General features: G+C 39.8%; 1 protein-coding gene and 1 pseudogene across 4 annotated transcripts; one reads left to right on the plus strand and one right to left on the minus strand.

The window, feature by feature from the left end:
- Window positions 1–4,069: 4,069 nt before the first annotated feature.
- On the minus strand, window positions 4,070–4,873 carry LOC147996786 (growth factor receptor-bound protein 2 pseudogene; annotated as a pseudogene).
- Window positions 4,874–6,577: 1,704 nt separating this feature from the next.
- Window positions 6,578–50,270, plus strand: Znf431l3 (zinc finger protein 431 like 3). Of its 4 annotated transcripts, none has more exons than XM_087547967.1 (5): window positions 6,578–6,697; window positions 22,738–22,864; window positions 23,071–23,131; window positions 24,072–24,196; window positions 46,364–50,270. In XM_087547967.1, exons 1-5 carry the CDS (start codon window positions 6,695–6,697, stop codon window positions 46,714–46,716), a joined length of 669 nt encoding a protein of 222 aa, XP_087404093.1. In that variant the 5' UTR covers window positions 6,578–6,694; the 3' UTR covers window positions 46,717–50,270.
- The last annotated feature ends 21,819 nt before the right edge of the window (window positions 50,271–72,089 follow it).

Genomic DNA, 72,089 nt, shown 5'->3' on the forward strand with positions numbered 1-72,089 from the left:
AGCATTTGACAAAATTCAACAGCCCTTCATGATAAAAGTCCTGGAAAGAACAGGAATTCAAGGTCCATACCTAAACATAGTAAAGCCACAATGAGCAAATCAGTAGCTAATATTAAACTAAATGGAGAGAAACTTGAAGCAATCCCTTAAAATCAGGGAGTAGACAAGGCTGCACACTCTCTCCCTACTTATTCAATATAGTTCTCGAAGTCCTAGCCAGAGCAATAGACAACAAAAGGAGATCAAATTGATACAGATTGGAAAGGAAGAAGTCAAAATATCACTATTTGCAGATGATATGATATATATTTAAGTGATCCCAAAAGTTCTGCCAGAGAACTACTAAACCTGATAAACATCTTCAGCAAAGTGGCTGGGTATAAAATTAACTCAAATAAATCAGTAGCCTTCCTCTACACAAAAGAGAAACAAGCTGAGAGAGAAATTAGGGAAAGGACACCCTTCATAATAGTCCCAAATAGGGGTTGGGGATTTAGCTCAGTGGTAGAGCGCTTGCCTAGCAAGCGTAAAGCCCTGGTTTTGGTCACCAGCTCTGAAAAAAAAATAGTCCCAAATAATATAAAATACCTTGGTGTGACTTTAACCAAGCAAGTGAAAGTTCTGTATGATAAGAACTTCAAGCCTCTGAAGAAAGAAATTGAAGAAGATCTCAGAAGATCGAAAGATCTCCTATGCTCATGGATTGGCAGGATTAATATAGTAAAGATGGCCATTTTACCAAAAGCAATCTACAGATTCAATACAATCCCCATCAAAAGTCCAATCCAATTCTTCATCGAGTTAGACAGAACAATTTGCAAATTCATCTGGAATAACAAAAAACCCAGGATAGCTAAAACTATCCTCAACAATAAAAGGACTTCCGGGTGAAACACTATCACTAAACTGAAGAAGTATTACAGATCAATAGTGATAAAAACTGTATGGTATTGTTACAGAAACAGGCAGATAGATCAGTGGAATAGAATTGAAGATCCAGAAATGAACCCATACACCTACGGTCACTTGATTTTTGACAAAGGAGCCAAAACTATCCAATGGAAAAAAGATAGCATTTCCAACAAATGGTGCTGGCTCAACTGGAGGTTAGTATGTAGAAGAATGCAGATCGATCCATTTTTATCACCCTATATAAAGCTTAAGTCCAAGTGGATCAAGGACCTCCACATCAAACCAGATACACTGAAACTAATAGAAGAAAAAGTGGGGAAGCATCTCGAACACTTGGGAGAAAATTTCCTGAACAAAACACCAATGGCTTATGCTCTTCGATTAAGAATTGACAAATGGGATCTCATAAAACTACAAAGCTTCTGTAAGGCAAAGGACACTGTGGTTAGGACAAAACGGCAACCAACAGATTGGGAAAAGATCTTTACCAATCCTACAACTGATAGAGGACTAATATCCAAAATATACAAAGAACTCATGAAGTTAGACTGCAGGGAGACAAATAACCTTATTAAAAAATGGGATTGAGAGCTAAGCAAAGAATTCACAGCTGAGGAATGCCGAATGGCTGAGAAGCACCTAAAGAAATGTTCAACATCTTCAGTCATAAGGGAAATGCAAATCAAAACAACCCTGAGATCCCACCTCACATCAGTCAGAATGGCTAAGTTCAAAAACACAGGTGATGGCAGATGCTGGCGAGGATGTGGAGAAAGAGGAACACTCCTCCATTGTTGGTGGGATTGCAGACTGGTACAACCATTCTGGAAATCATTCTGGAGGTTCCTCAGACATTTGGACATTGCACTACCTGAAGACCCAGCAATACCTCTCTTGGCCATATACCCAAAAGATGCCCAAACATATAACAAAGACACATGCTCCACTATGTTCTTAGCAGCCTTGTTTATAATAGCCAGAAGCTGGAAATGTCCCAGATGCCCTTCAGCAGAGGAATGCATACAGAAAATTTTGTACATCTCCACAGTGGGGTACTACACAGCTATCAAAAACAATGACTTCATGAAATTCATAGGCAAATGGATGGAACTAGAAAATATCATCCTGAGTGAGGTAACCCAATCAGAAAAACATGCCTGGGTCTGGAAAAGGCTAAGCCATAACTCATTCTCTCAGCCAACAATAAAGTAAAACATTATAAAGCAATTTTAGTATCACCCATATTCAAATAATGTTTGAATTCCTAGTACATCAAGTCCAGTGTCCTGCAAACCCAGAGTAAACCAGAACCCAGTAAACTAGCTACAGTAATGAGAAACAACATTCTTCATGCTTTGAAGGCCAGTCAGAAACCAGCACGTGATGGCTACATCCATTTTTTTTTACGAAGTCATTAGATGTTTATTCACAGTTAATCACTTTCTACAAAATTGCTATTCGCAGAAGTTAGAGGAGTAAGTACATAGTTTTTTTTTTTAATTTAAACACTGATCTTTAAATATATACGCACAAAACTTAGTTCAGCAAGGCTTCATGGTATACACCAATTCCAAAATAAAACAATCAAATGGCCCAGGTGTAACTCCAGAGATATTTTTTATCATCAGCAGGGAAAGAGGCAACACAACCAGGAGGGGTGGGAATACGCTCCGCCTACAAGGACGCCTTCGGGGCCTCAGGGGTGCTCTAAGCTTAGTCCATCTGACAAAACAGAGTGCAGGAGGGACCCCACCCTCAAGAGTCCAGCAGCCCATGGACGCCACCAACTCCAAGGAAGAGCCTGGGAGTAGCCATGTCTCTGCTGTGGGGAGGAGGCTGTGTGGAGAGAAACGGTGTACAGGCACACGACTACAGAGGACTGAGAGCTCACAGGAGACAAGATTTAAAAAGCTTTGCGTTGGGGTTGGGGATTTGGCTCAGTGGTAGAGCGCTTGCCTAGGAAGCGCAAGGCCCTGGGTTCGGTCCCCAGCTCCGAAAAAAAAAAAAAGCTTTGCGTTGCTCTTGGTCTTTTCTACCTCAAAAGGCTTCATGGGAATGAGGCAGCAGAGCAGCTGCAAACACAACCACTGTTGTGCACAGAGATGCAACCAGCCCCCACAATCCTGCCATTTGCACTCGTGGACAGGTGGGGAGAAATGTACAACTGAGAATGAGGACTTAATTGTAAGAGCAAGAAAAATTAACGGCCAGTATTTTCAACTTCCATCTGCTTGTAGGCCTATGAGAGGGAAGGATGCCACCCGCTCCCCCCTACCTGTCTTGTGCTTTGACCCTTAGTGGCTCTAGGTATAAAAAGGGCAGACTGCAACTGGGACCTGGAGGGCAGGGACCTGAGGGCCGGTGAGTCTCAGCTGAAGCAAGTGTCAAAGCTCACAATGTAAAAGCTGATCCTTCAAGACCTCTGGCCCATTTAAGATGGGACATACACCCTCTCTGCTTCTACCAGCTCCTTTCTCTGTCCTCTTTCCCCTGCCCTGAGAGGAAAATATTTACACAGGATAGGAGACTAATCAACTGAAAAGCTCTGGACTAACTTTAACTTATTTAAACAAAAATAAAAAAGGTAAAGACACCACTCATGAACACCCTTGAAATAAGACAAAGGCACTATAAAAACAAGTGAGACACTGAAGGGAAGCAGTGGGGAGCGCAGCTCTGCAGTCTGGCTCTCAGGAGACCATGGGTGGGCAGCAGGCTCCTGCCCTAATTCCAACTCTGATGGAAAGTTCCAGGCCTCAGGCCAGAGGCAGATTCCCTTGGGCATCTCCAGTGAATCCCAACCAAGGACCCCAGATACAATGGCTGTCCCTGTGTGTGAAGAATCCTGCTCCTCTAGTCCATCCACCTCCACAGACATTTGCATAGAGAAAATACCAGCCCACTTGGTTTCTTTTCTTTTATTATTGGCATCAGCTGGACTATATGTGGCCTTAAACATCATACACTGGACAGGAAAGAAAGAACGAGAAAAAAGGACACAGGAGGGGAACAGAAGTAGCGGTGAGATTCCGTAATAAAAATTGTAATTCATTCAATAGGTTACGTTTTGGCATTATGAAATCAAACACCCCTTCCCACCCCCAAAAGTTGCAACTTAAGTGATAGGGTCACCCGTGGGACTCAGTCAGGTGTTCTGCGTTCCCTCACAAGCTGTGACAGGCAGCGTGTGGGTGTAATTCTTGTGAACGGTCTCAACTTTTCACTTTCTTTAAATAATCTCTTTTGCTTCTTAGATGTTCCGGTTCACTGGGGTGACATAATTGCGGGGAAACATGCGGGTCTGCCATGGCAGGCCCCTTTCCACCAATTCGAATCTGAGTTCTCTATGACATGAATGAAGTCTCCTTGGAGAAAGCCCAGCTCACTGTCCTCCTGGGGGTCAAAGTCAAAGAGTGCCTGGACGTACGTTGGCTGCTGTGGCACCTGTTCTATGTCCCGGAGGAATATCCGCTGGTTCCTGGAAACGGATGTTGATCTGTGGTAATCTACCAGCTCATTCAAAGAATTAAACTTCACCACCCACAGGAAGTACTCCCTTGCTCCTTCACGAAGCACCTTGAAGTGCTGCACATCATTTCCAAACTTGACTGATAGGGAGAGCGCTCTAGCTCTCTCGGATCAGGAAGACCCCATCGTGCTGATGTTTGCTAAGCATTTCTTCTGCTTTTGCTCTGAGGATTTTGCCAAAAAACCACGGATGTGTTTCATTTCTATGTAATTCTTGGGGATGAAGCCATCTTTCCCATTGAGTTCTGCCTTATACCAGTTCTGATCACATTCTTCATTCAAAACCTTAAGGATGCCCCCCCCCCCCCTTGAAGCTCAGCTCATCCTCAGCAGTAGGTTTGAAGTCATATTTGGCGATGGCTTCCATTCTGAGCGCCGCTCAGTGCTCAGCAGTCTGAAGCGGGGGGGGGGGGGGGGGGGATCTTCCCTGCTGAAGAGCTCTGGGCTCAGCCTTTCCTCTTCTGGGGCTATTCTTGTACACTGGGACACACAATGCCACCCGTGACGCGCCATCCGCTCCCTCACCCGGCCTGACCCGCCTTGCGCTGCCGCCCGCGGCCGCCAACCTCACTGCTGCTCCCGGACTGCGGCGCCCGCTGTCCAGACCGCCGTCCCCGGCCCCGGCTTCGCTTGCCCCGCCGCCGCCCGATCGCAGATGCAGCAGAGCAGCCTAGCTCGGCTACATCCATTCTTACACATAAACAATGAAACTTACAAGTGTAGAAAACAAAGGTTCATCCGTATTTCCAAGAGGACCTGGGTCTGGCTCAATGCAGTTGTGGGCAGGGGCAGCCCAGCAGCACTTGGCTTCTATGTGGGGCTCTGGACATTACAAAGCTATCCATTGAGCCCCAAGTGTTATTTGTGAATAGTATACCCCCAAGTCCCCTGCCTGGTATCCTCTGGAAATCTGTGCTTTGTTAACAGCCTAGGCCTGGGAACACAGCTTAAGTTGCTATGGCTGGGTCATAAGAAGTTTTCTGCCTTCCAGAGTCACTAGAGGGCGTTTCCAGGGCTCCAAGGCAAATAATTGATGGCACTGGATGCACTCCCAATTACGGTTTAGTTAAAAAACAAAACAAAACAAAACAAAAAACAAAACAAAAAACAAAAACAAGAAACAGCCGGACAACAACAACTAAAATCTGATAAGCGTCTTCCAATTGCCTGAATGTGGAGTGTACAAACCCCATCAAATTCTTCCTGTTCATCAGGCAGGGCATTCCTTAACCAAAATCCAGGAACAACTGGAATCTCATTGGTTTTCTCCAAGTCTGTGGCTCACCTTGGGAGTCTGCAGAGGGAATGTATTGCCTGGAGAGACCTGGATTAGGTGGTCCAGGCCAGGTCTCGAATATCCGGAATGAAAAAGCGAATTTGGGCCAGTTATTTCCTCATGCGCCCCCCTACGTTATTCTTGAGTTTTACTGGAAAAGAAACAACCATTTCAGTCCAAATGTAAAGCAAACGTTTATTAAATACTACTGACCAAAAGACGGACCTGGGGCAGAAATATCCACAGAATTTCAGAGCTGGAATGCCCCACGGCCAAGTGTTGCAGGGGTTTATACATATAATCAATTTGGCCACCTTAGTTTCCCGCGAGAGCTTGTTATTTACAAAGAACTACAATTCCCAGCATCTCTGGAAGTTACCTGGTTCCTGAGCAGGTGGCGCTTAGAAGTTAAATTAGGGAATTATGTATACAAGCTTGATTTACATTACACATTCATCTTCATTTTCGGCGGCAGAAGGGGAAGTTCCTAATGAGTGTAGTAAAGGGAGTTCACACAAGCTCCAGATTTCCGGACTTAGTGATCTCAGGGTCACTGTTCACAAAGGGGAGGAGCAGGCGGCTGAGCAGCCGGAGCTGAGGCCGTGAGTTCTCTCCAGTGCTGGATGGGAAGACAGAAGGGCAGGCTATTGGAAGACAGGCACAAGTGCTACTGAAATGCAAATCTCTGTGTATCTGGGAAAGGTCTGGTACTGTACTGGAAGACTGGGCCTGGGACCACTTTGCTGTGGTCTCAAACAGCAATCTCAAACAGTAAGGGAGGTGCTGTTGTAATTCAAGACTCAATGGCCAATCAGGGCGGAGAGATTGACCCGCCAGTCAGGAGAGGAGGCGGGATCTTCCGGGTGCCTTGTGGCGGCTTCTGCAGGATAGCTGAGCTTGCTTGGAAAGTTCTGTTTTTCTCTGAGCGCTGCTGCTGGGTTCTAGGAGACAAGTTCTTGCAAGCTCCCAATTCGAAACATGGTGAGTGCAGGGTCACTGCCTACAGAGGGACGGAGCAGGCAGTTGTTCAGGGGGAGGTGCAACCCAGGGGATTGTCCCTGGGTCTGGGTGGTAAACTGTGGCCAAATCTGGCCACCTGTTACTTCCCTTTTTGTCCTAGTCATTTCCTGAACCCAGCGGTGGGTTCTGAATAACTTCACTGTGAGGGCAGCATCTGCTCAAGGATTCTGGCACAAAGACTTGTGTGTAGAAAGATGCTTAGCAGGATGTCAAACTCAGGTCTGGTTTCTCTTTACTTCTCAAAGTTAACTCCCGTATCTTTTAACATTTAGGTGTAAGATTTCTTTGGAGTTAATTTTGTAGAGGTTGTAGAAGGCAGCTCACGGTGGGTAGTACTCCAATATTAATGTGTAGAAGAGTAGAGTCGATGATGTTTGATGTTAAAGGATTTACCAATGCTTAGGAAATAGTGACACCAAGTAGCCTTTAGCTGAAGGAGGAAGGACTCTGAAACACTCACAGATAATTAGTAAGCTAACCAGAGCCCTTAGAGACTACGGTTCTAGGATACATATATTAGTTTACTAGGATTGTCCAGAAATTCTTCTCCAAAACATAACAAAGGAGGCTAGCCTGCTTTATTACTAGCCACTAGGGCCATCCTCATATCAAAGAACCATCCTCTAACCTGCTGCTAAAGGGAGCATTATAGGGTCACAATCAAGATTAAAGCCTGTCTGTTTACCATAAAGTGCTAGTTTTCTTCTTGAGAAAAAAAGCATCATTTAGCCATATGAGCAAGAGAACACCGGGTGACAAGTTTTTGAAAACAACAAGACTATTGGGTCCAGGACTGTCTTGATCAAACAATGCTTTCCATGAGGCCCTCATGGAATGACATAGCTCTTTCTAAAACTCAGGAACATGCATGGCAGAGCCAAATAGGCCCTGATGTACTGAGAGTAAAATAGAGCTCCCTTTCCTTCCCTTTTTTTCTTTATTGTTATCCATCGTTTTACCTATTTACATTTCAAATGTTATTCCCCTTTACTGTCTCCCCTCCACAACCCTTCCACTCCATTCCCCTTCCGTTTGCCTCTAAGACAGTGCTCCCCCACTTACCCTCCCACTCCCATCTCACCTTCTTTCACCCTCTTCTGTGGGGCAACAAGCCTACATAAGACCAAGCTCCTCCCCTCCCATTGATGCCAGATAAGGCTGCCCTCTGCAGTTTGTGTAGCAGGAGCCTTGGATCCTCCTCTGTACTGTTTGGTTGGTGGTTTAGTCCCTGGGAGCACTGATGGGTCCAGTTAGTTGATATTGTTGTTCTTTCTATTGGACCAAGCCTGGAGATCCCAATGGAAGAGTTAGGGGAAGGACTGAAGGAGCTGGATGGGATTGCAACACCATAAGAAGAGCCCCTTTTCTAAAGCAGGGAAGATGCATGGGGAGGCGGTAATGATCTGAGGCCAAAGCTTCTGGGGAATGGTTAGTTACTTCAGATCCTGAGAACCCAACTCTTCTCACCATGTGGGTCTGTGGTTATCAGACTCAAGACGCAGGTAGGCTTTAAGTGATGGCCATGAAATATCCTGTGTTCCCTTGTACAGTATTATTTTATTAGAGTCCCCCTGAGTTTGGCCCATTGTATGGTAATTTCTGCTGACTTCATAGGAGTTTCCCATTTCTTTCCACTTCCCCTTGGTAAGCGGTATACAAGATGCTATTCTTAAGAATCTTACTTGTCATAAGACATAGCTTGCACAAGACCTCCCCACCCCAGCTTTGATCTTTTCTACTTTCTACTCTTCCTATCTTTCTCATCCTCTGGGACCTTCTACTTAGGGCCCTGTCACAGACTGTTTGATGGCATGGGTATACTTAAGAGACAATTCTATGTTGCAGGATGTGAACCCTGAGATTGTGTTATTTACTTGAAAGAACTATTTGTAACTGTGCTACAGCTCAACATTAGCACAGTTGAATTTAATTTAAATTACAGGGCTAGCCAGATATTCTGATAAGAAGTTCACTTTTCCTCAGGAGAAAGGAAACACTTCCATGTCATTAACAGTTGTCTGCGTCTCCCACTTTTTTTAAGGGTTAAAAAAAGTCACATTGAGTAACTGCCTTAAGTAAAATGACCCCTTTGTAACATCAAAGAAATCACACCCAGGATAATAGTCTGGTACTTGGAACCTAGGAAATGACCACACTTTAAATGCAACTTTCAATCTTGAATGTTTTCACTTTGTTCTGTTTAAAAACAATCCAGAAAGCTGCCTCTGCCTTCAGCTCCCAGTGCACTCTCTGGCACACTGTACCCATCCTCCACAGCTGCTCTAGCCCTACTTTCTGTTTTTGCCCAAGTGGAAGCTGTTTTGTTGTCTCAAGTTCTAAGAATTTTCTAGGCAAAAAGACACTCCTTGCATTTGATGTAATGGCTCCTGTCAGCAAATCCAGTCTCAGCACAGAGAGGCAAGGACTGGGTCCCTTAGCTAGGCTTAATCTGCCTCCTACCCAGCTGAGGATTGCCTTATTCAGGATAGTGAATGCTTTCTGAGTCTGTACTAGAGAACATGAATTATCATACATGCACACGTGCACAAGAGAGCCTTGGAAACTCTTTATTGTCCCTTATTGTAGACTGCCATTTAGATGAACTAGAATAGACCTTTTTTGGAGTGGGTTTTCTGACATATATTCCTTGAAGGAAACCTTAAAACCAGTTAAAACAGTAGCTAGGAGTCTCCTTTTACTGGCCAATGAACAATTCAGTTAGTAAGGGAGAGTAGCAAAGAGTAATTATTTAAATTTCTTTATTAGTCAGCTACAGTCATGCTGAATTGGATCAGGCAAACTCTGATTTTAAGTTGTTGGTTGTGATCTGCTTGTCACTAAGACACAGCATTTTAGTAACTTTCTGTAGATACAATCTAGGAAACATTGTTCTTCTGTCCTTACAGTCAGAACGTGCTGCAAAATCAGTTACTTTGTAAATACTGATAATTTGCAGCATTAAGGAAAAGGACATTAAAACTCATCAAATCTCCCTGAGGACATCTAGGACCAGGGCTCTTCTTTTCCTAAGAGATGCCATAGTTTTAATTATTCAGTTTCATAACTACTGTAGCACACATGTTAATCCAATAGCTTTCTTCTTGAATTTCGTAAACAGGACTTAATAAAGTCAACCATAGATTAAGAGTCAGAGCAAGTAACCAGTTGACAGAAATGCAAATAGGATAAATAAAAACAAACCATAATAAAGAGTAAGGAGGCGGGGTTGGGGATTTAGCTCAGTGTAGAGCGCTTGCCTAGGAAGTGCAAGGCCCTGGGTTCGGTCCCCACCTCCGAAAAAAAGAACCAAAAAAAAAAAAAAAAAAAAAAGAGTAAGGAGTCAGGGAGATGGATAGAGATGCACAGGAATTAGAAGGGAGGCACATTAATTTTTTTTTTTTTTTTTTTTTTTTTTTTGTGGTCCTATGAGAGAGGGCCATTCTTCTTGTTAGGGCATCTGCTAAGGAGAAAGGTCAGTTGGGTGCTTTCTCTGCCTCTCTGATTAGAAGACTTTCAACCCAGCATCTGGCTGCTGGGTCTTCATTGGTAAGATAGAACAATTGAGATTAGAAGTTCATCATAGAGGATGGGATATGGCAGCCATCCCTATAACAGGTAGAGAGTGAAGGATGCTGAGAGAACCTGGAGGCCGGGTCTATTTTGGTATGTTGAATAAGATCTCTGCCACTTGTCCAGGATCTGAAACCCAACAAATCATACTGCAGGAAAAAGTAAAAATGAGGTTAAGAAACAGGTTAAGTCTTTTTGTTTGAATTTTAATACTGACAATAAATTATAATTTATGAAAAATGTAATAGTCTTAGACAAATGATACAGCTCTTTTCTAAGATGAAATTACCCACCTTTGATGTTAACACTTGCTTTGGAGGACATATTTAAACATTTTTATTGGCTCTATTATACATTTCAAATGTTATCCCCTTTCCTGGTTCCTCCTTATCCCCCTCCCCCTCCTCTTTTTCTATGAGAATGTTCCTCCTCCCACCCACCCACCCACTCACATTTCAACACCCTGTCATTCCCCTACATTGGGGAAATGAGCCTTCACAGGACTAAGGGCTTCTCCTCCTACTGATGCCAGACAATGCCATTTTCTGCTACATATGCAGCTGGAGCCATGGGTCCCTCTATGTATACTCTTTGGTTTGTGGTTTAGTCCCCAGTAGCTTTGAGGGGTGTGGTTGGTTGGTATTGTTCTTCTATGGGTTTGCAAACCCCTTCAGCTCCTTCAGTCCTTTCTCTGACTCCACCATGGGATACCCATGCTCAGTCTGATGGTTAGCTGGAAGCATCATCTATATCAGTAAGGATCTGGCAGAGCCTCCCAGGAGACATCCATATCAGGCTCCTGTCAGCAAGCACTTCTTGGCATCAGCAGTAGTGACTGGGTTTGGTAGCTGTGTATGGGATGGATCCCCAGGTGGATCACCTTTCCTTCTATTTTTGCTCCATTATTTGTCCCTATATTTCCTTCTGTGAGTATTTTGTTCTCCCCTTTTAAGAAGAACTGAACCATCCACATTTTGGTCTTCCTTCTTCTTGAGCTTCATATGGTCTGTGAATTGTATCTTGGGTGTTCTGAGCTTTTGGGCTATTACTCACTTATCGGTGAGTGTGTACCATGTGTGTTCTTTTATGACTGGGTTACCTCACTCAGGATGATATTTTTTAGTTCCATCCATTTGCCTAAGAATTTCACGAAGTCATTGTTTTTAATAGCTGAGTAGCACTCTATTGTGTAAATGTACCGAATTTTCTGTATCCATTCCTCTATTGAAGGACATTTGGGTTCTTTCCAGCTTCTGGCTATTATAAATGAGGTTGCTATGAACATAGTGGAGCATGTGTCCTTGTTATACGTTAGAGCATCTTTTGGGTATATGCCCAGGAGTGGTATAGCTGGTCCTCAGATAGCACTATGTCCAATTTTCTGAGGAACCACCATATTGATTTCTAGAGTGGTTGTATCAGCTTGCAATCCCACGAACAATGGAGGAGATTTCCAAAAGCACATCAAAATTATCATTCATTGCAGGGATGCAAAGATGGTTCAATGGTGTTTCCTGCTTCAATGGTTTATATTCCAGAATGAAAGACACACACACACAGCTTTTATATTTTAATATGCCTTAATCATCATAATAATTGGTCATCTGATAGCCTCAATGCTGCTAGAATATACCTCCCACTGATAATTCTGAATTACTACTTACTAATTTCTATGTTCCAATTTGGCTATTCTTTTCTATACCAAGTTGGGCAGTCCTCTGGTCAATGTCCTCTCAGTCCCCTTACATTGTAGCTCTCCTTACTGTTTGTGGTCTCATGCACAGGAAACCTAAATCCCACCTTTTTTTTCTCCCCATCTATTCACTGCTGGCATCTTTATTTACCAATCAGAATTAACTATAGGCAGTTTTCCGGAAGGTACATCCAGACCTTCTTGAGCGTACAGTTTTGGGGAAACAATTAATATTCGAATACAGCTACACAGTTCTATCTTTGTATGCTATAATCCCTCTTGGTAGCTCATTTCCTGAAAAACGTAGGTCCAGTCTTTTATTTTGCATATCAACCCAGTTATTTATTCAAGGTTTCCTTTTGTTTATCAGATGAATCAGCATCCCTTTAACACAACCCACTGATTTTTTCTCTTTTCTTTTTTTTTTATACATATTTTTTTTTACTTACATTTAAAATGTTATCCCCTTTCCTGGTTTCCCCTCTGGAATCCCCCAATCCCTTTCTCCCTCCTGCTGCCTTAATGAGAGTGTTTCCCCACCCACCTACTCCCTCCCTTTTCCCTGCCCTGGCATTCCGCTACACTGGGTCATTGTACTTTCACAGGGCCAAGAGCCTCTTCTCTCACTGATACCTGATAAGGCCATCCTCTGCTACATGTGTGGCTGGAGTCCTGGGTCCTCTGTGTGTACTCAGGGTTGCTGGTTTAGTCTCTGGGAGCTCCGGCCGGTCTAGTTGGTTGATATTGTTGTTCTTCCTATGGGGTTGAAAACCCCTTCAGCTCCTTCAGTCCTTTTTCTAACTCCTCTATTGGGGACCTCGTTTTCAGTCCAATGGTTGGTTAAGAACATCTGACTCTGTATTTCTCAGGGGACTGCAAGCATACATTTTTTGTAACATTGCAAGAGAATTTGGAGGTCTGCCTGCCTTTGCTAGTTGGGTGGGACCCTACCATGTAAGACTGGTGCAAGGCTGGTGAAAGCCCCTAGGATCCTTCCCTTCCTCTATTCCTATTATTGATGTTTTTTGGTCGTCCCATAATGTCTCAGAGTTTCTGGATGTTTTGTGCCAGTAAATTTAACATTTTCTTTGAGTGATTTATCTATTTTTCTATTTTAACTTCAAGGCCTGAAATTCTCGTTTACATCTCTATTCTGTTGTTAAACCTGTCTTTAGGATTCCTTCAGTTTCTGCTTTATCACATTCTGTTTCCCTTTTTATGTCTTCAACAGTTTTTGTGTTTCATTCAGCTATTTGGTTTCCTTGGGTTTCTTTTAGTGATTTATTGTTTTCCTGCAATTGTTTGATTGTGTTTTCCTTGATTTCTTTACGGGATTTATTCATGTTCTCTGTAAGGACATCTATCATTTTCATATAGTTAGTTTTAAAATCTCTGTCTTATGCTTTCAGCTATTTTTGAATACTTAGGACCTGCTTTGATAGGATAGCTTGGCTCTGTTGGTAGCATATTTCCCGATGCTGTTGTTTACACATCCGAGGTGATTATAGGTGTAGGTGCTGATTTCTGGCTTTGGCTTGTTTGGATGAGTTTTATTCCTGAGTTTATGTTTGCTGTAGGAATTTTCAGAGACTGTGTTGGCTGAATGTTGCCTCTTTTACAGATCTACTTGGCTGCTGTGTTTGCTGGTGTTAGAGACTGTGGAAGGGGAGTCCAGAAAGAGATCAATCATCTTAGCAGGCCACAGGAGGCATAGATAAGAAGTGAAGCTGACTCTGTTATTCTCTAGTCCAGTGCCAGGAACAACTGTGAATATTGGGTCTGAGGTAGCCTATCTGGTCTTCTGGTAGGTGTTGTGTGATTGAGCATAGGGTGTCTGTTCAAGTGGGGCTGGGGCCACAGAATTGAGTCAGGAAAGGCAGGGCAGGGAGAGATGATCCATGATATCTACAGGAGGCATGGAAAGGAATAGAGAACATTTCCTCTGTTGTCTGTTTCAGTGCTGTAAGCAACAGTGAGAATTGGGTCTAAGACAACAGACTGTGGGATAGTTCTTTGGACAGACCACCTTGTCTTCTGTCAGGTATGGCATTTGGTTGAGCAAGGGGTCTCTGACCCATAGTTATGAACTCAGATACTAAGATGAGGTAGTAAGAAAAGTGCAGATGGGTATATTCTGTGGTACCCACAGGAGGCATGGGCAGTGAGAGAGGACGCTGATCACTAGGGGAAACCCCGAGTATTGGATCTCAGGTAACATGGAATGGCAAAGATATGTATGCATCCTACATATACCCAGGATTTAATACTGAGGCATCAGATTCCCAGGGCTCATTTATTTACTCTGTATATATTTAGAATTTTGTTGTTAATCTGTGAGGGACTTATTGGATAAAATGTACTATATGGGCTGGTCAGGTCATTCAGCAAATATTCTTTTTTTTTTTAAACATTTATTTATTTATTTATTTATTTATTTATTTATTTATTATGTATACATCATACAGCTTTCTGTCTGCATGGCCAGAAGAGGGCACCAGGTCTGATTATAGATGGTTGTGAGATGGTTGTGAGCCACCATGTGGTTGCTGGGATTTGAACTCAGGACCTCTGGAAGAGCAGCCAGTGCTCTTAACCTCTGAGCCATCTCTCCAGCCCAGCAAATATTCTTTTTAGGGAAGCTCATAAACACCTGCTACTCCTGCTCCAGGAGATCTGACCCTTTCTTTCCTGGTATGTCACCTGTACACACAATGGAAGACATTCTCACATACACTAATATAAGGATAGAAACTAGGATAGACTTGCTTTCAAAAGTGCTTATGTATGACTTATAAAATGGTAAAAAACAAACTATTTAGGTATATAACACAAATACATTGTTTCTCTTAAAATTTGCTTGTTGAATTTAATTTTTAAACATTTGCATTTCCTTACACAGGTGCAGACTTATCAATTATCAATCATAGGGACCAAAATGGTTTGTAAGTGATCCTAACAGACATCCCTTTATTTATCATAAGAGGACAAACTTTTAGTAGGCAAACTATTTTTCTGATATTGAACCATTTTATGTTGGAGTTGACTGTCTCCAACTGGAATAGCCGTCCACTCCAATCCACTTTCTGTTATGGGTAAAGGAAAAGTCAGAGTGCACAGTGTGAGTGCTGGCCAGTGATTTCTTTGATTTTTTTTTTTTTTTTTTTGTGGTTCTTTTTTTCGGAGCTGGGGACCGAACCCAGGGCCTTGCGCTTCCTAGGTAAGCGCTCTACCACTGAGCTAAATCCCCAGCCCACTCCTGCACTTCTTTAAAGGACTATGTTATATTTATAGGTCTGTCTTTGTGTCTCCTTTTTTCAGTGATGCCACCTATTTGTGTGATTTTATTAATTATAGTATAGTGATATTGTTGTTTTTCTGAAAAATTAGTTTCACATTTTTTTTTCTTCTTCTGAAAATGTACTATATTATGTTATGAATTCCTTCAGTCATTAGTTTGGGGACTTTGTGGGACAAACAATTTATGTTTCTCTTCTTCTTCAATCTAAAATCTTACCTCTCGTCATTTCTTGGTAAATCTGTTTTCCAGTTGCTGCAATCTTCAATGTTTGGGTTTTTGTTACTTACATGATGGATGTAATTAACACATTTGGAGTTTTTAAAACTTTCACATATTTTATTGTGTTATTATTAGCTTTAGTTCTCAGCATTTCAGAACCTTAGTTGTCTGAGAGAACCTCAACTGAGGATGCACTCCCATCAGAATGGTTGGTGGCTATGTCTGTGAGAGATTGTGTTAATTGATGATTGATGTGGGAAGACTCTTCCCCTGAGTCTGTTAATCCTTTGAATAGAGGAAGGCTACTGATTTGTTTGAGTTAATTTTATACCCAGCTACTTTCTTGAAGTTGTTTATCCAGCTTAGTAGTTCTCTAGTGGAACTTTTGGGGTCACTTAAGTATACTATCATATCATCTGCAAATTGTAATATTTTGACTTCTTCCTTTCCAATTTGTAGCCCTTTAACCTCCTTTCATTCTCTGATTGCTCTGGCTAGGACTTTGAGTACTATATTGAATAAGTAGGGAGACTAGTCCCTTATTTTAGTGGGATTGCTTCAAGTGTCTCTCCATTTAGTTTGATGTTAGCTACTGGTTTGCCGTATATTGCTTTTACTAGGATTAGATATGGGCCTTGAATCCCTGATCTTTCCAGGACTTTTATCATGAAGGGCTGTTGATTTTTTTTTCAACTGCTTTCTCAGCATCTAATGAAATGATCATGTAGTTTTTATCTTTGAGTTCATTTATATAGTGGATTACACTGATGGATTTCCGTATATAGAACCAACCCTGCATCCCTGGAATGAAGCCTACTTGATCATGATGAATGATCATTTTGATGTGTTTTTGGATTCTCTTTGCAAGAATTTTATTGAGTATTTTTGCATCGATATTTATGAGGGAAGTTGATTTGAAGTTCTCTTTCTTTGTTAACTCTCTGTTTGGTTTAGGTATAAGCATAATTATGGCTTCATGGAAGGAATTGGGTAGTTCTTCTGTTTATGTTTTGTGGAATAGTTTGAACAGTATTGGCATGAGGTCTTCTATAAAGGTCTGATAGAATTCTGCACTAAATCCATCTGGTTTTGGGCTCTTTTTGGTTGGAAGACTTTTAATGACTGCTTCTATTTCTTTAGGAGTTATGGGGTTGTGTAGATGGTTTATCTATTCCTGATTTAACTTGAGTATCTGGTATTTGTCTAGTAAATTGTCTATTTCATTCAGATTTTCCACTTTTGTTGAATATAGGCTTTTGTAGTAGGATCTGTTGATTCTTTTGAATTTCCTCAGATTCTGTTGTTATGTATCCCTTTTCATTTCTGGTTTTGTTAATTTGGACACACTCTCTGTGCCTTATGATTAATCTGGCTAAGGGTTTATCTATCTTGTCAATTTTCTCAAAGAACCAGCTCCTGGTTTTGTTGATTCTTTGTATAGTACTATTTGTTTCTACTTGGTTGATTTTAGCCCTAAGTTTGATTATTTCCTGCCTGCTATTCCTCTTGGGTGTATTTGCTTCTGTTTGTTCTAGAGCTTTTAGGTGTGCTGTTAAGCTGCTGATGTATGCTGTCTCCTGTTTCTTTTTGGAGGCACTCAGAACTACGAGTTTTCCTCTTAGCACTGCTTTTGTTGTGTCCCATAAATTTGGGTATGTTGTGCCTTAATTTTCATTATATTCTAAGAAGTTTTTTTATTTCTTTATTTCTTCCTTGATTAAGTTATCACTGAGTAGAGTGTTGTTCAACTTCCATGTATGTATATGTTGGCTTTCTGTCTTTTTTTGTTGTTATAGAAGACCAGCCTTAGTCCATGGTGATCTGGTAGGATGCATGGGATTATTTCTATCTTCCTACATATGTCGAGGCCTGTTTTGTGACTGATTATATGGTCAGTTTTGGAGAATGTCCCATGAGGTGCTGAGAAGAAAGTATATCGTTTTGTTTTAGGATGGAATATTCTATAAATACGTGTTAAGACCATTTGGTTCATAACTTTTGTTAGTTTCTCTGTGTCTCTGTTAGTTTTTGTTTCCATCATTAATGAGAGTGGGATGTGGCAATCTCCTACTGTTATTGACTCAGGTGCAATATGTGATTTGAGCTTTAGTAAGTTTCTTTTATGAGTGTAGGTGTCCTTGCATTTGGAGCATAGATATTTAGGATTGAGAATTCATCTTTTTGGATTTTAACTTTGATGACTATTAAGCGTCCTTACTTTTTTTAAATTTTTTTTGATGACTTTTGGTTGAAAGTCAATTTTATTTGATATTAGAATGGCTACTCCAGCTTGTTTCTTTGGACCATTTGCTTGGAAAGTTGTTTTCAAGATTTTTACTCTGAGGTAGTGTCTGTCTTTGTCTCTGAGGTGTTTCCTGTATGCAGCAAAATGCTGGGTCCTCTTCACCCATCCAGTCTGTTAGTCTATGTTTTTTTATTGTGGAATTGAGTCCATTGATGTTGAGACATGTTAATGAATAGTGATTGTTGCTTCCTGTTATTTTCATATTTAGAGGTGGAATTATGTTTGTGTGTCTCCCTTCTTTTGGTTTCGTTGCAAGGAGATTACTTTTTTGCTTTTTCTAGGGTATAATTTCCCTCCTTTTGTTGGAGTTTTCTATATACTATCCTTTGTAGGGCTGGATTTGTTTAATAATACTGTGTAAATTTGGTTTTGTCATAGAATATCTTGGTTTCTCCATTGAAAGTTTTACTGAATATAGTAACCTGGGCTGGCAGTTTTGTTCTCTTAGGGTCTGTGTAACATCTGCCCAGGATCTTCTGGCTTTCATAGTCTCTGGTGAGAAGTCTGGTGTAATATCTGTAGATTTGCCTTTACATGTTACTTGACATTTCCCCCTTACTGCTTTTGATACTTTTTTTAGTTTTGTGCATTTGTTGTTTTGCCTATTATGTGAGGTAAGGAATTTCTGTTCTGATCCAATCTATTTGGAGTTCTATAGGCTTCTTGTATGTTTATGGGCATCTCTTTCTGTAGGTTAGGAAAGTTTTCTTCTATAATTTTGTTGAACATATTTTCTGGCCCTTTAAGTTTTGAGTTTTCACTTTCTTCTATTATCCTTAGGTTTGATCTTCTCATTGTGTCCTGGATTTCCTGTATGGTATGGGCTTTTTATATTATCTTTCTGTGTTTTACATTATCTTTGACTGTTGTGTCGATGTTTTCTATGGTATCTTCTGCCCCTGAGATTCTCTCTTCTATTTCTTTTATTTTGTTGTTGATGCTTGCATCTATAATTCCTGATCTCTTCCCTAGGTTTCTTATGTCCAGGGTTGTCTCCCTTTGTGATTTCTTTATTGTTTTTATTTTCATTTTTTTAAAATCTAGAAGATTTTGTGTAATTCCTTCATCTCTTTTCTTGTGTTTTCCTGTAATTTTTTTAAGGGATTTTGTGTTTCCTGTTTAGGGCTTCTACTTGTTTACTTGTGTTGTCCTGCATTTCTTTATGGGAGTTATTTTTGTGCTTCTTAAAGTCCTCCATTATCATCATAAAATATAATTTTAAATCTAAATCTTGTCTTTCTGGTGTGTTTGCATATCTAGTATTTGCCTCAATTGAAGGTGTATCCTTATCAGAATGACTGGTTGCTATGTTTCTAAGAGCTTGTGTTGATTGGTGATGGATGTGGAAAGGCCCTTACCCGTAGGGCAGAAATATCCCTAAGTAATTTGTCCTTTCTGGTTTGGATTATATGGATACCTGAGCATGAGGCAGTGCCCAAACAAGAGAGAAAGCCAGATAACAATGTTTGCCCATGGTTTTCATTCCTTCATTTTGTAGTATGAGTATATATTCTAAGCTTCTAGAGTGATGAAATGTGTAATGTGCTGGATTCAGTCAAATTAAAGCCACTGATTACATGAGATGTTTTTGATTAAAGGATTTAATCACAGCAGCAGAAATGCAGATTAGGATAGCGTAAAAGTGATTGGGCTGGAGAGATGGCTCAGCGGTTAAGAGCACTGACTGCTCTTCCAGAGGTGCTGAGTTCAAATCCCAGCAACCACATGGTGACTCGCAACTATCTGTAATGAGATCTGATGTCCTCTTCTGGTGTGTCTGAAGACAGCTACAGTGTACTTATATATAATAAATAAATCTTTAAAAAAAATAAAAAGTGATTTTGTTGCTGGATAGAACCTGTAAATTTTTCTTTAACCTATAAATTTGTCTTTAACCTCTATATTTGTCTTTTTGATGAATATGGTCAATATCAGGACTTTAGGTAGTTAAATCTCATGTTGTACCCAGAGCATACTGGCTATTTTTTAAATGACCTGGATGATAGGAGTGTTTATAGTAGTGGAGAAGGAAGAATTCATGGTCAAAGGATTTCAGAAAAGTAGACTCCATTAAAAATTAAACTAGAGGCTATTTGTGTGATAATTTGTCCCCAAATTTTCTTTTTCTTACCATGCCCTAATAATTGAGTAATGTAGAATTTGAAAGTAATGTGCTGATTTCATAGATACAATATTCAGTCTGTTGGGAAGTTATTATGAGTGGCTCATTCAAAACTAGAGTGAAAAAAAGCAGCTAGTGGGGCAGAAAGAAATAAAAAGTCTGTGGTTAGTGGAGAAACACAGCACTAAGTAGTTTCATTGGCAGTCAAGGGCTGACACAGAGGCAGGAGTTTTCTAGGAGCTTATAACCACTAAAGAGAAGGCCGTTGCTCTCCATTCGAAGCCTAAGAAGGTGCACATAAGGACACACTCTCCTGCTAAGACTTCAGTGAATGTAATGAGTAAACAAAGTGATTCAGAATCCCAGGAAACAACTTTATACAAAAGCTGGCGTAACTGTGGTGCAAGCATGACAGGGTCCATTGCAAGTTGGAAGCCTAACTTGGCAGGATCACTTATGTTGTACTGGTTCTGGAAGCAAGAAAGATGGAAAATGTCATGAGTTCTTAGTCTGTGGTTTTAGTTGCTCACTTATTTCGGCCCTCTATGTTTGAGAAACTCAGAGCTGCACTGAGGGTGTAAGAGTTCCCTGCATGAAACTCTCAGTTTGAAGCCTGAGTTACTTTGTGAGACTACAAGATGTTGATCTACCTATATGATGAGACATCTGCCATGGACAGCTATGTGTAGGGAGTGGAAGTAACCAAAGAGAAAGATTCATGAGGCATTGAAGGAGTAGGGCCATCTAAATCCTTTGAACCTGAAGCTGCATGAGTCTGAGACAGAACTATAGGATTTGGTGTTTGTCCTGCTGGTTTTCTGTCTTGCTTTGGTTCAGTCTTCACTCACTATGTACCTGTTCCTTTCTATTGGAATAGAAATGGGCATTCTGTGTCACTGTATGTTGAAAAGATATAAATTGTTTTCTTATATTACAAGGTGAGTCAATCAAGAGACTGCCTTGATTGTTAAAACAGACTGGACATTTGAACAGGTACAAGTTGCAGAATATGGGAATCACTGAAGTTAGACTACAAGCATTTTCATCATGGGATGTCCTTGAACTCATAGTGACCAGAGTCAGACTGCAGTCAATTGATTGGAAAAAAAAAAAAACAAAAAAAAAAAAAAACAAAAAACAAAAAAACAAAACCTCCCTATCTGTCATGATGCCTTTGTACCCTCACCCGTCTTTAATGACTTTTTGTGGGGAACTTATTGAAGCTCCTGTACAAGGAGCCTATCTAGATGAAATTCCTCATTGAGGATAGGATTAGAGTGTCCATAGATCCATTTACTATTCTTTGTGTCTATCATTCTGTGGTTGAAATTGATCAGTCAACTTCTTTCTCTTGCTGTCATGCTCTGACCATTGTAGATTTCATTGCTAAATCAAATACAAGTTCAAATCAAAACTGTAAAAACAATTCCTGTTCAGTTCTACACAATTTTGCTATCCTAATATTTTTATAGTTTTAATTTTGTTGTTTTGATTTATATTGATAGAGTTTCTCAATGGAACACTGCCAGTCCGATAAGTAGGTATGAAGACTAGAATGGATCCCAATGTAGAGTTCCACCTGTCTGCTCTTTTGGCCTGGGAGTCTATTTGGATAAACATGCCAGACTTTATTGTTTTATGGTCCTGGAATGTATGTGACACACATGACAAGCACGTGTTGTTGTTTTCCAATTCACTCACATCTTGATTAATGAAATTTGCCAGCGTGTATTATTCTAATTCCCAGGATGGCATGTATTGATGGCATTAATACTGCCTGATCCTTCTGATTCATTTGACTTTAAAGTGGATATTCTTCCTACATTTTGTGTTTGTTTTAAAATTTTTGAATTGTTAGGAATGACTGTGCACGTCTTTTTGCCTGGTTCTCACAATAGTCAAAAGAGAGCCTCAGACAGAACTCCTGGACTTGAAGTAATGAATAGTTCTGAGCTTCCACTCTAAGTCCTGGCAATTGAGTCCTATGTCTGTGATCAGCAGGAGCTGTTAAGCACTGAGCCATGTTTCCTGCACTATGTTTATTTATGATCGACATTTGCATTGCTAATGTTCTCATTTGTTCATTATAACTTTAAACATCTATTGCCTTTAAATAAGACTGTACTAATGTTACAATTTAACCTGGGTAATTTCAGGTTCCTGGAATAAGAATACAGAACTGTAGTGAATGTTTAATTCCTTGTAGGAAGTTCAATAGAAACCTCTGAGCTTCTTTCTGTCTTTTTTATTTCTTGGTTTCTTTGTTTGTTTGTTTGTTTGTTTTTTGACTTTTTTGCATCAGAGACACGGTTGTAACAGGTACTACCGTCTTTCCTGGAACTTATTTACTAGACCAGGCTGGCATCCAAGTCAATGAAAACCACCTGCCTCTACTTGGGGAGTATTGTATAAAAATGCATGAGCAAATAAACCCAACTTGCTCGTAGTTTTTGGTAGTTCATACTTGTTTATACTAATTTCTAAGTGGTGTTAATCTGTTTCTCTCTCTCTCTCTCTCTCTCTCTCTCTCTTCGTGTCTGTGTGTGCGTGTGTGCGTGTGTGTGTGCGTTAATTGGCATTTTGCTAGGCTATATACTGTTCAGACGGCATAGTGATGACAGGTGAACCTCATAATTAGGTTTGCTTCTCAAATCATTTCATGATTATAGCAGGCATTCTGTGTCATGAGTTAACTGTGGGAATCATTAGAATTACATGAATATATTGTCAATGAAATATTCATTACAGCATTATCACTATCATCCTTTCTGTACACATATATGGGATATTTTAGGGTGTACTGACCTGTGATGATTTACACATAAACTTCACTTGGGAAGAGTGGTCCTTGCTGGATTCATCTCAGAAGAGACTTTACAAAGATGTGATGGTGGAGACCTACAGGAACCTCACTGCTATAGGTAAAACTGAGTTTTCCTTTAAGTTTTAAAATAAGGGGGTCGGGAGACAACTGTTTCTTGGTTACTGATGCTCTTTTGTAATCCTGAGTGAGATTGAGGAAGAATGAGGTGAATAAGGCAGGCCTGGTTCTCAGGTTCACTGAAGATAATGGCTTATTGACTCATTTCCAATAATATATCATACATTTTCTGATACTATATTTTAGGATACAGTTGGGAAGACCATAATATTGAAGAACATTGTCAAAGTGATAGAAGACATGGAAGGTAATTTTTTGCCTGTGAAAGCTGATTCGCATGTACTCTTGAAAAAAAATTTGCTAAGTTTTGTGAGACCTATAGTATAGAATTGTCATTTCGTTTACTTTCATACCACTCAGAGATTGCAAAGTATATACGAACTGAACAGGTAATGTGTAAATGTCCACAACCTTCCCATAAGCAAATAGTCCACAGTAAAGCTGCTGTGATTCATACACTTTTCTTAAATTTGCTAAGTTTGGTGAGAGGGGAAGTTTATGAAGGGTAAGAGTGTTGTTGTAGAGGAACCCTAGTCCCTATGCTTCATGTCTACAAGGAACAAAAGTCAAGCTGTGTGAAGGCAAGGTGAAAACTCTTTGTTTTCTTTAAATAGGTATATCATATTTCATACTTCATACAGGCCATAAGAGCATAGGGATACCGAAAGAAGCAGAGCATCTTTCTTTTCTAGGACAATTAGATGATATGTGGTAGTCTCCACTTTGAGGAGACTTTCTGAATGTAGCACAAGTTTGTAATCACTTAGTTTTCATTTGGAATATCTCCACAAACTTATACTCCCGAAAGTTCCTATGAGCGTTAAGAATGTGGAAATTCTGTTTGTCCTTCACTTTTCAACTACAGGATGACTCCCAGTGTAAGAAAAGTTATAAATGCAGTCCGAGTGGCAAAGCTCTTGAGTTCCTGCAGTTTTCTTCAAATATCTGAAAAATCTTCATGTAGAAAAAGTCTGGGATAAGTGTGAGTCATATAATAAAGGCCCTGATCATCACGGGGGTCTCTAGTGTTACAAAACAACCCACAGTGAAAACTGGAAACAGTGGGATAAAACCTTAAGATCTAATTCTACCTTGCAATTAGACCAGATTGTAAAATTCATATAGATAAAAAAGATTCATCAGTGTAATGAATTTCATAAAACTTTTACATGTTCCAATTTTTGTAGGCATGTAAGAAGTCATGCTGGAGAGAAATCATATGAATATACACAATGTGATAAAGCCTTCACAGGTCACAGTCATCTTCAAAAGCGCAAAAGAATTCAAACTGGAGAGAAATCCTCTGAAGCAGGTAGTAGTCTACAAAAACGTAAAAGAACAGATACTGTTGACAGACTCTACAAATGTAATCAATGTGAAAAAGCCTTTTCACAACACAGGTATCTTCGAATACATGAAAGAACACATACTGGAGCGAAACTCTATGAATGCAATCAATGTGAAAAAGCCTTTTCACGACACAGGTATCTTCGAATACATGAAAGAACACATACTGGAGAGAAACTCTATGAATGTAATCAGTGTGGTAGAGGCTTTTTATGTCACAGTCATCTTCAGACACATAAAGTAGTACATACTGGAGTGAAACCCTATGAATGTAATCAGTGTGATAAAGCCTTTGCACATAAGAGTACTTTGATTATGCATAAAAGAACACATACTGGAGAGAAACCTTATGAATGTAATCAATGTGGCAGAACCTTTGCACATCAGAGTACTTTGGTGTTGCATAAAAGAACACATACTGGAGAGAAACCTTATGAATGTAATCAATGTGGTAAAGCCTTTGCACATCAGCGCACTTTGGTGTTGCATAAAAGAACACATGCTGGAGAGAAACCTTATGAATGTAATCAATGTGGTAAAGCCTTTGCACAAAGCAGTCATCTCCGAACACATAGAGTAGTACATACTGGAGAGAAGCCCTACAAATGTAATCAGTGTGATAAAGCCTTTACACAACAAAGTCATCTCCGAATACATGAAAGAACACATACTGGAGAGAAACCTTATAAATGCAATCAGTGCAGTAAATCATTTGTATGTCTCAGTCATCTGCAGACTCATGAAAGAACACATACTGGAGAGAAACCTTACAAGTGTAATCAATGTGATAAAACCTTTTCACAACACCCTAGTCTCCGAATTCATCAAAGAGTACATACTGGAGAGAGACCCTACAAATGCAATCAATGTGATAAAGGTTTTTCACAAAGTGGTACTCTCCAAATTCATCTAAGAACACACACTGGAGAGAAACCCTATGAATGTACACAATGTGGTAAAGTTTTTGCATATAGCAGTACTCTCCAATACCATAAAAGGAATCATACTGAAAAAACCCTATGAATGTATTCACTGTGGTTGAAGTCTTCAAAAACATACAATAGTTTCTAAAAACATAAGCAGAATCATCATTATAGGGAGACAAACTCAAAGGTATTTGACATAGTCACGTCTTTGGACATGTGTGTAGTCTTCACCATCATGAAAGAATTTATACTAAAGAGAAACCATATAAACAGAAGAAATGTGCTTTTTGCAATGCAGTTATCTCTTAACGTAGAAAAGAACAGATATAAGAGAGAAATGCCACAAGTATAATAGAAGTGACAAAGCCTTTTTACAACACAGTTTTCTCGGAATACATTAAAGAAAATATATTGCTGAGAATGTAATCAATGTGGTAAACCCATCGAGTAATATGGTCTTCTTGGAATAAAAGAACACATCCTAGAGAGCCTTATTTTTTATTATGGCAGCTTGCTATTTTTGTAACATGGTGATTTGGTTGAACACAATAAAGTACAGTAGTAACTGATCTCCCCTTCTTCCTGGATGAGTGAGCAGATGATTAAATGTTGGTGTCAGCATCCTTGAGCATATTCAGATGAGCTTCTGCTTCTGTTGAAAAGGATGCTGTGTTTGATTGTGGTCCGAAGCTTTGAAGCACTACTTGGCATCTCCTTCCTTGGAGGTCTCACTGTTTAAACATAACAGATTTGATAGCTTGTTGGTAAGGTGAGGTCCAGCTTGTCTCCACTAGGTCATCTTCATGTGAATCCGGTGGTTATACGGTTTTGTTTTAGGGATATTTCATTTTTTTAATAACGGTTTTAGCTGACATTCATGGAGAGAATGAATCCTTAGAACTGTGCCACTAGTGAAAGGAAATCCTGTCTAGAGTATGTTTCTTTACAAAGCTGTGTCACACACCATCCTTTGGGCCCTCTGCTGGAAAAGTAGAATCAAGTCTCAAATAATGCCTTTTAAATTGTATCCTCTAGTATTATAGATGTAGGACAGTACTGTATCATACCTCTGTGGATGTAAAATAGCTTGTACCTGCTTTATGATACGTAGTAGTGACCGTGCTTTATCAGAGCTGTTTTTAATGATGTTGCTCAGAATGTTTTCCTTTCAGATGATGATTGAGAAGCTAATTTAAAAAAAAAAATGGTGCCAGGTACCACAAGAGTAACAGAACTGTGCTGTTTTCTGGGGTTTTGTTTTTTTACTTTTTTTTTTTTAATGGAGTGTGCTGGATGTCTCTACAGTTTTGTTCAGATGACTGCAGAACCTGGAAAAGCTGTTGCTGCTGTTGATGCATAACACACTGCTATTATTGGTCTTTTTATATAAATATAAATATATACATACAGATATATAATTTGAATTTTTGGAAACTTTACCTGTGCTGTCAACTTTGGAAAAAAGTATCCCCGTTTACTGTGTTGAGTTGGCACTGTACAGAAATTAACAGCCATATTGGTCTAGAAATGTTGAACTTAAGTTTTTTCCATTTGTACAGGGGTAATGCACTGTATTAAATATGTAAGGTCTTATGTACGTGGGTTTGATTACAAAAACTAATAAAGTATTCTCTAAAAAAAAAAGAACACATCCTAGAAAGAAACAATGAATATAAGCCGTGTGGTAAAGACTTGAAACCATTCATACTGGAGAGAAACACTATGAAGTTATTCAATATGGTGAAGTGTTTTCTATCTCCAGATAGAAAAAAAAAATATTGCTGGAGACAATCCCTAGAAATATGATTGGTATGATAAACCATTTTCACAATACAGTTATCTTAAAATAAATCAAAGAACACATATGGAAGAGAAACCCTGTGAATGTAAGCAATGTGGTGAAGACTTTTCATATTAAGGTGAACGTCAAATATGTAAAAGAATATATAGTGGTGCAAAACTGTCCAAATGCAATCAGTGTGATAAAGCCTTTTATGTCACAGATCACCCCAGCCGGCGTGGTAAGGATTCAGTGTGGACAAACAAAAACAAACAGAGGCAGTTTGAATCTGAGTGTATTTTGCAGCTCTCAAGGAAAGGTTTTTATGCATATAGAAATAGTTGTTACAATTCTGAAAAGATCTGTTTAGTCGAGCAGTTAAATAGAACAAATGCCATCATACTCATTTGGCACAAGAAAATACAAAATCGTCCATGTATTTTATCTTCTATGAAGTATGTTCAGTGAAGCAATAATCGATGGAAAAGGTAACATCATTATCACTTGACACAATAAAGCACGAAAATCATTGAAGGATAATGGCATCTTTCCAAGACCAGGTTCATAAATTTTTTATGGGCATGTATTAATAATATCTAATTCCTATGTAAGTTAATCAGTTTTTATGGGCAATCACCAAAGATCAAGTTCCTATCTTTTTATCAATCTGCAAAGTATAATTTATAACTATTTCAGTTCTTCTCTTAATGTAATGCTTTCTTTACCAATATGCCAAGACCCACTTCTGATGACATACGCATGGGCATATAATATCATTTATTGTTGAAAAGAGTTTTTGTCTGTCTTACCACTATTATGTTGTTTTGTAAATGATTTGTGAAGTAAAGCCCCTACTTCCTCAGAGATAAGGTTAAAAAGTCCCAGTCTAGGCTATCAGGAACATCTCGTAAATAAGAAAAAGATACAACAGACAAATTGCCAAGCAAACTACGGCTCAATATTTTGTTCTGGGCAAGAGTTCTACAACAGGTTCCAGGAGGCCTCCTCCTTTTGGAGTTTTCACCTCAATTTGTGGAACTTGTCATCACGATTCTACTGGGTTTCTTGTGGCACATTTTACATCTCATTCATTTTCAAAGGCATGCAAAAGAATCATCCTGGGAGAAACCTTATTAAAGTATTTAATATTGTAAAGCCTTTGAACACTTCTTTTTTATTTGATTGAATTTTTTTATTTACATTTCAAATAGTATTCCCTTTCATGGTTTACTGGACATAAGCCATCTATCCCATCTTTTATAAGGGTGTTCCTCTCCCCATCTTCTCCCCCTTGGGAACTTGATGGTTAGAGAGATTGTTGCCAGGCTCAGAGAGAGGCCATGGTCCGTGTGATATGGGATGGAGCACACAGGTGAGAGGCTTTGCTGACTGATATTAAGATATCTGTCAGATATCTTGGTCATTGCAGTGCCGTATCTAGTGTGAGGTAAAAGCCAACTTGTTCTTTTATAATTATAAAGTAACACCCCTACACTGGAGGCGGAACCTTAGCAGGACCGAGGGCTTCTTCTTCCACTGGTGCCCCAACAAGGTCTTCCTCTGCTACATATGCACTTGGCTCATGGGTCAATCCATGTATGTAGACTTTTGCTAGTGGTTTAGTCCCTGGGAGCTCTGGTTGGTTGGCATTGTTATTCTTTTCCCTGGGAGCTCTGGTTTGTTGGCATTGTTGTTCTTATGGGGTTGCAAGCCCCTTCAACTCTTTCAACCCCTTCTTTAATTCCTGCAGTGTGGGGTCCTGTTCTCAGTGCAATGGTTTGCTGCTAGCACTCGCCTCTGTATTTGACATACTCTGGCTGTTTCTCAGGAGATACCTATATCTGGTTCCTGTCAGCATGCCCTTCTTAGCTTCTTCAATTTATCTAGTCTTGGTGGCTGAATATATGGGGTACATGTGGAACAGGTTCTGAATGGTTGTTCCTTAAGACTCTGCTCCAAACTTTGCCTCCATATCCCCTCCCGTGAATATTTTTGTTCCCCCTTTTAAGGAGTGACGCATCCACACTTTGGTGGTCCTTCTTTAGCTTCCTGTAGTCTGTGGATTGTATCTTGGGTAATTTGAGCTTTTGGTCTAATATCCACTTATCAGTGAGTGTATATCATGTGTGTTTTTCTGTGATTGGGTTACCTCACTCAGGATTTTCTAGTTCAATCCATTTGCTATTATTTCTATCTTCCTGTATCTGTTGAAGCCTGTTTTGTGCCTGATTATATGGTTAATTTTGGAGAAGGTACCATGAGGTGCTTTGAGAAGAAGGTGGATCCTTTTGTTTTAGGATCAAATATTCTATAAATATCTGTTAAGTCCATTTGGTTCATAATTTCTATTAGTTTCTCTATATCTCTGTTTAATTTCTGTTTCTGTGATCTGTCCACTGATGAGAGTGTTGACATCTCCTACTATTATTGTATGAAGTGAAATGTGTGATTTGAGCTTTAGTAAGGTTTCTTTTATACATGTAGATGCCCTAGCAGTTGATGACTTTTGGTTACAAGTTGATTTTATTTGATGTTAAAATGGCAACTCCAGCTTGATTCTTTAGACCATTTGTTTGGAAAGCTGTTTTCCAGTCCTTTACAATGACTTATTGTCTGTCTTTGTCTCTGAGGAGTGTTTCCTGTGTACCGAGAAATGTTGGGTCTTCTATACGTATCTGGTCTGTTAGTTTATGGCTTTTATTGGGGAATTGAGTCCATTGATGTTAAGAGATGTTAAATAATACTGATTGTTGCTTCCTGTTACTTTCATTGTTAGAGGTGGAATTATGTTTGTGTGTCTCTCTTTTGGTTTCATTGCAAGGAGATTACTTTCTTGCTTTTTCTAGTGTGTAGTTTCCCTCTTTGTGTTGTACTTGTCCATCTATTATACTTTGTACAGCTGGATTTGTAGAAAGATATCGTGTAAATTTGGTTTTGTCATGGAATATCTTGGTTTTTTTTCATCTATGTTAATTGAGAATTTTGGTGGATATAGTAGCCTGGGCTGGTATTTGTGTTCTTTGAGGGTCTGTATGACATCTGCCCATGATCTCGCTTTCATAGTCTCTGGTGAGAAGTCTGGTACAGTTCTTATAGCTCTGCCTTTGTATGTTTCTTGACCTTTTTCCCTTACTGCTTTTAATATTCTGTCTCTGTTTTGTGTATTTGGTGTTTTGAGTATTATGTGACAGAGGGAATTTCTCTTGTGGTTCAATCTATTTGCAGTACTGTAGGCTTCTTGTATGTTTATGGGCATGTCTTTCTTTGGGTTAGAGAAGTTTTTTCTATAATTTTGTGGAATATATTTACTGGCCCTATAAGTTGGGAGTCTTCACTCTCTTCTATACTTATTATCCTTAGGTTTGATCTTCTCATTGTATCCAGGGTTTCCTTTATGTTCTGGGCTAGGAGCTTTTGGCATTTTACATTATCTTTGACAGTTGTGTTAATGGTTTCTATGAGATCTTCTGCCCCCGAGATTCTCTCTTCTATTTCTTTTATTCTGTTCAGCTTGCATGTATATGTGGGCTTTCTGTCGTTTTTATTGTTATTGAAGTCCATGCAAATCTGAGAGGATGCATGGGATTATTTCTATCTTGTATTTGAGACCTGTTTTGTGACCAATTATGGAGTCAGTTTTGGAGAAGGTACAAGTGGTGCTGAGAAGAAGGTATATTCTTTTCTTTTAGGGTCAAATGTTCTATACATATCTGTTTAATCCATTTGGTTCATAACTTCTGCTAGTTTCTCAATATCTTCATTTAGTTTCTGTTTCCCTGACCTATCCATTGATGAGAGTGGATTGTTGAAGTCTCCTACTATTATTGTGTAAGGTGAAATCTGTTCTTTCAGCTTTATTAAGTTTCTTTTGTGAATTTGGGTTCCTTGCATGAGACATATAGATGTTCAGAATTTAGAGTTCATCTTAATGGATTTTTCCTGCCCCTGAGATTCTCTCTTATATCTCTTGTATTCTGTTGGTGATGCTTGCATCTATGACTCCTGATCTTGTTCCTAGGTTTTCTGTCTCCAGGGTCGTCTCTCTTTGTGATGTCTTTATTGCTTCTATTTCCATTTTTAAATCCTTGACGGTTTTGTTCAATTCCTTCACATGTTTAATTGTGGTTTTCTGTAATTCTTTAAGGGATTTTTGTGTTTCCTCCTTAAGTTCTTCTACCTGTTTGCCTGTAAGGTCTTGTATTTCTTTAAGGGAGTTATTTATGTATTTTTTAAATTCCTCTGTCATCATCATGGGACGTGATTTGAAATTAGGGCTTGCTGCTGTGCCAGGAACTGGGTTCTGATGATGCCAAGTGGCCCTGGGTTTCTGTTGCTTAGGTCCTTGCCCGTGCCTCACGCCATCTGATTATTTCTGTTGTTAGCTGGTCTTGATGTCTCTGACAATGCCTTGACTCTGCTGTAAGCCTGTGTGTCAGCACTACTGTGGCACCAGTACAGAGAGCTGTGATACAGAATCAGCTCAGGGTACAGACTGCTGCTCAGTTCCTGTGTCCAGAGGGCTCCAGGCGGGTTCCACTCATGCCAGGAATGTGAGCAGAAGTGGTCATCTCAGCTGTGCTCTCAGGAGTGTCAGCACTTCTGGAAGACCAGTTCTTTCACAGGTGGAACTATGTACAGAGAGCTGTGGGACAGGGTCAGCTCAGAGCACAGATAGAAATGGGAAGGATGCTATCTCACACTGCTCCGGTTGGGTCTATTGGAGCAGAAGTTGTGGTCTTACCTATGCTCTCAGATGTGTCAGCACTCCTTGGAGACTAGGTTTCTCCCAGGGGGTCTGGGTACACAGAGTTATGACAGTGCGTCCAGTATGATATTTTTTTACATTCCATTTTTAAATGTAGGATCCAAGATTTATGAACATTTTTAGTACCATTTTCCTTGTGTCCCAAAACTTGGAATGCTTTGTATTTATTTCCATAGCCTTTATTTCTGGTATAATGCATATTTTTTCATTCAGTAGAGAGTTGTGATAGCTGCACAGTTTCCATGAGTGTGTGTGCATTCTGTTGTGTCTGTTGTTGTTGATGTCCAGCTTTGATCAGTGATAGTCTTATCAGGTGCAGGGACTTATTTCACATTTCTTCTATCTGCTGTGACCTGCTTAGTGTCTGAGTACATGATCAGTTTTTGATAAAGACTAATGAAATGATGAAAGAGATATATATTCTTTTGTGTTTGTATTAAATGTTCTCTAAATATTTAGTTACTTTTGGTATAAACCATCTGTTAGATCAAGAAAAATACAAAAATTTTAGGTGTAAAATAGTCAAATCTCCTTTTTTGCATGCCTAGGTATATATTTCAATGATTCTTTCCCTCCATGTTGAAAAATATTGTTGTCGTTAATTGTAACACTATATTACTAGTAAAGGATTTAAGGTCAAAGAATGTAATTAAATTAATTAGTTGAAAATCCTTCACATTATTAACTGAATCGGAGTATCCAAAACATTTTATGAAAATAGGTTAATATGACGGAAATCAATGCAGATACTTACATCAAATCATTGTACTAAGGTTTCAGACCCCTATGGAAGTGTTAGGGGGAGATTTTCAGAAACTATAGTGACAATAATGACAATCCCCTAGAAAGGTAGTATCAACTAAACTGCACCCTGGCCATTCTCACAGAGTAGCCAACCAAAATAAGAATATACAAGGGGTGGTCTGAGGCCATCCGCACATATAAAGCAGAGGGCTGACAGATCTCTGGCTCCCATGGGAAAAGATGTGGCTAGTCCTGAGAGACTCAATGCCCTGGGAAATGAGGTTGTCCTATGGGGGCACCCTCTCATAAGCAAAGGGGATGGGGGATGGAGTGGGGGACTCTGGGAGGGGGTACCAGGAGGGGTCCACATTTCAGATGTAAATAAATGAAATAATTTAAGACTATGTGCATTAAGCATACTAAGAAATGAAATTCTTGATACCATTCCACAGTCCCTTACACACAAATTCCGTGGGGAAGAGAGATGAACACCCAGGAGTGCCAACATCCTGGAACTCCAGGACAGACTGCCACCTCTGCACACCTCTGCCCACCTCTGCCCACAACCCTGGTCCAAGGGGAAACTGCACAGTGCCTCTGGACACAGGGATATAGAAAGAGCCGCCGGTACCTGTGGTTCTGGTCTGTGCTCAGGACAGAACTGAAATGGCCAAACAGCTCCCTGCACCCAAATCCTGTGAGGGAGAGAGCTGGAACCTCAGAATTGTGGATACTACTGAGAAGTCAGAGGAGACTACCTTCTGCCCACAGTCCAGACCCAAGAGGGAATCGCCAACTGTGCCCACTGGGTGCAAGGACCTAGGAGCAATCAGTGGCAGGACCCTTTGATTCCTGTCCACTCCTAGAGCTGGAAGACAGTCTGCAGAAGTGCTGACAAGCCTGAGAGCAGAGCACCTGTTCTCAGAAAAGGCTGAATGAAAACAGGAAAACAGTTCTACAGGAGTGCTGACACAGAGGCCTACAGCTGGCTCAAGTCACTCTCAGAAACAGCAAGACAAACACACACCAGAGACAACCCAATAGCTAGAGGTAAGCGCAGGAACCTAAGTAAAAGAAACCAAGACTACTTGGCATGATCAGAGCCCAGTTCTACCAAAGAAAATATGGATATCCAAACACACCAGAAAAGCAAGATTTAGATTTAGAATCACATTATTTGATAATGATGGAGGACTTTAGGAAAGACATAAAGAACTCACTTAAAGAAGTGCAGGAAAGCATAAGTAAAAAAGTATTAGCCCTTAGAGAGGAAACACAAAATTCCCTGAAAGAATTACAGGACAACACAACCAAACAGGTAAAGGAATTGAAAATGGAAATAGAAACAATAAAGAAAGCACAAAGGTAGACATCCCTAGTGATAGACCTAAGAAAGAGAAAAAGAGCTGTAAATACAAGCATCACCAACATAATACAAGAGATAGAAGAGAGAATCTCAGGGTCAGAAGATACCATAGAAAACATCAACACAACTGCCAATGATAATGTAAACTGCAAAACGCTCCTAGCCCAAAACATACAGGAAATCCGGGACACAATCAGAATATCAAACCTAAGCATAATAGGTATAGAAGAAAGGAAAGACTCCCAACTTAAAGAGCCAGTACATATATTCAACAAAATTAGAGACGAAAACTTCCCTAACCTAAAGAAAGAGATGCCCATAAACATACAACAAACCTAGAGAATTCCAAATAGATTGGCTGAGAAGAGAAATTCCTCCCGTCACATAATAGTTAAGACACCAAATGCACAAAACAAAGAATATTAAAAGCAGTAAGGAAAAAAGGTCAAGTGACATATAAAGGCAGACCTTTAAGAATTACACCAGACTTCTGACCAGAGACTATGAAAGCCACAAGATCCTAGACAGATGTCGTACAGACCTTAAGAGAACAGAAATGCCAGCCCAGGTTACTGTGTCCAACAAAACTCAATTAACATAGAGGGAGAAACCAAGATATTCCATGACAAAACAAAATTTACACAATATCTTTCTACAAATCCAGTCCTATAAAGGATAATAGATGCAAAACTCCAACACAAGGAGAGAAACTACACCATAGAGAAAGCAATAATATAATTTCCTTCCAATGAAACCAAAAGAGAGACAAACAAACATAATTCCACCTCTAACAAGGAAAATAACAAGAAGTGACAATCACTATTCCTTAATATCTCTCAACACCCATGGAATAAATTCCCCAATAAAAAGACATAGACGAACAGACTGGATACGTAAAGAGGACCCAGCATTTTCTGCATTTAGGAAACACACCTCAGAGACAAAGACAGGCACTACCTGAGAGTAAATTGCTGGAAAACAACTTTCCAAGCAAATGGCCGGAAGAAAAAAGCTGGAGTTGCCATTCTAATATAAAATTGACTTTCAAGCAAAAGTCATTAAAAAAACATAAGGAAGGACACATCATATTCACCAAAGGAAAAATCAACCAAGATGAACTATCAATCCTAAATATCTATGCTCCAAATACAAGGGCAACTACATGCATAAAAGAAACCTTACTAAAGCTCAAATCACACATTGAACCTCACACAATAATAGTAGGGAATTGCAACACCCCATGCTCATCAATGGACAGATCATGGAAACAGAAATTAAACAGAGACATAGAGAAACTAACAGAAGTTATGAACCAAATGGATTTAACAGATATTTATAAAACATTCCATCCTAAATCAAAAGGATATACATTCTTCTCAGCACATCATGGAACATTTTCAAAAATTGACCATATACTTGGCCACAAAACAGGCCACAACAGATACAGGGAGATAGAAATAATTCCATGCATCCTATCAGTTTACCATGCACTAAGACTGGTCTTCAATAACAACAGTAATGAGAGAAAGCCCACATATACATGGAATGTGAACAATGCTCTACTCAATGAGAACTGGTCAAGAATGAAATAAAGAAATAAAGTAAAGACTTCTTAGAATTTAATGAAAATGAAAAATAATCCCAAAAGGAGTAAAAGGCAGGAAAATAATCAAACTCAGGGCTGAAATCGGCCAAGTAGAAACAAAAAGGACTATAGAAAGAATCAGCAAAACCAGGAGCTGGTTCTTTGACAAAATCAACAAGATAGATAAACCCTTAGGCAGACTAACCAGAGGTCACAGAGAGTGTATCCAAATTAACAAAATCAGAAATGAGAAGGGAGATATAACAACAGAATCTGAAGAAATTTTAAAAAATCATCAGATCCTACTACAAAAGACTATATTCAACAAAACTGGAAAATCTGGAGGGAATGGACAATTTTCTAGACAGATACCAGGTACCAAAGTTAAATCAGGAACAAATAAGCCATGTAAACAACCCTATAACCCCTAAAGAAATAGAAACATTTATTAAAAGTCTCCCAACAAAAAAACAGCCCAGGACCAGATTGGTTTAGTGCAGAATTCTATCAGACTTTCATAGAAGACCTCATACCAATACTATCCAGACTATTCTAGAACACAGAAACAGACAGCACTACCAAATTCCTTCTATGAAGCCACAATTACTCTTATACTGAAACCACACAAATATCTAACAAAGAAAGAGAACTTCAGGCCAATTTCCCTCATGAATATTGGTGTAAAAATATTCAATAAAATTCGTGCAAACCAAATTGAAGAACACATCAAAACGATGATTCATCATGATCAAGTAGGCTTCATCCCAGGGATACAGGGATGGCTTAATATATAAAAATCCATCAATGTAATCCACTATATAAACAAACTCAAAGATAAAAACCACATGATCATTTCAGTAGTTGCTGAGAAAGCATTTCACAAAATTCAACACCCCTTCATGGTAAAAGTCCTGGAATGATCAGGAATTTAAGGCCCATATCCTAACACAATAAAAGCAATATACAGCAAACCAGTAGCTAACATCAAACTAAATGGAGAGAAACTTGAAGCAATCCCACTAAAATCAGGGACTGACAAGGCTGTCCACTCTCTCCCTACTTATTCAATATAGTTCTTGAAGGTCTAGCCAGAGCAATCAGAGTACAAAAGGAGATCAAGGGGATACAGATTGGAAAAGAAGAAGTCAAAATATCACTATTTGCAGATGATATGATAGTATATTTAAGTGATCCCAAAAGTTCCACCAGAGAACTACGAAACCTGGTAAACACCTTCAGCAAAGTGTCCTGGTATATAATTAATTCAAATAAATCAGTAGCCTTCCTCTACAGAAAAGAGAAACAAGCCGAGAAAGAAACTAGGGAAATGACATCCTTCATAATAGTCCCAAGTAATAGAAAATACCTCGGTGTGATTTTAACCAACAAGTGAAAGATCTGTATGACAAGAACTTTAAGCCTCTGAAGAAAGAAATTGAAGAAGGTCTCAGAAGATGGAATGATCTCCTATGCTCATGGATTGGCAGGATTAATATAGTAAAAATGGCCATTATACCAAAAGCAATCTACAGATTCAATGCAATCCGTGTCAAAATTCCAACCCAATTCTTCATAGAGTTAGACAGAAAAATTTGCATATTTATCTGGAATAACAAAAAACCCAGGATAGCTAAAACTATCCTGAACAATAAAAAGACTTCTGGGGGAATCACTATCCCTGAACTTAAGCACTATTACAGAGCAATAGTGATAAAATGTGTATGGTATTGGTACAGGTAGACCAGTGGAATAGAATTGAAGACCTAGAAATGAACCCACACACCTATGGTCACTTGATTTTTGACAAAGGAGCCATAACAATCCAATGGTAAAAAGATAACATTTTCAGCAAATGGTGCTGGTTCAACTGGAGGTCAGCATGTAGAAGAATGCAGATCGATCCATTCTTATCACCCTATACAAAGCTTAAGCCCAAGTGGATCAAGGACCTCCACATCAAACCAGATACACTCAAACTAATAGAAGAAAAAGTAGGGAAAAATCTCGAACCCATGGGCGCTGGAGAAAACTTCCTGAACAAATCACCAATGGCTTATGCTCTAAGATCAAGAATCAACAAATGGGATCTCATAAAACTGCAAAGCTTCTGTAAGGCAAAGGACACTGTCATTAGGACAAAATGGCAACCAACAGATTGGGAAAAGATCTTTACCAATCCTACAACTGATAGAGGGCTTATATCTACAATATACAAAGAACTTACAAAGTAAGACTGTAAGGAGACAAATATCCTATTAGAAATGGGGTTCAGAGCTAAACAGAGAATTCACAGCTGAGGAATGCTGAATGGCTGAGAAACACCTAAAGAAATGTTCAACATCTTTGGGGCAAATGCGAATCAAAACAACCCTGAGATTCTGCTTTACACATGTCAGAATGACTAAGATCAAAAACTCAGGTGGCAGCAGATCATTGCGATGATGTGGAGAAAGAGGAACATTCTTCCATCATTGGTGGGATTGCAGACCAATACAACCATTCTGGAAATCAGTCTGGAGGTTCCTCAGAAAATTGAACATTGAACTACCTGAGAATCCAGCTATACCTCCTTTGGGTATATACCCAAAAGATGCCCCAACACATAACAAAGTCACATGTTCCACTATGTTCACAGCAGCCTCATTAATAATAGCCAGAATCTGGAAAGAATCCAGATGCCCTTCAACAGAGGAATGGATACAGAAAATGAGGTACATCCACACAATTGAATACTACTCAGCTATCCTGAGAGACACAGCCAGAATATGGCAAATACATACACAAATGCCAGCAGCAAACCACTGAACATGGAATGGTATCCCCGTTGAAGGAGTCAGACAATGGATTGAAAGAGCTGAAGGTGTTTGAGACCCCATATGAACAACAATGCCAACCAACCAGAGCTTCCAGGGACTAAGCCACTATCCAAAGACTATACATGGACTGACCCTGGGCTCCAACTCCATACTTAGCAATGAATAGCCTAGCAAGAGCACCATTGGAAGGGGAAGCCCTTGGTCCTGCCAAGACTGAACCCCCAGTGAACATGATTGTGGGGGGGGAGAGCTCTAATGGGGGGAGGATGGAGAATGGAACATCCATATAGAAGGGGAGGGGAAGGGGTTAGGGGGATGTTGGCCCAGAACCTGGGAAAGGTAATAACAATTGAAATGTAAATAAATACCCAAGTTAATAAAGATGAAGAAAAAAAATTTTAAAAAGTTCTTTGGTTAGATGTAAACACCAGCCCTTTCTTACCAAGCCTGATAATTGTTTGAGGAAATCTCATCTATCAGGTACACATAGGAGGGATCACGGGAAGACTGAGCATGTGATGAGTTTACTGCATGCAATCATACTTTTAATACAGTTATCAGAAAAAACATATAATGGATGTTTCCAGAAAGCGCACAACTGTAGTTGGCAAGATACAATGACATTTGCAAGCTATACAGAGTACACAAGGTTAATGTCTGAAAATAATTGTTTTGTGAAGCTTCTATATCCTTTGCTGACTTTCTGGTAATAGAGAACTATATATAGGGGCCTGAATGTTCCACTGTTGGAAATATTTCTTCTGGTATTAGGAAACTAATTGGACAAGAACTTGGGGCAAGAACTATTGACTCTACACTTAAAATTATGTGGCACATACTTCTCAAGCCAAACAGGCTAGGCCATCTCCAGGATTCACCACAATTCAACCCATTTAAATACTTTTATTTCATAGCAATTCAAACTTCAAAGCATGCATAGAGTAGCAAACAAATTCCAGGGCTCTAATGCTCTTCGGTATTACCAATGAAAGTTTCTAGAGACATTTATATAGACCACATTTTACACATCCAATTTGAGAGAAAAACTCATTAAAAAAATCTTTGCTAGGTTTTGTTGAGCAATGAAAGGATAATTATGTAAATTTGTTTAGTATTTAATTTTTCAATGTGCAAGATACGAATATAAATTAAAAACGTGTTACGTGATCATCTTTGCCTAGGAAATGATATGATCAGTAGTAACATATGCATTCAAAAGAGACAACATAGCAAGGACCAGCAACTCAACAGTCACACCCTAGTTCTGAGATTTTATCAACACTTTCCACAGTCACCAGTTTTACAGCTGATTTACTCTTGGTAGGGAACCTGTTTTTCATGAATCCATGACTCAATCTCCCCATTCATTTTCTATTCTATATGTTTAGCATTTGTAGACTCTGGGTTTTCTTGGTCTGTCTTCCATAGATCATCTTGTCATTCATTCAGGTTTCAACGATAGGTTTTCAGTACCCTGAGGAACATAATCTTGGATCCAGTGAATTTCTGAATCTGGCCAGTTCCCATAACCTGCCATAACATCTCTCCAAAGTACTGTGATTATGAATTTGTTTCAGAAGGATGTAAACTGGTTTTGTAGCAGTAGGCTGTCCTTGCCCTGACTTTAAACAATTGTATAAAAACTAGAAGATTGAATATTCTGTAGGAAAGTTACATTACTCTTCTCCAACTCCTGCATTTTTAAGTAAATTTTAAATTTTTCATTAAATCTTTCCAGAAACAATTGATGCTAAGAGTTGTAAAAAAATACCTGTCATGTGACTCAGTTAGAACAGATTGTTGGTAACCTTTTTGAAAAAGTTTGGCAGTATATGGAGGAGAATTGTCAGTGTTAATACTTTACTGAGGACTAAAATAGCAAAGTATCTGAATAAAAGGGTGACCATAACTTTACCTGCTTCTCCTGATATCAGAACAGCAAAAATGAGCAAAAATTAAGTAGGCACAATCTCCTGACCAAACAGGGGATGTGAGTAACATCCATGTGCAAATATGATTTATAGTAGCCCTCTAGGAGTTACAGCATAATTGAGTAAAGGCATGATATTATTGATTACACATGAAGCGTATTTTTAGCTGTCAGGTGACCCTGCTGTTTAGTTAGAGAAAATTTCACTTCAATACTGAAGCATTTTGATATAACTAAGCATTTATGAGATTCTTGTACTTCCTTTTATTTATTCATTCCTAGGAAATTGACAGTGGTAAGGGAATCTTCCTCTGCATTTTCCTTATTCAAAACTCCTGAAATCTTAGAATGTAACCTTATATAACCAAAATAAAGTATATTTCCCTGTGTCTGCAATTCCTGTTGAATCACTTTTGTAAAGTATGAATTGAGGTTCCCGATGAAGTAATCCATATTGATTCTAAATGCTTCCTTACTAGCACTGCATATTGTGTATCACAATATAAGTTTAGAAGTTGAGGGTAACATTTACAGCAAAGTTAATCATGAGTAGTTCCATTTGTTGTACCAAAGCACCCAAGTGAGCAAAAATCAGTAAAGTATATCTAGAAACCAGGGCAGTATTACCATATTTGGTGTCATTTACAAAGAAGCCAGTAACTTATGCTATGCATGTGTCGCAACATTTATTTGTTCGTAAGCCTTAAGAGGATTTGTAATATGTCATTGAGCATCATTATACATGTATTCTACTGCTAATCTTGCACAAAGTTATAGGCATATTATTTTGCTGATTTCTGTCAGTTTAGTCTTGACATATTTCTGAATAATCGTCATATACTGTAAATATTCATCCCCTCCCAATAACACAAGCCTTTGCTAGGATCTTCCAATCAGAGGAGACAAAATCATCTCCACACATCAAATCAAAGACATAGAATAAATATAAACGGAATAGTCTATGGATAGTGAGCACAAGCTTACTTAACATCCTTTATAATCTTGAATGAGGTTGGTATATAATTTTAATTTGCTGCCCCAGTTTATCAGGATAGATATATCATTCACATGGAAGATAGTAAATCTCTCCATGTCTTGTTTCATCTGGTGGACTTTATACAGAGCCTTTCAAATAATAGATGTGTAGTGTAAAGAGTTGATTCTTTTATCTGCAGGGTACAAATTTCCTTAATAACTTCAGTGAAAGATGTAGTGAAGCAGCAGAAATGTCAGGAACTTCAGTTGATTATAATGGTTAGGAGTGGAGGAAATTGGAGGTGGAGGGTAATAGTGTAAGGCAGGAGGTAAACTATAAATTTCATTTTAGAGAGAGACACTAGATATCTCTCTGTCTCTCTCTGTCTCTCTCTCTCTCTCTCTCTATCTCTCTCTTTCTCTCTCTCTCTCTCTCTCTCTCTCTCTCTCTCTCTCTCTCTCACACACACACACACACACACCACAAACAAGCTAGCACACACATTTAAGTTCCTATTTTTCTTCTATTCCCAGTGTTCTGCTTTTTCCTGCTCATTTTCACTATTGATTTTAGCTGTGTCACTCTTGTCTACCTATTTCCTTTCAAAGCTGATGATAATCAATAGGAATTGTTTTTTCAGGCCCCATTGAATGCATCAAAATCTCCCTTAATTGTTCTTCCTAAGGTCAAATATTGGGCACAATGGCAAACAAGAGCTGAGGGGAAGCAGTGAAATGAATGAGGAGTCATTTATATATGGACCACTCTGAATCCATCCTTTGAAGTAATCTAAATTTTTTAGGTATTAAAATCAAAAGTTTTGACATTTGGCTGCCTATCGCGCGCCCAACGTCTCGCCAGCAAGAACGACGCACGGACACCAGGATCCTTCTGCAGCAAAGCATTTATTGCATCTTGAAGAGGAGAGACCAAGCCCCAGAATGGCACTGCTTATATACACCCTAATGTGGCATGTCCACGCCTGATTGGTTGCTTACCCATGATCTCATTAGGTACGCCCCGGAGTGGGCAAAGACCTGGCACGAAGGCACTCTTGCTCATGCGCACACAGTTAACTTCCTGAAAGGAAGTCGGCTGGCGCGGCGGAGGCCAGCGCCATCTTGTAATGGCGAAAGCTATCCCAGCTTTCCACGTGGGGCGCAGTGGAAACCAGCGCCATCTTGTGGTGGTGAATGTTATTGCGGCCCTCTACAGCTGCCAATAGTCATTTTTTAAAATATGTATTGAAGTCACAGTTTGTCTTAACACTATATATGTGTGATCTAAGTTCTCCCAAATGGTGCTTTATTAGCTTAGCCCACTGACAGATTAATAGTGTGGTGGTGATAAAGTAAAAGTAGGAGACAAATTCATCATCATGGCACTTTCTCTGTATTTTCCACAGACAAAACTATCCTGAAGGGCAGGCATGGTAATTCTAGATTCTTATGTTTCAATGATGTAGTTGATAGATTTTGTGGAAATTTCGATCAAATGGTTTCTTGCAATAAGAAAGGGGAGATGCAGACTTTATATAAGGTTATTTTGGAAAATGAGAAGTTCAGTGTAGATTCATGGGCAAAATGCCAGTCTCTATTTTCTGGCAGGTTCTCTAGACAAGATCACTTAATCTTTAAATAAATAACCTTGACATGGCTATCAGCATATATGCTGCAGTGGGTGCCTGAGTTAGGCAAGACAGTGCATTGGAAGGGACTAGTGTTGTAACACAGAACAGTTTTTCAGCATGCCTTAGGGAAATGGAAAGTTCTAGCATCTGATTTCTTTCTGTATCTCTGTTTTTTATCTCCTATCTTTCTCCAACTCCTTCCATGATTGCTACTCCTAAATGCAGATCCTAGCCAATTTTATCCCTACAATGCTATTTGAACTCTCATATTGTAAATATATTAAATTAATACCCACATATATGCTGTGGGAGAATGGAGACCACCAGGACCTTGTTAAAGTAGAGTGGGTCCAAGACCCCAGAACTCGGGTCCACACATGAGATGGTAGATGCCTCCCTTGCTTCCTGCCAGGAAAATGTGCCACATTATCCACATCGGTCATTTGACCCAGAACAGAATTCTTCATAGTAATGAGTATCAAGACCCCCTGAGCAGTTATCCAATAATCTCCCCTTTCCTTGAGTTTCCTTCCTGCAAAAGGTCCTTAATCTCTGGTCTACCCTGAAGTGTTGGGAGACATCCACTTTCTATGGTGAAGAGCAAACAAACAGTATGGATAAACATCAACTGTCTGTTCCATTGAAATAACCATGGGGAGCATGAAGAAGGCCTTTGCCTACAGAGCTGCAGCCTAAGTTGAATGCAGAAGGCCTCTCTATGCTTCCAAACAATCACCTCTTAAACTAAGGACAATTACCCATGAGTTAAGCCAGAGTTCCTCATTTCCCTACACTGGGTTTGTAGTTGCTTTCAGGCCACAGGTCTCCAATGGTCCTAGCATCTTTGAAGGCCTGTGGACACTCAATCCTTCATTCTTGACTCCTCTGTTCACCCCTATGGATCATTGGTCACCAGGACAAATAGGTCATGAGTGACAGACTTGGGGTTTAGAGCCTCTGTGAATACCAACAGAAATGACATATTTGGATCAGCTTCAAGGGGAAAGGCCAACTTTAGGGGGGGCGTATCAAGAGTTAAATAGTTTGAGGGGAGGGGGCTATGAATGTTCAGGTTGAGCAGAGGTCATTGGCTAAAAGGTAAGCTATTGAAATACCTCCTTAGAATGTGGAGACACTCCAGGATTCTCAGGTGCTAGCTGAGTGTGTTCTAGTTAGGAGAAAAGAAGCTGAATGTGTAATCTAGCTGAAGCTATGTGACATTTCACAGGTAGAAGGTGTGGAGTCCTGGATCCCCCAGTTTGAGAAGAGGAAGTCTTCCTGAACAAGAGAATCCACCATTTAGCATATTCATTAGAGTAGAGATTACCTGTGTCTCCTGTCTGTCATCACTCATTCTAGGCATCACTGACAAAAAGCTGAAAATGAATTTTAATGTGGGCATGCCTGGTGCCACTGTGGTTAGTAGTTCAATTCTTCAATTCCAATTCCTGCAACCTCCAGACATAGAGGCCTTTTGGAGGCATCACCTGTGTTTGTGTATGAAAAGCAAAGGAAATTGTTGAGAATTGTGGAGATGGTTTTAGGTCATTAGGGACTCTCAATCCTGGTTCAGCATTCTTCCAGTGGGCAGTGCTGGGTTCCTATTATTTTGTCATGTTCATTGTAAGTCTACTTAGCAAATAATCTCCAGTGGTGTGCAGTAGGAGGGTTAGGAAGAGAGTGGGCAGCTGCAAAGTTAGAATGAAGGATAACAAAAGTGTGGAAATGGGATTATAATGTAAGTAGATAAAGATAACAAATATTGAGTCTTCCCATCCCTAAAAGTAGGTTGAAAAGTAGGGTATAGAGGGCCTAACCTACCTTAGACAGTAGAAACTGAGGCCTTGAGAATTACATAAAGAGAAAGGAGCATACTACCAAATGTACCCACAGCGATATTACCCTCCTTAGTAGAGAGGATTTAAGTATATATAAACATAAGAAACATTGAGGCTTTTGATCTTAAATTATAGGTTGAAAAGCAGAAGATTGTGAAGAAGCACTGTCTCAACAGTTAATATTTGTTTAGACATCTGTAGTTGCTTTGAAATGCTTTATTTATCAAAATATGTGTGGGTGTTTGTTTGGTTATATTAAAATTCTCTGGGAGAGAGGTCAAGCTATACCTCTAACAGTTTCTAGTTATTGAACCAAGGACATGCTATTTTGGAGAGGCAATGCATTTGTGTTGATAGAAAAGGGGAAAAGGCTTTAGATCCGGTCCACAGTGATATGGATCCAATATGACATGGGAAGACCCCTTGAGAATCTTGGCTATAGTAAGAAAAATTTGAGAAAATCAAATAAGACAGGAAACTTGATCTACTGATTCCTTGACATGGGAACAGCACAATAACTCTCTTAGACCTAAAAATGTCTTTAGCCAAAACTTCAGCCACAATTGTACAATAAATCGTGTTGGTCATGGAATTCTTAAGATTTGTTGTACCCTCCTTTATATGGCATAGATGAAAATTTATCACAATTGGTAATTGAAAAAATTAACTCATACAAAAAGCAGTTGTCTTTTGCCTGCTTAAACAAAAAACAAAATTCATCCTTAACTGATCTGTACACTTTGCACAATCTATACAGATATCATAATGGTACTAAAATTTTGGTTGTGAGATTCATATATTACAGAATGTACAGCTTTGATAAAATTCACCCTCAGAGAAGCTGAACTGACCTGCTGTTCCAGCCCCCTGATTCCTGATTCTATCCAGAGACTTGCTTCAGGAATTATTACTGATTCCAGATGATCTGTCCTCATCCAACTGTTCAGATAGATACAGTCAGAACTTCAGTCAATCCCTGAGCCTTCTAAGCATACAGAGACTGGATAGCAGATATTAAAGCTATCTTTAATCCAGTCTAGCCAAATTTTAAAAATTTTTCTACCCTTCCCAACCCATTTAAAACATTTTCTCCCATCCCTATTCTGTAGAATGAAGTCATGGAGAGTCATCAGCCTAATACCTTGGTTTTGGGTGTCTGGTTATGGTTATTTTACAAATTATAGATAGGTTGTCATTTTAAGTGACAATTTGGAAATGTCATAATTTTGAACAGGGAGGAAATAGATATGATGCATTACTAATTTTATTCTTGAACAAAACATTGTATAGCTATAATCTTAAATTGATAGAAGTCTTTGTATTTGATGCAAAATTGAACTTATAATTTCTTATGTTGGCTCAGAATTTATATATTGATATAGGATTAAGGTTTTCATTGGTATGAATCAGTATGTTGATACAAAATTTCAAATTAATATTGTTACTCTTAGATAGGCATTATGACTATGCAACTCATTTAAGAATATGGGGCTTTGACCCAGTCCTAAGTACTGTTATTACAAACTGTTTATGAGAACACAAGTTAAGGGCCAGATATTAAACTCATGGATATGTTAGAATCTGATTTAGTTATAATGAAGTGTTTTGAGTTACTGAAATAGATATGGGTAAGAGTAGGTAAGGTTTAACAGTTCAGATATACTTTATATAGATAGATAGATAGTCTTAAAAATATCATATATCTAAAGAATGTGACATTAATGTTATTAAATTACTAAGGATCATTTGACAATGAGACATGTCTGCTATTGACAGCTTTCCAATTCTCCTCCAAAGAAGAAATTTGTCCTGCGCTATCGTCTCACCAGCAAGAACACACGCGGACACCAGGATCCTTCTGCAGCAAAGCGTTTATTTTCTTGAAGAGGAAAAACGCCGCGGCCCCAGAGAGTGTTAGCTTTATATCCCCCAAAGCAATGTGTTCCTTCCTGATTGGCCGCATAGCCATGATCTCATTGGCACGCCCCGGGGTGGGCAAAAACTTGGCGCAAACACACCCTTGTTTACAGGGAGGAGCTGGGCTGCCGCAATGGAAGCCAGCGCCATCTTGTAACGGCGGAAGCTATTATGGCTTTCCACAGAAATTGAGCATAAAAACTTCAATATAGAGTTGCTCCAGTAATGACAAGGTAGCAACTGCACAAAAATTATCCTATTCATCATCAGACAAAATACTGTTCAAAAATGACAAACAGATGTGGGACAATTGACTACTGAGCTCTGCCAAGACAGGTTCAACCAGTCCTTCATATCCCTGATTCATTTAAGATCTGTCAGGTGGCTCTGGGCCAGAAGCCTGAAGACTGGTGCTGTGACATTTTGAGAAATAGGGGACTGTCCAGGTAGTCAGTTGCCTCTACAATTGTATAAGTTTTAGAAGCTATGTATTTCTGCTTCCTTGATATGTGCATTGTATTTAACTCATTCTCAGATTTCTGACATGGTTGAAGACAAGTTACAGTCTCATAATCAAACTCAAGTCATTTATCATTGAGAGATATGTTATGGAATTAAAAGGATGCTGATACAGGTCAAAATCAGAATGCAATTCAGATACAGATTTATAAGCTCTTCAGTTAGGTCAGGTTGTAGACTACTTTACTTAATTGATACACATGATGGATGGGATGTTAATTGTTTATCATACTTTGTAATTTTACATAGTTGTTATGGTTATGCTTAATTTATATTTGAGAAAAGAATCCTGTTTTGACAGAAAACTTAAGATTCTGGGATTGGTTCCAATGCTTTGAATTAATCTGACCCCCTAAATCAGGAATCTGTGTGTCTAAATGCTGAAGGTCCTTGTATCTAATTGGTTTTGATTGATCAATAAAAAGCCAACAGTCAATGGCTGGGAAGGTAGACTGAGGCAGGACCTTTAGATTTGTGGGACTTGGAATGCAGCATAAGGAAGACAGAGTATCACCATGACTCACTGGATAAGGATAGATAGCAGGGCCTTTGGACTTGTGAGGAACTTGGAGGAAGAAAGACAGAGAACTGCCATGACTCAGGGGAGTGGCCACTGGCCACTTTTGCAATTGGACCTGGATAGCAGTGGAAGGTTTACGAGTCTCAGGAATACTGGAGAGGAGCATTTGCTAGCAGGGGAAGGTTTAGAATTGGAGTCATTGAGCTAGTCATGGCATATCATAAATTAACTGACATGTGTATGTCTTTTATTCAAGAATTCAAAGATATCCTAGGTAGATGGCTGGGAGAGTAACCTGCCGGGAGCCAAACCGGTGTAGCTAAACTCTACACTACATTTGTCAGTTCCATCCTTGATTAATCAGTGAGCATAGAGCCATCCTTTCATTCAGTGGGGTGGTATCAGACATTCCTGGCAGAAACCCAATTAGATCCAGGCTAGTCTTGAGGAAAAACAGAAGGAAAGTCCTTCCCTATTATTATCAAGTAACACTGGTCTTGTGAGTCTTTCCACCTGACCAGATGGGTTGTATATGTGTTGGCTCACTCCAATGATGGACACGTATGATGGACTCCAATGGGAGACGTATCCTGGCTAGCATGGATATTTAGCACATTGAGTGCAAGCAATACCAGATTTAAGAGGGATTAGGTACATCCTTTCTCACTGAGAACAGACAATTCAGCCTTGTTGGGGAACAGATTACACAATCAGGTTACAGTTTAGGGACAGGCCTTGCTTCAACTATTGTGGATCCACATGGATACTGAGCTGCACATGTGCTACATGAGTGCCTTGGGTTTTGTTCCAGCCCATATGTGCTCCATTTTTGGTGGCTCAGTCTCTGAGAGCTCCCAGGGATCTAGGTTAATTGACTCTATTGTTCTTCCTATAGAGTTCTTAGATACCAAATCTCTTTTTATTTATATTTTTATATATTTCTTTACTTACATTTCAAAGGTTATTCCCCTTCCTGGTTTGCTATCCATAAGCCCCCATTTTCTCCCCTCCCCTAGCCCCACATGGGTGTTCCCCCTATACATTCCCCTTTTTGCCCTCCCCCATATTCTCCTGCACTGGGGGTCCAACCTTGGCAAAACCAAGGGCTTTCGCTTTGACTGGTGCTCCAACATGGCTATTCTCTGCTACATATTCAGTTGGAGCCCTGGGTCAGTCCATGTATAATCTTTCAGTTGTGTCTTTGTCCCTGGAAGCTCTGATTGGTTGGCATTGCTGTTTTTATGGGGTTGCAATGCTCCTTCAACTCTTTCAATATTTCCTCTAATTCCCCCCAAGGGGGTCCTATTCTCAGTTAGGTAGTTTGCTGCTAGCATTGACCTCTGTATTGGACATGCTCTGGATGTGTCTCTCAGGAGTGATCTATATCCAGTCCCTTTCCCCATGCATTTTTTAGCTTCATCAATCTTATTTAGTTTTGGTGGCTGTATAGATATGGGCCACATTTATGTCATGCTCTGAATGGCCATTCCTTGAGTCGCCGCTCTAAACTTTGCTTCCATATCCCCTCCTATGAATATTTTCCCCTTTTAAGAAGGAATGGGAGCATCTGCATTTTGGTCATCCTTCTTCTTGAGTTTCCTGTGGTCTGTAGATTGCACCTTGGGTAATTTGAGCTTTTTGGCTAATATCCACTTATCAATGGGTGCATACCAAGTGTGTTTTCTGTGATTGAGTAACTGCACTCAGGATGATATTTTCTAGTTCATTCCATTTGCCTATGAATTTCATGAAGTCATTGTTTTTGATAGCTGAGTAGTACTCCATTGTGTAGATGTACCACATGTTTTAATCCATTCCTCTGTTGAAGGGTATTTGGGCTCTTTCCAGCTTCTGGCTATTATAAATAAGGGTACTACGAACATAGTGGAGCATATGTCTTTGTTATATGTTGGAGCATCTTTTGGGTATATGCCCAAGATAGGTATATCTGAGTCCTGAGGTAGTGTAATGTCCAATTTTCTAAGAAACCTCCAGACTGATTTCCAGAGTGGTTGTACAAGTTTGCAATCCCAAAAACAATGCAGGAGTGTTCCTCTTTCTCCACATCCTAGCCAGCATCTGCTGTCACCAGAGTTTTTTACCTTAGCCATTCTGACTGGTGTGAGGTGGAATCTCAGGGTTGTTTTTATTTGCATTTCCCTGATAACATAGAATGTTGAACATTTATTTAGGTGCTTTTAGTCCACTAGATAATCCTCAGCTGAGAATGTTTTGTTTAGCTCTGTATCCCATTTTTTAATAGGTTGATTTGGCTCTCTGGGGTCTAACTTCTTGAGTTGTTTGTATATTTTCCATATTAGCCCTCTGTCAAATGTAGGATTGGTAAAGATCTTTTCCCAATCTGTTGGTTACTGTTTTATCCTAATGGCAGTGTCTTTTGCGTTACAAAAGCTTTGCAGTTTTATGAGGTCCCATTTGTCGATTCTTGATCTTAGAGCACAAGCCATTGGTGTTTTGTTCGGAAATTTTCCTCAGTGCCCATGTGTTTGAGATGTTTCCCCACTTTTTCTTTTATTAGTTTGAGTGTATCTGGTTTCATGTAGAGGTCCTTGATCCACTTGGTCTTAAACTTTGCACATGGCAATAAGAATGGATTGATTTGCACTCTTCTACATGCTGACCTCCAGTTGAACCAGCAACATTTGTTGAAAATGCTATCTTTCAATCGAAATGTAAGTAAGAAATACTCAAGTTAATAAAGATGGAAAAAAAGAAAAAAAAAGAAAATGCTATCTTTCTTCGATTCAATTGTTTTCACTCCTTTGTCAAGGATCAAGTGGCTGTAGGTGTGTGGGTTCATTTCTGGGTCTTCAATTCTGTTCCACTAATCTATATGCCTGTCTCTGCACCAATACCATACAGTTTTTATCACTATTGTTCTGTAATACTGCTTGAAGTCAGGGATGGTGATTACCCCAGAAGTTCTTTTATTGTTGAGTAGTTTTCCCTATCCTGGGTTTTTTGTTATTCCAAATGAATTTGCAAATTGCTCTTTCTATCTCTATAAAGAACCAAGTAGGATTTTTGATGGGGATTGCATTGATTCTGTAGATTGTTTTTGGCAAAATGGTCATTTTTTACTATATTAATCCTGCCAATCCATGAGCATGGAAGATCTTTCCATCTTCTGAGATCTTCCTCAATTTCTTTCTTCAGAGACTTGTAGTTCTTGTCATACAGATCTTTCACTTGCTTGGTTAAAGTCACACCAAGACATTTTATGCTATTTGGGACTATTGTGAAGGGTGTCATTTCCTTAACTTCTTTCTCAGCTTGTTTATCCTTTCAGTAGAGGAAGGCTACTGATTTGTTTGAGTTAATTTTATACCCCAACTCTTTGCTGAAGTTGTATATCAGGTTAAAGAGTTCTCTGATGGAACTGTTCAGGTCGAATAAGTAGGAAGAGCGTGGGCAGCCTTCTCTAGTCTCTGATTTTAGTGGGATTGATTCAAGTTTCTCTCCAATTAGTTTGATATTAGCTACTGGTTTGCTGTATATTGCTTTCACTATGTTTAGATATGGGTCTTGATTTCCTGATCTTTACAGGACTTTTATCATCAAGGTTGTTGAATTTTGTCAAATGTTTTCTCAGCATCTAATGAAATGACCATGTGGTTCTTATCTTTGAGTTTGTTTGTATTGTGGATTGCATTGATGAATTTTCATATATTAAACAATCCCTGCATCCCTGGGATAAAGCCTACTTGGTCATGATGGATGATCTTTGCTATGTGTTCTTGGATTCGGTTTGCAAGAATTTTATTGAGTATTTTTGTGTCAATATTCATAAGGGAAATTGGTCTGAAGTTCTCTTTCTTTGTTGGGTCTTTGTGTGGTTTAGGTTTAAGAGCAATTGTGGCTTCATAGAAGGAATTTGGTAGTGCTCCATCTGTTTCAATTTTGTGAAATTGTTTGGATAGTATTGGTATGAGTTCTTCTATGAATGTCTGATAGAATTCTGCACTGAACCCATCTGGACCTAGGCTCTTTTTGATTTGGAGACTTTTAATAACTGCTTCTATTTCTTTAGAGTTATGGGGTTGGTTAGAGGATATATTTGTTCCTGATTTAACTTTGGTACATTGTATCTGTCTAGAAAATATTTCATTTCCTCCAGATTTTCAAGTTTTGTTGAATATAGGCTTTTTTAGTAGAATCTGATGATTTTTAAAAAATTCTTCAGATTCTGTTTTTATGTCTCCCTTTTCATTTCTGATTTTCTTAATTTGGATACACTCTCTGTCACCTCTGGTTAGTCTGGCTAAGGGTTTATCTATCTTGTCAACTTTCTCAAAGAACCAGCTCCTGCTTTTGTTGATTCTTTGTATAGTCCTTTTTGTTTTTACTTGGTTGATTTTAGCTCTGAGTTTGATTATTTCCTGCTCTCTACTCCTCTTGGGTTTATTTTTTGTTCTAGAGCTTTAAAGTGTGCTGTCAAGCTGCTGTCATATGTTCTCTCCTGTTTCTTTGTGCAGGCACTCAGAGCTATGAGTTTTCCTGTTAGAACTGCTTTCATTGTGTCTCATAACTTTTGGAAGGTTGTATCTTCATTTTCATTAAGTTCTAAGAAGTCTTTCATTTCTTTCTTTATTTCTTCCTTGTCCAAGTTGTCATTGAGTAGAATATTGTTCAACTTCCATGTATATTTGGCCTTTCTGTCATTATTGTTGTTATTGAAGATTAGTCTTAGTGCATGATGATCTGATAGGATGCATGGGACTATTTCTATGTTCCTGTATCTGTTGAGGCCTGTTTTGTAAGCAATTTTATGGTCAGTTTTGGAGAAGGTTCCATGAGGTGCTGAGAAGAATGTACGTCCTTTTGTTTTAGGATGAAATGTTCTATAAATATCTGTTAAATCTATTTGTTTCATAATTTCTGTTAGTTTCTCTAAGTCTCTATTTAATTTTTGTTTCCATGATCTGTCCAGTGATGACAGTGGGGTGTTGAAATCTCCTACTATTATTGTGTGAGGTGCAATGTGTGCTTTGAGTTTTATTAAGGTTTCTTTTATAAATGTAGGTGCCCTTGTATTTGGATCATATTTAGGATTGAGAGTTCATCTTGGTGGATTTTTCGTATGATGAATATTAAGTGTCCTTCCTTATCTTTTTTAATGACTCTTGGTTGACAGTCAATTTTATTTGATATTAGAATGGCAACTCCAGCTTTTTTCTTCAGGCTATTTGCTTGGAAAGTTGTTCTCTAGCAACTTACCCTGAGGTAATGCCTGTCTTTGTCTCTGAGGTGTGTTTCCTGCATGCAGCAAAATGCTGGGTCCTCTTTACATATCCAGTCTGTTAGTCTATGTCTTTTTATTGGGGAATGGAGTCCATTGATGTTGAGAGATATTAAGGAATAGTGATTGTCGCTTCCTGATATTTTCATTATTAGAGGTAAAATTATGTTTGTTTGTCTCTCTTTTGGTTTCATTTTAAGGAAATTATAGTCTCGCTTTCTGTATGGTGTAGTTTCTCTCCTTGTGTTGGAGTTTTCCATCTATTATCCTTTCTAGGGCTGGAATTGTAGAAAGATATTGCATAAATTTTGTTTTGTCATGGAATATCTTGGTTTCTCAATCTATGTTAATTGAAAGTTTTGATGGATACAGTAACTCAGGCTGGGATTTGTGTTCTCTTAGGTTCTATATGACATCTGTCCAGGATCTTCTGGCTTTCATAGTCTCTGGTGAGAAGTCTGGTGTAATTCTTGTAGGTCTGCCTTTACATGTCACTTGACCTTTTTCCCTTACTGCTTTTAAAATTCTTCCTTTGTTTTGTGCATTTGGTGTTTTGAATATTATGTGACAGGAGGAATTTCGCTTCTCTTCCAATCTATTTGGAGTTCTGTAGGCTTCTTGTATGTTTATCGGCATCTCTTTCTTTATGTTAAGGAAGTTTTCTTCTAAAGTTTTGTTGAATATATTTCCTGGCCCCTTAAGTTGGAAATCTTCACTTTCTTCTATACCTATTATCCTTAGATTTGATCTTCTTATTTTGTCCTGGATTTCCTGTATGTTTTGGGCTAGCAACTTTTTGCATTTTACTTTATCTTGGATGGTAGTGTCGATGTTTTCTATGGTATCTTCTTCCCCTGAGATTCTCTCTTCTATCTCTTGTATTCTGTTGGTGATGCTTGTGTCTATGGCTCCTTGTCTCTTCCTTTGGTTTTCTATATCCAGGGTTATCTCCCTTTGTGCTTTCTTAATTGTTTCTATTTCCGTTTTCAATTCCTTCATCTGTTTGGTAGTGTTTTCTTGTAATTCTTTCAGTGATTTTTTGTGTTTCCTCTCTAAGGGCTACTACTTGTTTATTTGTGCTTTCCTGCATTTCTCTAAGGGAGTTCTTTATGTCTTTCTTAAAGTCCTCCATCATTATCAAAAAATGTGATTTCAAATCTAAATCTTGCTTTTCTGGTGTGTTTGGATATCCAGTATTTCCTTTGGTGGGAGTACTGGGCTCTGATGATGCCAAGTAGTCTTGGTTTCTGGTGAGTAGGTTCCTGCACTTGCCTCTAGCCATTGGGTTGTCTCTGGTGTTTGCTTGTCTTGCTGTTTCTGGGAGTGACTTGGCCCTGCTGTACGCCTCTCTGTCAGCACTCCTGTAGAACTGTTTTCCTGTTTTCTTTTAGCCTTTCCTGAGAACAGGTGCTCTGCTCTCAGCTTTGGGGGTGCTCCTGGAGACTGTCTTCCAGCTCTAGGTGCAGACAGTACTCAAAAAGTCTGGCCCCTGATTGCTACTATAGGTCCTTGCACCCAGTGGGCACAGTTGGCACTATGCGATTCCCTCTTGGGTCTGGACTGTGGGCAGAGGACATTCTCCTCTGACTTCTCAGAAGTATCCACACTTCTGAGGTTCCAGCTCTCTCCCCCACAGGATTTGGGTACAGGGAGCTTTTTGGCAAGATCAGTTCTTTCCCGGATGAAGACCAGAACCTGGGTACAGATGGTTGTCTGTTCCTATGTCCCTCTGTCCAGAGGCACTGTGCAGTTTCGCCTTGGACCAGGGATGTGGGCCAAGGTGTGCAGAGGTGACACTCTGTCCTGTAGCCTCAGGATCGATAGCAAATCTTTTAAGTTCAGACTCCATATAGAGAACCTGATCTAAGTTTGAACTCAGGAAAACCAACAGCCTGATACCTAGCATTAGTTTCCACATTGTCCCCCAACAGAACCAAGCCTAACTTCAGTCTCTTGGCTAATACTAAAGACCAGTGTTTCCTGGCTATTGCCCCAATAAGTCTACCCATCAAAGTTACAAGCCAGCCTCCTGCCTTTTGTGACAGGGTTATGTCACTCAGGATGATATTTTCTAGTTCCATCCATTTGCCCATGAATCTGTATCACTATTCATAGATGATATCATGGAATACATGAGGGACTTCAAACATTCTTCCAGAGAATTCCTACAGCTGATAAAAACCTCCAGTAAAGTGGTTGGATACAAAATGAAATAAAAAAAACCTTAGTAGCCCTCCTTACAAACAGTAAATGGGCTGAGAAAGAAGCTAGATAAACAACACCCTTAAAAATATCCAGAAATAATATAAAATATATTTGTGTAACTCTAAATAAGCAACTGAAAGACCTGTATCACAAAGCCTTCCAGATTCTGAAGAAAGAAATAGGGTAAAATATCAGAACATAAAAAGAATATCACAAGCCACACCCCCTGGCCGTCCTCTTCCATCCCCAGTGTGCCCCAGCACTAAACTTAAGCTAACATGCCCTGCTCAATTATAGGACATACTTGCCACATGACCAGGAAGGCTGAACATAAAATCTCCATCCTGTTTCTCCAAACCCAATCCTTAGGGTCATTCCTAGTCATTGCCCCCTGATTCCTCTTCCCCCAGCCTCCAACAAAATAATCACTCACAATGGACATACCAACTGAGCAGGCCAGTAAAATAACTAACATGAAGCAATGCACGCTCTGAAAATGCAGAAAAGACAGAAACCAAGAAACAAACAGCCTCACAACAAAAACAAACACCTCGACCCATAATTCCCCCAAAGCAGATGCTAGCACCATAACAAAATCAGTAACAGTTAGGGCAATATGTCTCAACCAAATCATGTAAAAAAGAAACCAAACAGAAGCTATTTTGAATAAAACCTCAATTTTTAAAATATAGGTCAAATAAAGTATAAGTTCCCAAGACCTCCCTAGGTAACTGACATCCTGCTTGGCAGGACTAGAGATGTATGTGGATGACTTCCATCCTGGGTGGTAAGTTGAGACATGAATGCTAGGCTAATCGCCTTACCACAGTGAATAAACAAAAACAATAGAAACATTGTAAGTGTAGCACAAAGATATGTTCCTAAGAAAGTCCCCTATGTCTAAATCCTGATTGGCAGATTGAAATTTGACAAAGACATTTGTGGTTTTCAAGCTTAAAAGCTCTGTGACATTCTGGCTCAAAGTCCCAATGCAGCTCCTGAGTCTATTCTGCACATTGATGAATCTGTAGTAGCTTGACTTCAATAAATTTGTCATCTGCATCGACCTGGTGTTTTGAGTTGTGCTGGGTCTATCTAATCAGATCCCATAAAATCAGAGATCTACCACAATAGGCCCTGACTATTCCAACATAGTTGAAGCAAAAGAAAAAGATCTTAGAGCCAACTATAAGAACATAATAGAGATCCCTAAAGAGAAAATGAATAAACCCCTTAAAGAAATGTGGGAAAACACAAGCAAACAATTGGAAGAAATGATTAAATTGTAATGTCTGAAATTAACCTGCAAGCCCCACGTACTCAAGGACCAAGTAACATCATGGAATGCTGGGAGTTGTAGTTCTTAAAAAATAACAGTCTCATGGGAAAAAATAGTGGCCAAATGGTTATGTACATAAAAACCCCTAATACAGGTTTCTTGGGGCCATTCAGCTGGGTAATAAAGGGAGTTGTCCTGACCAAACTCTGTCTTGATCAGCATTTAGTAAAGATTCTTCAAATTTGGCTCAAAATGGTAGAACAGGTTTTCTCTGGCAAATAATTTCATGTTTAACATTATCCCTTAATCAAATCCAGGTGGAGGACAGGGAACAGTTTAAAAAAAAAACTGTTCAATACCAGAAACTAGAAATAAAAAACAATAAAGAAAACAAAAACTGAGTGAATTTTGGAAAAGGAAATAGTAAGAATGTAAACAGGAACTACAAAGGCAACCTTCACCAACAGAAGACAAGAGATGGAAGAGAGAATCTCAGGAAATAAAGATAATATAGAACAAATGGAGCCATGAGTCAAAGCAACTTGTATTTCTGACTCAAAATATTCAGGATAGCTAGGACATTATAAAAATACCAAACCCAATAATAATAGAGAATAGAGAAGAATCTCAGTTCAAAGGCCCAGGAAACATTTTTTAAATTTTTTAATGATTTTTTTGTAAAATTTACATCAAGTACTCCAATCCAACTCATTTTCCTGTTCATTCAAATATACCCTCTTCTCTTGCAACCTCCCATCCAAAAGCAAATACAGAGGAAAAAAACAAAAGGAAACAAATACATCTCATTGTGGAAGTTATATTCTATCACAGTATGCCATATCGTTTACCCCTTTGTCTATACCACTATACCTGCGCATACATGTTCACTACTACTCATTAACAAAATCACAGAAGAAAAGGTTCCTAGCCTAAAGGAGATGCCTGTACTATTACAAGAAGTATACAGAACACCAAATAGATTGCACCAGGAAAAACATAAAATTGCCACTGAATAATCAAACACTAAACATACAAAACAAAGAAAGAATATTCTAAGCTACTGCAAGCTAAAAGACCAAATAGCACATAAAGATAGACCTTAGAATTATACCCAACTTCTCATCAGAGACTCTAAAAACCAGAAAGTGGAAAAGGTCATCCAGACAAAACAGAGAAAGACTTAACCTAATGGATTTTATAAACCAAATGGGCACAACACACATTTACAGCACACATTTTACCTAAGCAAAAAAGAATATAACTTCTTGGCATTTAACTGAACTTTCTTCAAAATTAGCCACATACTTGAGTACAAAGTAAGTCTTTAGAATACCAGAAAATTTAAATACTGCTGCATCCTATCATACCAACATGGATCAAAGTTGGAAAATAAAAAGAATAACAGAAATATCAGAAAGCTTACTAAATCATGAAAACTGAAAAACTCTCTATTGAAATAAAAAAAAATGGGTCACTGAAATTTTGGTTGTGAGCTTAACCTTTTTTTTTTTCTATAATGAAGGTAACTAGTTTATTTAACACACATGGACCTATAATCAGAAGTGGAAGCAAAACTAAGAAGGGTCCCATAAGGGAAGATATCAGAGTAGTCTTCCAAGGAGATCTACTAAACCAGCTCTTGAACCATCCCTGATGTGTTTCTCAGTCTCTGTCTTTTGTCTAACCTTTCTCTAAGTTTACTCATGGAGTCTTTAGTTACTCCTGAATTGTCTACATAGAAGCAACATTCTTCTTTCAGTGTAGCACACAGACTTCTTCTTTAAGGAATATCAGGTCTAATCTTCTATTCTGAAGGACTACCTCTGAGAGGGAGGTTAGGGATTCTTGGAGGTCAGCTAAAAAGACTTTTTTACTCTTTCTATATCTAAGTCAATGGCAGTTCTGAATTCACCATAAGCCTTGTGTTGCAGTGGAACAGCAGATGTCCTTGTATCTGCCCTTGCAACACCTAGACTCAGCCTTGACATAGCCCTAAGTAATTCTCAACTCTTTTTTTGTGTCTTACTAAGGCTTTAGCATCAGGATTCCAATCTGGACACTATCTGAACCTACACACCAAGGTCATGACTGCCTTTTAGAACTTCTAAACTTATACAGATTGTAATCCCTGAGGCACAGTTCCAAGAAGTGTTAGGAGTACTAACACATGCAATGTTACATCATTTGCAATAGAAATCAAGCCTACCCCCACACCTACAATTGGGGGATCTATCTCGATGGAATCCAGGGCAAACATGAAATTCTTGTTTCTAAAGCACACTCCTCAAGTGAGCATTATAGTAACCCCACCAGTCACATCTCTGATGTACCCACTTATTTGACATGCAGGTCCAGGGAGCTTTTTGGAGATCTGAGTGTCCCTCTAGGTCCCGGCTCTCAGCCCCAACAGCTAGTAGACAGCTGGTGAGGGCTGAGATTTGACAGCTGTCAGGGTGGTCAGCAACATCAGGTAAGGTCCTTTCCAGCAAGTCTCGAGTGTCTGGGCTCTGTGTCGTTGTATGTAGCAGAGTCTCCAACCTGGAACTCATGAGATGTCTCGGGGGGTCCTTGGGGAATAGGCTGCTGCCAGCTGTGACCAGATTTCTTTCGGTATTACCTGTAGGTCTTTTAGCCTGGCATACAAATAATTATTACTATGACATGTTGGTTCAGTAACATCATCTAATACAGTCAGAGGAGCCGAGGCCCCGTATAAGATCTCAAAGTAGGTAAGGCTGAATCTGGAAGGAGTATTTCTTGCTCTGAAGAGAACAAGAGGGAAGGAGTGCCACCCAGTCTGCGCCAGTCTCCATGGTCAATTTAGTCAGGGTCTCTTTTAGAGTTTTATTTATTTACTCTACCTGTCCTGAACTTTGAGGTCTGTAAATACAACGTAATTTCTAATCGACATCTAAATACTTGGTCACACCCTGGCTTACCTTGGCAATGAAAGTAGGGCCGTTGTCTGACCAGATTACCTTGGGAACTCTAGACCGGAGAGAAGATTTCTTCCAGTATCTTCTTTTTTTTTTGTTTGTTTTTTTTTTTTTTTTGTTTTTTTGTTTTTGTTTTTTTTTTTTTTTTGGTTCTTTTTTTTGGAGCTGGGGATCGAACCCAGGGCCTTGCGCTTCCTAGGCAAGTGCTCTACCACTGAGCTAAATCCCCAACCCCTCTTCCAGTATCTTCTTGATGACTACCGAGGCCGTCTCTTGCTTGGTGAGGAAAGCTTCTATCTATTCCTGAAAAGGTATCTATAAGCACTAGGAAATATTCATGATCATATTTTCCTGGTTTTATGTCAGTGAAGTTCACTTCAACTTTTCACTATACTCTCTAGGTCTCTTTGCCCTGTTTGCTTGCTAAGCATTCACTTACTCACATACCTTATTTTTTTTACTGCCTCTCTTGGCTAAAATCTTGAAGTCTATTACATACACCTTAACTATTTGGACAAACTTCTTATCTCCTAAATAAGTCCATTTCTGTATTTGGAAAAGTGAGTCTTTTGTTTGTTCTCTGAGGAATATAGTTTTCCCTCAAGTATGCCATTGTCCTTTTTTCGTTTAAGCAATTTGGGCCTTTTCTTCTGTTGAACATTCTAAGTGAGGCCATCCCTTAGTCTGCTCCCAGTTCCCAGTGGCTGTCTCTTGCAGGCCTGTAACCAGGATAGGCTCCTGCATAGCCATTTCTCGAGCCACTTGATCTGCTTTGTTACTGCCCCATGCCACTGAATCTCTTCCCTCCTGATGTCCTGGGCAATGGATAATACTCACAGTTTTTGGCTTCATCATGGCATCCAAGAGATGGCGGAGGCATCTGCGGTGCTGATGTGCTGGGGAGTTGAGGTTCAGCCATCCCAGATGACATTGTGTTGTCCACCATGGCAGCACCCACTTATCTCTGACCTTCATGAAGAGAACTGTTCCCGTCTGTAGACAAGGTAGGCTCGGCTTTCAGCAGGGGTTGATCAGTCAGTTGCAGAGGTCTTCCCTCCACCCATGGGCTTCTGCCAGTGTTTGACACTTGTGCTGTGATGGCTCCAGGTCAGGATTGGGCAGCAAGGAGACCAGATTGCCTCCAACCGGTGGAGAATCTAGTCCATGTCAACTGACCAGTGGTCCCATCCTCTGGGACATTTTATTCAAAGGCAAAACATCAGTCACTCTACCACAGTTTTAAGTTCTGGATTGGGTGATAATTGTTAGTGCCCGGCTGGCAGGAACGATGTGTTCCAGACAGAATGGCACTAAGCCACACATCTCCCAGCATCAGGTACTGGTGCACTGAGACAAGTCTTAAGCTCCACATACACAGTCTGCAGATATGCATACACATGGCCTCACCCAGCCATTTTAGCCCACGCAAGCCATTTTGGAGAGCAAATTTCTCATGAGCAAGGGATAGGGGCAGTCAGGGATGACTATGAACTAGTGGGTTACCTGGCCCACGCCAAGGTCCACTGTTCTTTGGGTAGTCCATAAGTATTGTTTGTTGCCAGTAGCCCCCTGTACCCAAGGTCTTTGATGGACACTGGCCCACTGGGCCATAGGAGCACAGAGCGTTGGGTCCCCGTATCCACAAAACACTAATTGGGCTTCCCCTCTATCCTGGGGCAGTCCCTGACCGAATGTCCTTTTTCTTACAATAGGCACTCTGATCTTTAGCCAGGAATTCTCTTCTGTTGCCAAGTACTGTCTTCCTAGTCTCTCTAACTACTGTGGCCAGTATAAGTTTTTCTCCTGTATTTTATCTCTCCTTAGTTCTTTTTTTTTTTTTATTAACTTGAGTATTTCTTTTTTTTTTTTTTATTAACTTGAGTATTTCTTATATACATTTCGAGTGTTATTCCCTTTCCCGGTTTCCGGGCAAACATCCCCCTCCCCCCTCCCCTTCCTTATGGGTGTTCCCCTCCCAACCCTCCCACCATTGCCGCCCACCCCCCATAGACTAGTTCACTGGGGGTTCAGTCTTAGCAGGACCCAGGGCTTCCCCTTCCACTGGTGCTCTTACTAGGATATTCATTGCTACCTATGGGGTCAGAGTACAGGGTCAGTCCATGTATAGTCTTTAGGTAGTGGCTTAGTCCCTGGAAGCTCTGGTTGCTTGGCATTGTTGTACATATGGGGTCTCGAGCCCCTTCAAGCTCTTCCAGTTCTTTCTCTGATTCCTTCAACGGGGGTCCTATTCTCAGTTCAGTGGTTTGCTGCTGGCATTCGCCTCTATATTTGCTGTATTCTGGCTGTGTCTCTCAGGAGCGATCTACATCCGGCTCCTGTCGGTCTGCACTTCTTTGCTTCATCCATCTTGTCTAATTGGGTGGCTGTATATGTATGGGCCACATGTGGGGCAGGCTCTGAATGGGTGTTCCTTCAGTCTCTGTTTTAATCTTTGCCTCTCCCTTCCCTGCCAAGGGTATTCTTGTTCCCCTTTTAGAGAAGGAGTGAAGCATTCACATTTTGATCATCCGTCTTGAGTTTCGTTTGTTCTAGGGATCTAGGGTAATTCAAGCATTTGGGCTAATAGCCACTTATCAATGAGTGCATACCATGTATGTCTTTCTGTGATTGGGTTAGCTCACTCAGGATGATATTTTCCAGTTCCAACCATTTGCCTACGAATTTCATAAACTCGTTGTTTTTGATAGCTGAGTAATATTCCATTGTGTAGATGTACCACATTTTCTGTATCCATTCCTCTGTTGAAGGGCATCTGGGTTCTTTCCATTTTCTGGCTATTATAAATAAGGCTGCGATGAACATAGTGGAGCACATGTCTCTTTTATATGTTGGGGCATCTTTTGGGTATATGCCCAAGAGAGGTATAGCTGGATCCTCAGGCAGTTCAATGTCCAATTTTCTGAGGAACCTCCAGACTGATTTCCAGAATGGTTTTACCAGTCTGCAATCCCACCAACAATGGAGGAGTATTCCTCTTTCTCCACATCCTCGCCAGCATCTGCTGTCACCTGAGTTTTTGATCTTAGCCAATCGCACTGGTGTGAGGTGAAATCTCAGGGTTGTTTTGATTTGCATTTCCCTTATGACTAAAGATGTTGAACATTTCTTTAGGTGTTTCTCAGCCATTCGGCATTCCTCAGCTGTGAATTCTTTGTTTAGCTCTGAACCCCATTTTTTAATAGGGTTATTTGTTTCCCTGCGGTCTAACTTCTTGAGTTCTTTGTATATTTTGGATATAAGGCCTCTATCTGTTGTAGGATTGGTAAAGATCTTTTCCCAATCTGTTGGTTGCCGTTTTGTCCTAACCACAGTGTCCTTTGCCTTACAGAAGCTTTGCAGTTTTATGAGATCCCATTTGTCGATTCTTGATCTTAGAGCGTAAGCCATTGGTGTTTTGTTTAGGAAATTTTTTCCAGTGCCCATGTGTTCCAGATGCTTCCCTAGTTTTTCTTCTATTAGTTTGAGTGTGTCTTGTTTGATGTGGAGGTCCTTGATCCACTTGGACTTAAGCTTTGTACAGGGTGATAAGCATGGATCGATCTGCATTCTTCTACATGTTGAACTCCAGTTGAACCAGCACCATTTGCTGAAAATGCTATCTTTTTTCCATTGGATGGTTTTGGCTCCTTTGTCAAAAATCAAGTGACCATAGGTGTGTGGGTTCATTTCTGGGTCTTCAATTCTATTCCATTGGTCTATCTGTCTGTCTCTGTACCAATACCATGCAGTTTTTTATCACTATTGCTCTGTAATACTGCTTGAGTTCAGGGATAGTGATTCCCCCTGAAGTCCTTTTATTGTTGAGGATAGCTTTAGCTATCCTGGGTTTTTTGTTATTCCAAATGAATTTGCAAATTGTTCTGTCTAACTCTTTGAAGAATTGGATTGGTATTTTGATGGGGATTGCATTGAATCTGTAGATTGCTTTTGGTAAAATGGCCATTTTTACTATATTAATCCTGCCAATCCATGAGCATGGGAGATCTTTCCATCTTCTGAGGTCTTCTTCAATTTCCTTCTTCAGTGTCTTGAAGTTCTTATTGTACAGATCTTTTACTTGCTTGGTTAAAGTCACACCGAGGTACTTTATATTATTTGGGTCTATTATGAAGGGTGTCGTTTCCCTAATTTCTTTCTCGGCTTGTTTCTCTTTTGTTTAGAGGAAGGCAACTGATTTATTTGAGTTAATTTTATACCCAGACACTTTGCTGAAGTTGTTTATCAGCTTTAGTAGTTCTCTGGTGGAACTTTTGGGATCACTTAAATATACTATCATATCATCTGCAAATAGTGATATTTTGACTTCTTCTTTTCCGATCTGTATCCCCTTGACCTCCTTTTGTTGTCTGATTGCTCTGGATAGAACTTCAAGAACTATATTGAATAAGTAGGGAGAGAGTGGGTAGGCTTGTCTAGTCCCTGATTTTAGTGGGATTGCTTCAAGTTTCTCTCCATTTAGTTTAATGTTAGCAACTGGTTTGCTGTATATGGCTTTTACTATGTTCAGGTATGGGCCTTGAATTCCTATTCTTTCCAGGACTTTTATCATGAAGGGGTGTTGAATTTTGTCAAATGCTTTCTCAGCGTCTAATGAAATGATCATGTGGTTTTGTTCTTTCAGTTTGTTTATATAATGGATCACGTTGATGGTTTTCCGTACATTAAACCATCCCTGCATGCCTGGGATGAAGCCTACTTGGTCATGGTGGATGATTGTTTTGATGTGCTCTTGGATTCGGTTTGCCAGAATTTTGTTGAGTATTTTTGCGTCGATATTCATAAGGGAAATTGGTCTGAAGTTCTCTTTCTTTGTTGTGTCTTTGTGTGGTTTAGATATAAGAGTAATTGTGGCTTCGTAGAAGGAATTCGGGAGTGATCCATCTGTTTCAATTTTGTGGAATAGTTTGGATAATATTGGTATGAGGTCTTCTATGAAGGTTTGATAGAATTCTGCACTAAACCCATCTGGACCTGGGCTCTTTTTGGTTGGGAGACCTTTAATGACTGCTTCTATTTCCTTAGGAGTTATGGGGTGGTTTAACTGGTTTATCTGTTCCTGATTTAACTTCGGTACCTGATATTTGTCTAGGAAATTGTCCATTTCCTGTAGATTTTCAAGTTTTGTTGAATATAGGTTTTTATAGTAAGATCTGATGATTTTTTGAATTTCCTCTGATTCTGTAGTTATGTCTCCCTTTTCATTTCTGATTTTGTTAATTTGGACACACTCTCTGGGTCCTCTCATTAGTCTGGCTAAGGGTTTATCTATCTTGTTGATTTTCTCAAAGAACCAACTTTTGGTCCTGTTGATTCTTTCTATGGTCCTTTTTGTTTCTACTTGGTTGATTTCAGCTCTGAGTTTGATTATTTCCTGCCTTCTACTCCTCCTGGGTGTATTTGCTTCTTTTTGTTCTAGAGCTTTTAGGTGTGCTGTCAAGCTGCTGACATATGCTCTTTCCTGTTTCTTTCTGCAGGCACTCAGCGCTATGAGTTTTCCTCTTAGCACAGCTTTCATTGTGTCCCATAAGTTTGGGTATGTTGTACCGTCATTTTCATTAAATTCCAAAAGGTCTTTAATTTCTTTCTTTATTTCTGCCTTGACTAGGTTTTCATTGAGTAGAGCATTGTTCAGTTTCCACGTATATGTGGGCATTCTTCCCTTATTGTTATTGAAGACCAGTTTTAGGCCGTGGTGGTCCGATAGCACGCATGGGATTATTTCTATCTTTCTGTACCTGTTGAGGCCCGTTTTTTGACCAATTACATGGTCAATTTTGGAGAAAGTACCCTGAGGAGCTGAGAAGAAGGTATATCCTTTTGCTTTAGGATAGAATGTTCTATAAATATCCGTTAAGTCCATTTGGCTCATGACTTCTCTTAGTCTGTCGACATCACTGTTTAATTTCTGTTTCCATGATCTGTCCATTGATGAGAGTGGGGTGTTAAAATCTCCCACTATTATTGTGTGAGGTGCAATGTGTGTTTTGAGCTTTAGTAAGGTTTCTTTTACGTACGTAGGTGCCCTTGTATTTGGGGCATAGATATTTAGGATTGAGAGTTCATCTTGGTGGATTTTTCCTTTGATGAATATGAAGTGTCCTTCCTTATCTTTTTTGATGACTTTTAGTTGGAAATTGATTTTATTTGATATTAGAATGGCTACTCCAGCTTGCTTCTTCTGACCATTTGCTTGGAAAGTTGTTTTCCAGCCTTTCACTCTGAGGTAGTGTCTGTCTTTGTCTCTGAGGTGTGTTTCCTGTAGGCAGCAGAATGCAGGGTCCTCGTTGCGTATCCAGTTTGTTAATCTATTTCTTTTTATTGGGGAGTTGAGGCCATTGACCTTGAGAGATATTAAGGAATAGTGATTATTGCTTCCCGTTATATTCATATTTGGATGTGAGGTTATGTTTGTGTGCTTTCATTCTCTTTGTTTTGTTGCCAAGACGATTAGTTTCTTGCTTCTTCTAGGGTATAGCTTGCCTCCTTATGTTGGGCTTTACCATTTATTATCCTTTGTAGTGCTGGATTTGTAGAAAGATATTGTGTAAATTTGGTTTTGTCATGGAATATCTTGGTTTCTCCATCTATGTTAATTGAGAGTTTTGCAGGATACAGTAACCTGGGCTGGCATTTGTGTTCTCTTAGGGTCTGTATGACATCAGTCCAGGATCTTCTGGCCTTCATAGTTTCTGGCGAGAAGTCTGGTGTGATTCTGATAGGTCTCCCTTTATATGTTACTTGACCATTTTCCCTTACTGCTTTTAATATTCTTTCTTTATTTTGCGCGTTTGGTGTTTTGACAATTATGTGACGGGAGTTGTTTCTTTTCTGGTCCAATCTATTTGGAGTTCTGTAGGCTTCTTGTATGTCTATGGTTATCTCTTTTTTTAGTTTAGGGAAGTTTTCTTCTATGATTTTGTTGAAGATATTTACTGGTCCTTTGAGCTGGGAGTCTTCACTCTCTTCTATACCTATTATCCTTAGGTTTGATCTTCTCATTGAGTCCTGGATTTCTTGTATGTTTTGGACCAGTAGCTTTTTCCGGTTTACATTATCTTTGACAGTTGAATCAATGATTTCTATGGAATCTTCTGCTCCTGAGATTCTCTCTTCCATCTCTTGTATTCTGTTGGTGAAGCTTGTATCTACAGCTCCTTGTCTCTTCTTTTGGTTTTCTATATCCAGGGTTGTTTCCATGTGTTCTTTCTTGATTGCTTCTATTTCCATTTTTAATTCCTTCAACTGTTTGATTGTGTTTTCCTGGAATTCTTTCAGGGATTTTTGCCATTCCTCTCTGTAGGCTTTTACTTGTTTATTAATGTTTTCCTGTGCTTCCCTAAGTGTGTTCATGTCTTTCTTGAAGTCCTCCAGCATCATGATCAAATATGATTTTTAAACTAGATCTTGCTTTTCTGGTGTGTTTGGATATTCCATGTTTGTTTTGGTGGGAGAATTGGGCTCCGATGATGGCATGTAGTCTTGGTTTCTGTTGCTTGGGTTCCTGCGCTTGCCTCTCGCCATCAGATTATCTCTAGTGTTACTTTGTTCTGCTGTTTCTGACAGTGGCTAGACTGTCCTATAAGCCTGTGTGTCAGGAGTGCTGTAGACCTGTTTTCCTCTCTTTCAGTCAGTTATGGGGACAGAGTGTTCTGCTTTCGGGCGTGTAGTTTTTCCTCTCTACAGGTCTTCAGCTGTTCCTGTGGGCCTGTGTCTTGAGTTCACCAGGCAGCTTTCTTGCAGCAGAAAATTTGGTCTTACCTGTAGTCCCGAGGCTCAGGTTCGCTCGTGGGGTGCTGCCCAGGGGCTCTCTGCAGCGGCAGCAACCAGGAAGACCTGTGCCGCCCCTTCCGGGAGCTTCAGTGCACCAGGGTTCCAGATGGTCTTTGGCTTTTTCCTCTGGCGTCAGAGATGTGTGTGCAGGGAGCAGTCTCTTCTGGTTTCCCAGGCTTGTCCGCCTCTCTGAAGGTTTAGCTCTCCCTCCCACGGGATTTGGGTGAAGAGAACTGTTTATCCAGTCTGTTTCTTTCAGGTTCCGGAGGTGTCTCAGGCGCAGAAGTCCTGCCGCTCCTGGGCCCTCCCCCACGGGAGCCCAGAGGCCTTATACAGTTTCCTCTTGGGCCAGGGATGTGGGCAGGGGTGAGCAGTGTTGGTGGTCTCTTCCGCTCTGCAGCCTCAGGAGTGCCCACCTGACCAGGCGGTTGGGTCTCTCTCTCACCGGGTCTGGGAGCAGAGAGCTGCTGCGGGCCGGGATCCGCGGGTGTGCTGCGGGCCGGGATCTGGGATCCGCGGGTCTTCCATCTCTTGTATTCTGTTGGTGAAGCTTCTATCTACAGCTCCTTGTCTCTTCTTTTGGTTTTTTATATCCACGGTTGTTTCCATGTGTTCTTTCTTGATTGCTTCTATTTCCATTTTGAATTCCTTCACCTGTTTGATTGTGTTTTCCTGGAATTCTTTCAGGGATTTTTGTGACTCCTCTCTATGGGCTTCCTCTTGTTTATTTATGATTTCCTGATATTCTTCCAGGGATTTTTGTGTCTCCTCTCTATGGGCTTCTACTTGTTTATTTATGTTTTCCTGGAATTCTTTCAGGCATATTTGCGATTCCTCTCTGTAGGCTTCTACTTGTTTATTAATGTTTTCCTGTGTTTCTCTAAGGGAGTTCTTCACGTCTTTCTTGAAGTCCTCCAGTATCATGATCAAATATGATTTTGAAACTAGATCTTGCTTTTCTGGTGTGTTTGGACATTCCATGTTTGTTTTGGTGGGAGAATTGGGCTCTGATGATGCCATGTAGTCTTGGTTTCTGTTGCTTGGGTTCCTGCGCTTGCCTCTCGCCATCAGATTGTCTCTAGTGTTACTTTGTTCTGCTATTTCTGACAGTGGCTAGACTGTCCCTATAAGCCTGTGTGTCAGGAGTGCTGTAGACCTGTTTTCCTGTTTTCTTTCAGCCAGTTATGGGGACAGAGTGTTCTGCTTTCGTGCGTGTAGTTTTTCCTCTGTACAGGTCTTCAGCTGTTCCTGTGGGCCTGTGTCTTGAGTTCACCAGGCAGGTCACTTGCAGCAGAAAAGTTGGTCTTACCTGTGGTCCCGAGGCTCAAGTTCGCTCGCGGGGTGCTGCCCACGGGCTCTCTGCGGCGGCAGCAACCAGGAAGACCTGTGCCGCCCCTTCCGGGAGCTTCAGTGCACCAGGGTTCCAGATGGCCTTTGGTGTTTTCCTCTGGCGTCCGAGATGTATGTACAGAGAGCAGTCTCTTCTGGTTCCCCAGGCTTGTCTGCCTCTCTGAAGGTTTAGCTCTCCCTCCCACGGGATTTGGGTGCAGAGAACTGTTTATCCGGTCTGTTTCCTTCAGGTTCCGGCGGTGTCTCAGGCAGGGATCCTGCCGCTCCTGGGCCCTCCCCCACGGGAGCCCAGAGGCCTTATACAGTTTCCTCTTGGGCCAGGGATGTGGGCAGGGGTGGGCAGTGTTGGTGGTCTCTTCCGCTCTGCAGCCTCAGGAGTGCCCACCTGACCAGGCGGTGAGGTCTCTTTCCCATGGGGTCTGGGAGCAGAGAGCTGCTGCGGGCCGGGATCCGCCGGGTGTGGGACTTCCGGTAAAACCAAAATTCTAACCTTTTCTATGAATTTTTCTGCATGTTCTCTTATGATCATTATTCTATTTAGAATCTTGTAACTAACCAGTTAATATTATTTTTGAGTACTCATTCTTACATTTATTAAACTATTAGCAACTCCTTACCATTTTCATATTGTCTGAAATAATTGTAGTTTTTTTTTTACCTTTATTAATTTGAGTATTTATTTACATTTCGATTGTTATTCCCCTTCCCAGTTTCCGGTCCAACATCCCACTAACCTCTCCCCCTCCCCTTCGATATGTGTGTTCCCCTCCCCATCCTCCCCCCATTACTACCCTCCCCCCAACAATCACGTTCAAGAGGTGTACAGCCTGGCAGGAGAAAGGGCTTTCCCTTCCACTGGTGCTTTTACTAGGCTATTCATTGCTACCTATGAGGTTGGAGCCCAGGGTCAGTCCATGTATAGTCTTTGGTTAGTGGCTTAGTCCCTGGAAATCCCTTTGGCCAGGGGCTTAGTTGCTTGGCATTGTTGTTAATATGGGGTCACAAGCCCCTTCAAGTTCTTTCAGTCCTTTCTCTGATTCCTTCAATGGGGGCCCCATTCTCAGTTCACTTGTTTGCTGCTGGCATTCACCTATGTATTTGCTGTATTCTGGCTGTGTCTCTCAGGAGAGATCTACATCCAGTTCCTGTCAGCCTGCACTTCTTTCCTTTATCCATTTTATCTAATTGGGTGGCTGAATATGTATGGGCCACATAAGGGGCAGGCTCTGAATGGGTGTTCCTTCTACCTCTGTTCTTAAGTTTGCCTCCCTATTCCCTGCCAAGGGTATTCTTATTCCCCTTTTAAAGAAAGAGTGAAGCATTCACATTGTGGTCATCCTTCTTGAGTTTCATGTGTTCTGTGCATCTAGGGTAATTCAGCCATTTGGGCTAATAGCCACTTATCAATGACTGCATACCATGTGTGTGTATTTTTCTGGGATTGGATTACCTCACTCAGGATGATATTTTCCAGTTCCATACGTTTGCCTATGAATTTCATAAAGTCATTGTTTTTTATAGCTGAGTAATATTCCATTGTGTAGATGTATCACATTTTCTGTGTCCATTCCTCTGTTGAAGGGCATCTGTGTTCTATCCAGGATCTGGCTAATATGAAAAAGGCTGCTATGAACATAGTGGAGCATGTGTCTTTGTTATATGTTGGGGCATCTTTTGGGTATATGCCCAAGAGAGGTATAGCTGGGTCCTCAGGTAGTTCAATGTCCCATTTTCTGAGGAACCTCCAGACTGATTTCCAGAATGGTTTTACCAGTCTGTAATCCCACCAACGGAGGATTATTCCTCTTTCTCCATAATCCTCGCCAGCATTTGCTGTCACCAGAGTTTTTGATCTTAGCCATTCTATCTGGTGTGAGGTGAAATCTCAGGGTTGCTTTGATTTGCATTTCCCTTATGACTAAAGATGTTGAATATTTCTTTAGGTGTTTCTCAGCCATTCGGCATTCCTCAGCTGTGAATTCTTTGTTTAGCTCTGAACCCCATTTTTTAATAGGGTTATTTGTCTCCCTGCGGTCTAACTTCTTGAGTTCTTTGTATACTTTGGATATAAGCACTGTATCTGTTGTAGGATTGGTAAAGATCTTTTCCCAATCTGTTGGTTGCCATTTTGTCCTAAGAACAGTGTCCTTTGCCTTACAGAAGCTTTGCAGTTTTATGAGATCCCATTTGTCGATTCTTGATCTTAGAGCATAAGCCATTGTTGTTTTGTTCAGGAAATTTTCTCCAGTGCTCATGTGTTCGAGATGCTTCTCCCCTTTTTCTTCTATTTGTTTGAGTGTATCTGGTTTGATGTAGAGGTCCTTGATGCACTTGGACTTAAGCTTTGTACAGGGTGATAAGAATGGATTGATCTGCATTCTTCTACATGTTGACCTCCAGTTGAACCAGCACCATTTGCTGGAAATGTTACCTTTTTTTCCATTGGATGGTATTGGTTCCTTTGTCAAAAATCAAGTGACCATAGGTGTGTGGGTTCATTTCTAGGTCTTCAATTCTATTCCATTGGTCTATCTGTCTGTCTCTGTACCAATACCATGCAGGTTTTATCACTATTGCTCTGTAATACTTCCTGAGTCCAGGGATATTGATTCCCCCAGAAGTCCTTTTATTGTTGAGCATAGTTTTAGCTATCCTGGGTTTTTTGTTATTCCAGATGAATTTGCAAATTGTTCTGTCTAACTCTTTGAAGAATTGGATTGGTATTTTGATGGGGATTGCATTGAATCTGTAGATTGTGTGAGGTGCAATGTGTGTTTTGAGCTTTAGTAAGGTTTCTTTTATGTATGTATGTGCCCTTGTATTTGGAGCATTGATATTTATGATTGAGAGTTCATCTTGGTGGATTTTTCCTTTGATGAATACGAAGTGTCCTTCCTTATCTTTTTTGTTGAATTTTAGTTGAAAATCGATTTTATTCGATATTAGAATGTCTACTCCAGCTTGCTTCTTCAGACCGTTTGCTTGGAAAGTTGTTTTCCAGCCTTTCACTCTGAGGTAGTGTCTGTCTTTGTCTCTTAGGTTTGTTTCCTGTAGGCAGCAGAATGCAGGGTCCTCATTGTGTATCCAGATTTTTAATCTATGTCTTTTTATTGGGGAGTTGAGACCATTGATGTTGAGAGATATTAAGGAATAATGATTATTGCTTCCTATTATATATGATTTTGTTAAAGATGTTTACTGGTCCTTTGAGCTGGGAGTCTTTACTCTCTTCTCTACCTATTATCCTTAGGATTGATCTTTTCATTGACTCCTGGATTTCCTGTATGTTTTGGACCAGTAGATTTTTCTGTTTCACATTATCTTTGACATTTGTGTCAATGATTTCTATGGAATCTTCTGCTCCTGAGATTCTGTCTTCTATCTCTTTTATTCTGTTGGTGATGCTTGTATCTATGACTCCTTGTCTCTTCCTTTGGTTTTCTATATCCAGGGTTGTTTCCCTTTGTGCTTTCTTTATTGCTCTTATTTCCGTTTTTAATTCCTTCACCTGTTCTATTGTGGTTTCCTGGAATTCTTTCAGGGATTTTTGTGATTCCTCTCTATCACTTCTACTTGTTTATTTATGTTTTCCTGCATTTCTCTAAGGGATTTCTTTATGTCTTTCTTGAAGTCCTCCATCATCATGATGAAATGTGATTTTAAATCTAGATCTTGCTTTTGTGGTATGTTTGGATATTCAATTTTTTATTTGTTGGGAGAATTGG

Source organism: Rattus norvegicus, chromosome 1 (genome assembly GCF_021556685.1).
Source record: "Rattus norvegicus strain SHRSP/BbbUtx chromosome 1, alternate assembly SHRSP_T2T, whole genome shotgun sequence".
Classification (NCBI taxonomy): Eukaryota; Metazoa; Chordata; class Mammalia; order Rodentia; family Muridae; genus Rattus; species Rattus norvegicus.

Bases quoted from the DNA above. Each gene is read 5' to 3' on its own strand.
- Znf431l3 (XM_087547900.1), top strand. The intron at 23,132-24,071 runs GTAATTTTTTGC...CAATTTTTGTAG, and splicing joins AGTGATAGAAGACATGGAAG to GCATGTAAGAAGTCATGCTG. The intron at 24,197-32,898 runs GTAGTAGTCTAC...ACCATTCCACAG, and splicing joins AGAGAAATCCTCTGAAGCAG to TCCCTTACACACAAATTCCG.